The sequence below is a fragment of the Tinamus guttatus genome, unplaced genomic scaffold, assembly GCF_059628265.1.
Source record: "Tinamus guttatus ecotype Peru unplaced genomic scaffold, ASM5962826v1 Tinamus_guttatus_pri_ptg000459l, whole genome shotgun sequence".
Classification (NCBI taxonomy): domain Eukaryota; kingdom Metazoa; phylum Chordata; class Aves; order Tinamiformes; family Tinamidae; genus Tinamus; species Tinamus guttatus.
Window position 1 is genome coordinate 2,680,447 of NW_028288993.1, and position 68,895 is coordinate 2,749,341.

At 54.5% G+C, this 68,895-nt stretch overlaps 2 protein-coding genes across 2 annotated transcripts; both read left to right on the top strand.

Moving 5' to 3' along the window:
- Window positions 1-22,192: 22,192 nt before the first annotated feature.
- Window positions 22,193-51,168, top strand: SRRM4 (serine/arginine repetitive matrix 4). Its single transcript, XM_088532298.1, has 13 exons — window positions 22,193-22,327; window positions 31,456-31,602; window positions 33,081-33,164; window positions 33,411-33,482; window positions 33,931-33,957; window positions 34,476-34,526; window positions 37,360-37,446; window positions 38,441-38,603; window positions 46,102-46,439; window positions 48,065-48,283; window positions 48,404-48,514; window positions 49,471-49,617; window positions 50,328-51,168. The coding sequence occupies exons 1-13, from the start codon at window positions 22,197-22,199 to the stop codon at window positions 50,590-50,592; spliced, it is 1,842 nt and encodes a 613-aa protein (XP_088388424.1). The 5' UTR covers window positions 22,193-22,196; the 3' UTR covers window positions 50,593-51,168.
- Window positions 51,169-59,079: 7,911 nt separating this feature from the next.
- Window positions 59,080-64,086, top strand: HSPB8 (heat shock protein family B (small) member 8). Its single transcript, XM_010224921.2, has 3 exons — window positions 59,080-59,788; window positions 61,792-61,855; window positions 63,832-64,086. Exons 1-3 carry the CDS (start codon window positions 59,410-59,412, stop codon window positions 63,989-63,991), a joined length of 603 nt encoding a protein of 200 aa, XP_010223223.2. The 5' UTR covers window positions 59,080-59,409; the 3' UTR covers window positions 63,992-64,086.
- Window positions 64,087-68,895: the final 4,809 nt, after the last annotated feature.

Genomic DNA, 68,895 nt, shown 5'->3' on the forward strand with positions numbered 1-68,895 from the left:
TCTTGAAGGCAAGTGCACTGGGTCGTGTGACAGCATGGGGACAAGAAACCATGAAGCTGCTTGCCCTAAAGACGGGTTTGCATCGCTCGGTGAGCGGAGCTGATTAGAGCTGAGATGCTGCGTTTTCCCGCGGGTCTCGATCTGCAGCCCCTTCGGGGTCACCCGCGTGTTTCGTCTCTCGCCCCGTGCACTTTGCTCACGGTGCTGCCATCCCCTCTCACTTCCAATTTCACACCGACATGCCCTTGACACATTTATAAACGAGCTCTCTCATGTCAATCCACTACAAAGCAGCCAAATACATTCCAGTGACACTTTTTTCCTCCCATCTCCTGTTGCTGTAGTAATCTTGCTGCTGTGCAAAAAGGGTGGGGGTAGCCAGCTGGTGCAAGGACATCTCGCTTTCCTGCATGGTCTGTGCTCTGAAGAGCCTCTGGTGCCTGCTGGGGACTGTCTTGGCAGTGATTTTACCCACATGGTATTTTTGCTATGCGAGTATGGAAGGTTTATGCAGAGGGAAATAAATGAGAGCTTGACTGCCCAGCTGGGGAAGCTGAGGCAGGGGAGTGAATGATTTGCCCGAGTGAGAGCTGTCAGCGATGCAGCCGGGAGGACGTGTCAGGTTCTCTAGCTCGGCTGATCCCATGGATGTCGGAGCAGATTAACCTTCCTGTAGGTTTTGCTCCAGGCTTTCTGCTATGTCAGAACTTCTGCGCCTTTCAGCATGGCATCTCCTCTGCAGTGTCACCCCGAGCCCTTCTGCGTGCGGCTGGCCTGGGAAGGCTCAGTTACAGGCAGGTGGCCAGGTGACCTCTCTGTAATGAGTTACTACTAATCAGCTGCCTTTTGTTAGCCAACTGCATGAAGCTTGTGGCAATCCTATGTCAAATGTGCTAACATGGAAGAGAGTGCGTTTGCCCCCACAGTGATGGAAATTGGTCCGTTCTGGGGATAATGAATCCTTCACTCATGCAGGATGGTGATGGTGTAAGAACAGTGTTTATAAGAATACTAAAAAGGTGCTTTTTTGTGTGTGATACAATGCAAAAAGGATCTGAGCGTGAGCCAGCTGCGAGGTGACACTGAAAGGAGGGTCTCTCTCTCCAAGATGGATCTCACTGCTTGGAAGGGCAGGGACTTTCCGGCTGCCCCGTGGCTGTCCGGGCTCGCGGAGGAGAAGGCCCGCGAAAGGAGGGAAGGAAGGAAGGAAAGCTGGCTGTCATCTGTCACCTTCGATTTGCTGTGACGCTTCTCAGCGGCCAGCTGAGGAGCAGGGAGGAATAAATTAGAGGGGAAAAAAAAGGTCAGAAGCTCTTAAGTCTAGTGTTTGAGAAGCACCGATGGCAGGAGCAAATCCCTTGGCTGAATTTTTTCCTTAGGAAAGAGCGAGCTGCTGTGGATGAGCAGCAGCAGGATGACACGGATCTGGTCGTCTGTGTCACCGCGCGGCCACGTGTCCTCCTGGGTCTGACCTGCCTGCAGGGCTGTCTCGTACTGAGAGAATGAGAAGGGGAAAGGTGCTGTTTGCACCCAGCAGCTTTCCTCCATCTCGCAGCTCAAGTGATCCCTTTGAAACCACATTAATGCCTCTAGATTTCCCCTTACTTGGAAGGGGAAGCCACCTGCATTGAGGATTTTCCAAGCTTGTTCATGGCCAACAAGTTGGTTTTACTGAGTGGCTTGGCGTGTAGTTCCGTGCAGTGCATAGATGCCTGTGTAATGTTTACTCAGATGACGAGATCATTTACCCTTCTCAGAATTAAATCTTGTCTAATGGTGCATTTGCTTGGGCAAAATGAATGTAAAAAATTTCTCAGACTTGTCTGGAGCTGAGGTCCTGCTGAAAACTCATGGCTTCAGTGAGTTTAGTTCCAGTTAAAGTTGTTAGTGTTCAGCCTTCTGGAGCCCTCTTAATTGAGCTGAAGGGGCGCAAAGCCTGCATGAGTAGCGTTTTGCAGAGGGGTAGGGTCAGAACAACTTAATTCTATGGTAAAACAACAGAAGGATGTGAAGGATTGGTCTGAAATTACTCTTCCACTTCTGTTGTTTTAGGGAAGTCGGTTTTTGTGGACTGAGGTAGAACTAGGTGAGAAAGTCTTCAGTCTGAGTCTTCATTTGAAAGGACTCTGAGGAAAGAAACACGTCTGCCCTCTGCTTACAGGACCTCAGGCAAAAGTAATAAAAGAAAGGTCAGGACACTTCTTGTTTGCAGTGTCCACTTTTGTAGGACTGCAAGTCAGCGAGTTCTCCTTGGCTCCTCTCTCAGCAAAACTCTTGCTGAGAAAATGCATTCTTGCAGGACCAAGTGTGTGGTTGGGCCCCCACTCTGCCCTGTTCCGTTTCCTCGCAGAGTCAGGGTATTTGGAGCTGCATTTTTCTCCCCTGGACTGCTCTTGGATGAGTGGAGTTCCTCTCAGTAACTTCATTTAGATATTAATTCTCCAGATGATGCTCTCTTCTAAAGTCCTTAATACTTTTACAGCAGTGGAGCTAGTATCGCATTTATGCAGAAGCAGGGGACCACGACTGCTGCAGCTCACGTTCAGGTTTGCTCTTTGGCCCAACTTTCAAATAAGCTGATAAAACTACTTCCACTAATCTCCCATCCTTTGCAAAAATCCACTTATTTCATAATGACTAATGTTGTGTTTGCAACCAGTGGTTGCAATGCTGCTTGCGTGGAGGTTTGGCCTTGGTGGCCGCTAGAGACCTGTTGTTTGTGTCATGGGTCAGGATAAGCAGCGTTCCTAGTTCTCAGAAGTAGTTTTCTGTTGTAGGGATTTTTTTTTTTTTTTTTTGGCCTTGAACCCCTTCCCTTATGCATCAGTCTTAGCTAGATCCTTTGTCATTCTCCGAGGAAGCTTTCAGACTCGCTCCTGTGAGTTTGAATTGGCTTTAAATAAAAGGTGTTCTGTTCCTGAAGTGTCCTGCCCAAGGACTCTGGAGTACTTGACACACGATCCAAACAGCCAGGCACAAAGCCATTAAACGTGGAGTACCCGAGCGCGTGGCAGGAGGCTGCGGGAAGCGTTTGCTGTTGCGCCGCAGAGGAGCAGGCTTGTCTGGAAAGCCACCGTCATCACGGGATGATTCTGAGGAAGAAGTCAAGGTAGCTCCTGTTGATTCATCGATGTAGGTGGCTTATTCTTTCACTTCAGTGTAGAGCAAGAGGTAGGAAGAAGAAAAACAGATTAGCAAGGTGGGTGGAAGAAATTTTGAACGTTCTATTCAATAGAAGCTTCTATTTTTGCCCCAAGTTCAGGCACCGTTTCCCTGTACTGCTGAGTTGAAGCCCCTTGAATTTGCAGCTTGCTTGAGTAATGGCCTTGGTGCCTTATAGCCTGCAAGGAGACTCATAGCTTTAACAAGTCTGATTTAATTTCTTCAGTTACTTTCAGAGTGAAACCCCAGTAATGGAGGCTACTTTGTAGGGCAGGTGGAGGGAGGTGTGTCTGTCCCTTAACCATTGCTGAGTTAGATAGAGGAGGCCTAGAAATCTGGGTCTGTGGTGAAAGACGGCAAAAAATGCAAAAGCCCCTTGTTTGGAGTCATGTTTTGCTGCTCTAGATGTGTTCTGTCCCTTTGCAGCTTGAAGGGAGGGTTTGACAAGTATTGGTTGGTGCTTTTCATTTAGGTTTAAACCCTGAACCTTTCATAAGAATTGGCAAAGTGCGTTCATTTCTGTTGTGGATTTGCAAAAGCCAGGGCATACAGTAATGGAATGAAAGATGATTGCTGTGGGAAGAAGCCCTGTGGGATGGAAATGCAGCCGGAGAGCGAGGTCCGCTCCCCAGCCTTGGGTGCAGGACACGATCCGGGGGGCAGCTCTGGAGCCGGGGGGCAGCTCTGGAGCTGGCCCGAGCGCGCTGGTGACCACAGCGCCAGGGCAGTGACCTGTGGAGGTGCAAAGGGAGGTGTGACGGCTCTCTGAGGGCTTGGAACGGGATAGCGTTTCCTGGAGGGGGTGACAGCTGCCAGGGCAGGACGCAGGGGGTGCAGAGCAGACGCAATGCTCCGAAGGAGCTCAGGAAGCCTAGACACCTTCTGCATCCGAACAGGGCAACTTGTATCTGCGGCCTGAGAAAGCCTGACCTGGCTCCTCGCCTCCTGCTGTGGCAGCAGATGACACAGTGGCGTTAAACGCCCGCCCTGCTTTGAGTGAAACCCTTGTACTACCCGTGAGCTCCTCCAGCCTCCATCTCCTGGCAATTCTTAACTGGGGACTTGGGTTCTCCTTAGTGCCACGCGAGCAGAGCAGCGTTCTGGACGGGAGCGTTGTGCACGCTCCGCGAGTGCTCGGAGATATGTGCAGCTCCCTGCTGTGCCTTAGAAAACTCTATCTGTGTTTCTAAGTCTTTTTCTCAGTCTTATTGAGATGGAAAGGGAAGATTATGGCACTTGATTTAATCAGTGTAATCTCCAGATAGAACATGCTGCTGCACTGCCAGGAGTTATTAACTTATGTTGGTTTGCTTTTACTAAGGCAAATTAAATCATTAGTTTTAAGAGTGAATTAGGTACATGCATTCAGTACCTCTTAAAAAGGCAGCTCAGGAGTTCTTAAGAGCTTCTTGACTTGGCTCTTTGTGGGAGCCATCAAATCATTTTGGAAGCGTGTCATGGAGAAGGGAGCAGTGCAGCAGCACTTGGGTGTGCAGCTAACACACAGCTACTAACAGCATAAAATCCTTACTGAGGTGAGGAGGAGGACTATGTCTTGCCAGGGAAGGCAGTCCCAGAGAGTGGGAATATAAATTAGAGGCCTAATGTGGGGTAGCAGCCGCTCTTGGAGTTGCCTGGTGAGAGTAGATGTGACGAGCGCAGCTGCTCCCGGTGCTCCCTCGCAGAGGCCTCCTGTGCAGGGGCCCCTGAGGTGCCCTGTCCCTATGGTGAGCGGTTCCCGTGAGGAAAGAGGGCTTTGCTGCCGGGAGAAGGGAATGGGGAGAAGAGGGAGGAGAGATGAGCAGCCCTGGTTGCCGTTCCAGGGCTATTAACGTGGTAATGAGGCACTGTGTACGTTCATTTTTCAGCACGGATGCCTCCTTTACTTGTTCAGCCCACTCTCCACCCAGGAGCAGAGTGAGCGCTCCGTTAGTGCTGTAATGGCACTGACTGGGTTTTCTACATTTATTATGCAGCTGGACACCTAACGGGATAATTACGTGCACAGATGGAGTGGCAGAGGAGCAAGGTGCCTTCTCGAGACAAGCCGGTACATGGCTGAGCTTGGGAATGCTTGAGTCATTGCTGCCCAAATATTGCTTGTCTGCTCAGTGCTTGGAGGCTCAGGAAAAGTAGGACAAGCAGCTAGCAGAGGATGAAAGTGTCTCCATGTAGAAAAGGTGATGAAAGAGTATTTCTCTCTCAAGAGATGATGACATCTGTTGGGATCAAGTCCCAGGTGTAGAAGCAAAGACAAGGACAGGCTGTTTCATGTAGTGTTGAGTTCGGTGGTGGGACTTGCTGATGCAGGATGGTCTTGGGCCGGGTAAAGACCTTGGGGTTTGTCCTTGTGGATGACCTTATAATGTATAGGGGAGTTTCATACAGCTGGAGAAGGGCCACTTTGTGCTGTTTCGTGTATTTCTGTAGAGAAGTTTCCTTGGTGCAATTCCCAGCCAGAGCCCAGGCTGGATGCCACGTGGTTGCAGTCCTGCATAGCCCATCCCTTAGAATCACAAAATCTTCCACCACTTCGTGTAGTCTCTCTGGAGCTCTCGCCCATCTGCTGCACGGTGGCTTTGGGTGCAGCTCTGGGCTGCCCCGGGCTTCAGCTGACAGTGGAAAAGCTGGTGGCTGCTCCAGGCAAGTGACTTTGGCTCTTGCACAGCACCAGCAGCGGCAGAAGTTGATGCCTGGACCAAGTTTTCCCTAAAGGGCAAAACCATCTTGATCTAGGGGTGGGTAGATTTCAGTTATTCCTGTGATTAGGTTAATATCTCAGTGGAGGTCGGAATGGAGATGAATCTCCAAGGTTTAAACCCCCCTGAAGGGGTAGGGAATCTGTGTGGGGAGCGGGGCAGCTCTTGTATTGCCCTTTCTGTTATGTTGCTGGGTGGCAGTGCCTCTGCAAAAAACAAGTCCTCCTTCCTGATCTTCGTTTTCCTATTTGAATATTTAGATGCCTTTTTTTTTGCTGCTTGAATATTTAAAGGCAAGTGTTTCTTTGTAGAACATTTGCAGGTGATGTACTGCATGGTGCAGCAGCACCAGGATTAAATGTTAATGCGGGTGGGATGATAGAGGATGTTTTGGGACAGGACACCTCCTGGGGGGTTGTATGTGTTGGAGGAATAAAAGCAGCTGTGACACATGGGGAGCGCAGGGTTTGCGGACCCAAAAGCCGTCCCTGCCGAGAGCCATCCTCAGGGCTGAGCTTCTGCCCTTGCCTCTTCAGCTTGCTGTGCTGGAGGGTCCCTCCATCACACGCACGTGGGTGTCGGGGCACCAACCTCCTTTTGGGCCCTTGGGCTCTTAGTTTTGAAGCCTGTGTTTGTCCCAGGCAATGTCCAGGTGGGTCTGACTCGATGAGCTGGGGCAATCCCCACTGTGACACTCTGGGTTGGGGGGACAGCTACCAGTGTTAATGGAAGAGGAGAGAAAGAAATCCCCGACTGATATTTGCTAACTCTGACTGTGGATATCGAGGATCTGCCACTGACAGAGCAAGGAGGAAAATGTTATTTCTGCTTTGATCATGCTGCTTTCATTCTTCCTTGAAAGAGCGAAACCGCAGGCTGCACCGGAGCCGACGAGACCTGCCGTGCTGCCAGGTGCTCCGTGTTACCCTTCCCTCTGCTCAGGTTTTTCGCAAGCGGCACCAATGCTCGTCTCGTAATGGAGGTGTCTGTAGTCTCCCACGTGCTGGCGGAGACACGGGGGCAAAGCTGGCGTGCAGAAATGTGTTTTGATTCAGTTTGATGTCGTCTTTTCAGGCTGAAGATCTGTCTCCTACGTTTTCTTGCTGATCGCCTGAGGCTCGTCCCACAGCCACGGAGAATCAGACAGGTCTGTGCTCAGGGCCTAGGGCTCCCATGAGGTCCCTGAGCCACTGGGCTCAGCTAGGGGAAAGCAAAGGGCTAAAGTGGCCAGTCTGAAAAGCCAGAGCAGGAGAGGGATCCTTCCCTTGCAGGAGGGCAGGCACAGAGCAAGCAGTGCTCAGTGTCGGGTCACGGAGATGCAACTCTTCCCATTTCTCCATCCATGCAGGTCCCCAATAGGGAGGTCAAATCCAGCACGGCAGGATTATTCATTGCGAGGCTTGTTTGAAGTTGAATGGACAGGAATCATGTTTCAAAACCATAAATAAAGGAGCTTTTAAGCTCTTTTCCCTTCTCCAAAATAGCAGCCGCATCACCACGTGCCACGGGGATGTCAGGGCGAATCTGTTTCACTGACAACAAGATTGTTCTGTCTAGACTGGGAAGCGCTGCCTAACAGAGGGAGACTGTGAATAATGTGAAACCACAACACTTTGTAGGCATTAAATTTAAAATAAAAACTCGCTTGACACAGATGACGCTTGGATAGTGCGTGTGGGGATGGGATGGCAGCTAACTGCAATGATGCTCAACGGTGGCCCTTGATGGATGTCACGCAGTCACCCGAGCGCAGCAGCTGGGGCTGGCAGGGTGACCCGTGGCTGCTGAACTGTCACCTTTCCCCAAACGTTTTGCCTTGTCCCCTTCCTTCTCCCCTGCCCTGACAGTGTTTGGTGCTGCCCAGTTTAATTTTGGAGGGGCCAAGGGGCATCGAGGTGTCCGGGGGCCTTTCTCGGTGCCATGCGGGATTTTTCTCCTGCAAGATTTTGATCTGTCCTGGGTTTTACTCCCTGCCGGTGGCTGGTTCAGCCCTTCCCAGCCCCTCACTGCCTTGTCCCCGCTGCACTACCTGCTCCTTGGCACTGCTGAGGGCTGTAGGAGCAGAAGGGCCGTGTGTGGAGGGGACACGAGCCTTGCGTTTGCCATCTGCGTGGCAGGGCTGGCAGCCAGGACTGGCTGAGGCAGGAATGTGTAGGGGTGAGATTGCAGCCCAGCTGGTGAAAGGAATTTGCTTTCTTCTGGCAGAAGAAGAAAGATGAAATATTAAAAGCGTGGCTCAAAGGCTGGGATGATTTTGCCTCTCTGAGGAAGCCTTTGGCTCAGCAGTGCATCGTCGTGGCTCGGAGAACCTGTGCTCACTCGGAGGAGGAGGAGGGATGCAGTCATATGGAGGAGCAGGGAGCAGGCTGAAGTCGGGGAGGACGAAAGGGCATCTCTGACAAGCTCAGGGCCTGGCCAGGATGAACACTGATTTCTCAGCTTCACTGTGACCCTTTGGACTTGTCTCTTAGTCTTGCTGGGTCCCAGTTCAATGGCAAAATGTGAATGAAATAATTTGTATTTTCTCTCTCCCCGTAGCTGAGGGCAATGCTGATCTGTCTGGAGAACAGAGACACCTTCCTCTTGACCGCTGTTCTTGGCCTGGGAAGACGCATGGCAGGAGAAGCAGAGGGCTGAGCCAAGACATCCCCCACCAGAGACGTCTGGCTGGCTCCTAGGAGTCCTGATAACCTCTGAGGTGGAGACTGTATGAAGTTGATGGGGTTTTTTGTTTGCTTTCCAAAGCCAGGCTATTTGCTTTGCTTTTGCTGGTTGATTTTGAAGAAAGCTGCCATAGAAGAGCCTAGCTGCTGGCAGCAAGGCATTCTCTGACCCTTAGGTCTTGAGGCCTAGTCCTAACCTCAGTGGAATTTGGAGCCTTCTGTTTTTCTCCAGGCAGCCACCTGACTTATTTGGGTGCCTTCATGGAGCGCTTCAGGCAATAGATAGTGAGTAGGAATCAGCATCCCAAACGGATCTACTCCTGGGGAGTAGAAAGCGAGGGATCCTTGTGAGGTCTGAACAGGGAAGAACAGCCAGGGCCTGTGTGTTTCCCCCAGGGAGGAGCTGGGAGGACTGGGGTCAGTGCTGTTGAACTGTTTCCTCCTCAGACGCTCTTTCCTGTTTTTCTTGCAAACGCCACCTGTGTGATGCTGTTTATTTGCTGGTAGAGGCTACACGTAATGAAACAGGCCATGGGATTCAGCCTCTTGGCACAGCCAAGAAACGGGTGAGGAGAGGAGCAGGGCTCTGAGTCGGGCGGGTGTCTTCCCTCCTCACCCTTGGCTTGTGCACTGGCTTCAGTGGGGCAGAGGTGGGACAGACAGTGTCCCCAGTGTCCCCACCTGCAGCCTGGCTCCTGTGGGCTGTCTCTGATTCCAGAGGTGCAGATCCCAGCAGGAGATGTGAGTGTCTCCCGCAGCTCCGAGCAGGAACAGCCTCCCCAGCGCCAGCTCTGCAACCTGAGAGCTGATTTTGGTGTGACAGGGGCTGGTGGCACCGCCGAGTTCCTCAAAGCCACCCAGGTGCTGCAGACACAGCTGTGTCCGAGGCTCCCTTCTGGGAAGCAGTTTGCTTTCTACTGCAAGCAGCTAATGAGAAAGAGTCAGATGCCAATGGCTGTGACTGCCATGGTTGGCTTTTGCTGGACGATGGATCAGGCTTTAGGGGATGTAGCCCCTCTTGGCTGCAGTTTCCAGGTGGAAGAGGGTTGTGGAACCCAGCAGGGACCCAGGAGCCCTTGGGGACCCTGAGCTCCCTGTGCGGGGTCCACTGTTCTCTGCATCACCCGGTGGCTGCTCTTATGGGAAGAGTCCTGAGTGATGGAAACAGAAAGCTCTGTAATGGCTCCCTTTTGGAGTCCTCGGGACTTCGGTAGAGAAAAGTGACTTTTATAAAATGAAAGGAGACGTCCTTTTGGGTCAAGTGCTCTGGAAACGAATGATTTGGAGATGAAAACCTTTTTACTCCAGTCATGCAGAATTCACCTTCTAAAGGGAAGTCTGCCTTGTGCTGGGAGTGCTTGTCCCTCTGGGAACATCATGATTGCTTTTGAAGAGGAGCTTCCTACATACAAAGGAGGAGAAGAAAACCTGAAAAAAAAACCCATCCGAGCTTCTAGTAATCTGTTGTAATTTGTTAGCATGTCTCCTTTTGCTTCCTTAAAGGAAATAAAGCTGCTGGGTGCAGAGGTTGGTCTTCTTTCTTTCATGACCTTCTTGTGCTCTCCAGCATCTTGATGAAAATTGAGCCTCACGTTTCTTTTTCTGGGCCAACCTCTTGCACGCACAGCTGCTTGGAGGAGCATCAGCTTGGGACTGAGGATTGGGGCAGGAAGGAGGAGGACAAGATGTTGGTCTCAGGCAATGGCAGCAGTGAGGTATGTGCTGGGTTCCAGTCTCCAGATGCAGAGCACTGCTCTGGCTGGTCACTGAGTGAGAGCTGTGACCAGATGCATTGGGACTGGTGGGAAAAGGTGTGCGGGGCTGTGCTCAGTGGCTCCACACGTACCTCTCCCGCTTAGTGCCAAGTGTTGTAAAATCCCCAGCATTGATTTCCCCGTCAAAGGTGCCTGTTTTTTCCTTGCTCTGTGACTTCAATGCCAGCAAATGCATCTTTGGCTCCCTGATGATTTGCTTTAAGGTTCTGAAATCCTCTGTTGCGCTTCAGATATCTGAGCAGTGAACAGATTCCGTCAAGCCAGGGTTACTCTTGAAGGGTCCTTGGTGGGTTTTGAATCGGGATCTGGTTGTGGGGTTCCAAAATCCCGGAGACATTTGTGGGTGTCCAGCTGTGCTGTGGGGCAATGCTGCTCTACACGGCTTGGGGAAAATGTGGCTTTCCCTGTCCCGGGAGCGAGCCTGCTTTGGTCTGGGCACGTGGCTCCTTGGATCTTAGGCTGAAGTTGCAGGAGGCCTTGTAAAAGAGTGCCAGAAAAAAATGCAGGCTTTTAAAAACCCCCCGTCCCCATCTGCGCTCCCACGATTTCTGTGGTAACTGTCGTGTGCTCGCTGTTTTCCAAACGCTGGGGCCAGCGTTATTCCCTGGGATGGGAGTGGGAGCTCTGCAGCCTTGGGAGGTGCAGATGAGAAGGGTGGAGGGAGGAGAGCAGAGCAGGAGAGGTGCTGAAATGCAGGTGCTAACTGAATGCAGCAAATTTATGTGGAACAAGCCAAAGGAAGCATAGCAAGGATGTCTCAGCTACTCAAGTGAGAAATCAAATTAAACTTTGCATCAAATAGTAGAGCTGTGCTGTGCTAGGAGTTATGGCAAATTCATTAAAGGTTTTTACACACCAGCCCCCCCGAGGAGTTAGTGGAGAGAGAAACAACCCTGGTGCAGGGAGTCGCTTCCCTGCGTACCTGGATGTGTTAATGAGGGGGCAGAGGAAGAAGGGGATCCTCTCTAACCCCCAGCGCGTCTGTGTGGGGAGGAGGACACGGGCTGCTCTGCAGTGCTGTGGAGGGACTGAGGCCAAAAGCCCCAGCTGGGTGGAGGTGCTGGGGTCCCCATTTGGCTGCCTGTTGCTCTCCTAGTGCCAGGCTGGGAGACGGGGTCCCTTGGGATGCTCTTTAGTGGCTCTTTAGTGACTCAGTGTAGACTGAAGGCAATCATCATGTAGACACACAGAGCAGACCCTTGTAGGCCCTGAGCTGTGGGGATGAGCACAGTTGTGGCTCCTGAGCTGGCTGCTGTAGCTGGCAGCTTCTAAACTCGTTCTGCCCTTGTTGCCTCCTCTGCAGTGTGCAGTTCTCCGCAGCTCCCCCTAATCCCCTGCAACGGGCCCGTGAGCGCTGTGATTGCTGGTGTAGCGGGGATGCCGTGGTGTTGGGATCTGCTGGAGTGCCAATAGCAGGGCTCAATGTGGAGGAAAGGAGACCCTGCCCTGGTGGGGACCTGGCTGCAGAATCTCCCCTAATTAACCTCGAGGTGATTGCTTGCAGCAGGGCTGCGTGCCGGCATCGAGCCCAGAAATAGTCTGTGTCCAGAGGCAGTGGGAAGGCACGTGGCTTCCCCCGCTGTAAAGCTGACAAGCCCCGCTGCTGAGGAGGGCGAGGACAGGATGACACTGCCATCGCCTAGCTGGAAGTCTGATTCCATCAGCAAGGACAGCGTAACACGTGCTGGATGGGGTTCATGCAGTGGATGCATGGAGGAATGGGAAGGGGTCCATAGGCTCCGTATTTGGAGAAAACGACAAGCCCCTTCCCTTTACCTGGTTTGATGCTGCCCGTAAGGAACTGGCAGTTCTTCCCAGTTGCAGGCTGGTGGCGGGGGCTTTGTCACAGCCTTTGCTGGCAGCTGAGATGTTTAACGTCCTTCGGCAGGACCGCGGGTGCCGTTACCCAAAGAGGGCAGTACCGTGCTGCTATCCATGCTGCTGTGTGCTCCGCCATCCTTCCCATCCTGCTTCGCTCCCGGAAAGCTCTTGTGGAGCAGGGAAAAGCAGAGGATTTCATGGAGCACTGCAGGAGAAGGTCTGTGAGCAGCAAGCGCCAGTGCTGCCCTGTCTGGAGAAGAGGCTCTTGCCAAGCTGCACAGCGGCCTGAAGAGGCAAATCAGCTTTTCCCTCAGCACTGGCCTTTTCGCATACCCTCTTTTCGTGATTTCCTCTAAATTCTGCTCCCTGTCCTTGCCAGAGACACCCAGCTAATGACCTGAGAGGGGAGAGGGCATCCTCCTCACCTTGGCACATATTCAGTCCAAGGGCATCATGTTCCAGATGCGTGAAAATTACAAGGGAAGCTTCTCCCTTTATCCCTTAAGGTTTCCTCGTGCCTCCCTTGTGTTGGTCAATATGTTGTTTAAGGCACACACCGGCCGTCGCTCGTGCTCGCTCTGGTTCAGGCTGGTGTCACCGCTTCTTCCTCCCTTGTCCCGTCCCCCAGGGAGAGGGGCAGAGGCGTCACAGCAGCATCCTGCCCGGCGCAGCCCCCGGTAAGTGCGTTGTGACAAGCCACGTTTGCCCCAGGTGAGTCAGGCAGTGTGTCCTCAGCAGCAGGTTATGGGCATGGATGTTCTCTGCTTCCTCATGGGTTCCCAGGCCTCGTCCTCGCCCAGCGGGGCCTCCTGGCCTCCATCCCAGCAGCGGTGCCTGCTCTGGTACCAAACGAGCAGGCTTGCAGTCCAGAAGCAGCAGAGCTGTTTGCAGCCCCGGCTCGGCATCCCCTGTACCCCCTTCCCCCTGCCTCAGAGCGAGCCCAGAGCTGCTGCTCCTTTAACCTCTCTGGGTTCACGTTACAGCAGGGGATGAAGTTGCAGACATTTCTGTGCCACGATAGCATCTCAGCCAGCTCTCCCGGAGCGACGTCCCGCCCTGGCAGTGCCCGATTTCCTTATCTCCCATGTGCAGCCGTGCGCTGCCTGGCGCGCTCGCCCCGGGGACGGCAGGGCCCGGACGGGAAGAAGGCCGGGAGCTGCTCCCTGGCTGCAGTGCGAGGCTGCTCCTCTGTGTGCGAACACGCTTCCCCCTTCAGGCAGTGTCCCTGATTGCCAAAGCAGAGTGAAATCCCCTCCAGGATCGAGCGCAGGGGATCCCCAGCCTTGAATCCCTGCTAAACACTCCCTGCCTTTACTAGCCCATAAATAACAGGGAGTGTTTGCTGCTGTCCAGGGCTGCAGTGGGGCCAGGAGCTGCTCTCTGGCCTCGTGTTCCTCCCATGCCAAACCAACAGTCTGCAGCTTTGGGACTGCCCAATCAAGGCTTTGGGGCAGGTATGTGATGATTAACGCCGTAAAACCCCATCTTCTAATCGCCGGGGAGGAGGTGAGCTCGCGGCCGGGTCGGGCTGTGCTGCTGAGGGGGTATCGTCGCTGCTGGACGTTGCGACCCTCTCTGAGCTGTGCGGGTGAACCCCCACCAAACTGCTTTTAAAGCCTCACCATTGCTATGACAACCAGGGCCTCGGTGCCTTGCAGCAGGGAGTCACCCATGGCAATCACACGCCGCCTCTTCCAGGTGCTCCTTTTTTCCTCAGTGGGGAGAATCCCACCTGGATTCTCTTCTCCCAGCCCTGCCCAGGAGAGGCACTGCATGGCTGGTTAGAAGAGCTCCAAAGATGCCAGGAGAGCCTTGATGGAAGCAGCAGTGAGAACTAGAGCTGCTGGATCTCCAGAGCTGTGTGGTGCAATGGCCAAGCTGTGCATGGGCTCATCTGCACTGTGCCCTTGGGCTTGTGCTGAGCAAGGGCAGCACCAGACCGGGCAGATGTGCATGTGCAGCCAGACAGATGTTCCCCGGGAGCTGCAGCCTTTGAGGTTGCCAGAAAATGGCAATAGAGCAGGATGAGAGCCCTGTGCTGCACATGGTGGGGACCCGCTGTCCTGGGCTGGAGCAGGCCAGCAGGCAGCTTGTCACAGCCCTTGCCAAGCAAATCCTGAAGGAGAGTCCCTGGTGCTCTCTGATCATATCAGTTCTCCTTAGCCCCCACTGGGTGTATTTTACATAATTTGTTTCCCAGAGTGAAATGTGTTACAAATGCAGCATTTAATCACCTTGTAAAAAGGGATGAAAAACTAGCTGCCTCCTGGGGTAGCAAAGAGCTGAAAGGGAGTCTAGAAATGAGCGCACACGCTCTGCCCGTGGTGCTAGCTGGGCTGCAGAGCCCAGGGAAGCAGCTGGTATTTGCCTTTGCAGGGAGGATGTGGAAGGGAAGAGCCGGTGCCAAAACGGGCAGGCACCGAGATGTCCAAGCAGGACCGGTGCCCAGGCTCCCACGCTGGGCACCTTCGCCAAGGCAGGGAGGAGGTGGCCTGGGTGCTGTCAGAGCATCCCCGAGCCAGCTCTGTGACTGCTCTTGGAGGACAGCTCTGTGCTCCCCTTGTGCCTGGTCTCATCCCAGACACCATCTCCCCTCCCTGATGACGGTGTGGGTTTCCTGTGGGTCAATGAGATCAGTCCGAGTGAGTGTTGTCGGCGCTGGCCGCTTTGCAGAGAGCATCTCCGAGCGGGACCGGGCTCTTCCTTGGGCTGCTCTTCAGTGGAAGGGTCGCCCATGAGCTGCGCTTGTTCCTGGCCCCTGCGGATCCATCGGGGCCTTGCTGGGCAGTGAAGGACAGAGTAAGCGATGGGCCCCGGGTGCCCTGCTTGGGTTTTGCCTGCGTGTCGTGGACAGCCTGTGCTAGGGCTGCTCCTCTCGCCGTAGTGTTTTAGTGACAGCAAGGGGAGGATGAAAAATCAGAGTAATGCCCAAGGAGACAGTAACCACTTGACTTCCCTTCCCTGTGGTGCGAGCAATGAATCTAGTGCAGGTTTCGCAGTGGAGTAAGAGCCTGCGGCAGCCCAGGGGACGTGGGGGACCCGCCGTGTCCCTCCTCTGCAGCATGTCAAGGCGCCACCACCCTGGGCGGGCACCACGTGCAGCCTGTGATGGGTGCCCCCCTCTCCCCTGTTATTTATTATGCTATAAAACCCAAGGCAGTGACCATCAATAAACGTCGCGGGGATTCCATGCGTGTCAGCTGCGGGTTTGATGCAGCGGGCGCTGTGCTGGGACGTGACCGGCTCTGTGAGTGGGACCCGCTGTGATTGATGCTGCAGCCGTCAGCCGGCGTGGGGCTCCTGCTCCCCGTGTGGTGCCAGTTCCTGGTCCTTTGAGCTCACACGGCCGCTGTCCCCAAGGAAGGTTTGGATGCTGGGGGCTGCTCAGGGGCTGCAATTCCCTGCTGGGTGGTTTTCTCAGGGATTCTTGCACTGGCCGTCGGGCTGTGTGCTTCATGGGGAGAGGTTTAGGCAGGAGGTGGCCTTAAACATCAAACTTGCTTGAAGCAGGAGCCCCAGATCCTGGTCTTTGGGATTAGTTCAAGTTAGTTTTGAAGACAGTCCAATTTCTTTCCCATAGGTACCTGCTTTCCACTGGAGCTGTTCCTTGTCTCCTAGAAGGCTGTTCTAGTTGAGCAGATCCAGCTCTCGAGGGAGCAGTCCCTGTCATCGCTCATCACTGGATTTCCGGACTTCTCTCCCCTCATGCTTGTGGGCGATCACTTCCTCCTCCTCCCCTTTCCCTCTGTCTTTCTGCAACATCACAGATTTGGGAAGGACCATCTGCTGATTTGATTAATGGCCCTTTTCTGAAAAAGCAACAGAGACAAATGTCCTTCTGGACACCGCAAAGAGGAAGGGAGAAACAGGCTGGCTAATTTTGAGCCATTAGTTTGGAACCCAAACTCCTTCCTAGTATCAATTTAGCTATTATTTCAAAAACTAATTAATCTTCACTCAGGCAGCTCCACTGCACGTGTGTTTAGATAATTAACAGCCCGTGGATTATGAAGAGTCTCACTTTTGGATTCTGCTACAGTGCTTGCCTTTAAGAACAATCCTCAGTCCTACTTACCACCGTCTTTCATCAATCCATCTTTTCTGACAATTAAAAGCAAATAATTAGCTATGATGGATTTTGCTTTCTTTCATGCAGTGAAATTACATTTTTTTGGTTCTTAAATATTCCTTGACTGTGCAACTTTTTGGTAGCTTTGCAGCTAATTACAGCCAAGCAGGGAAGTTGCTGCTGTCACCAGGAGCACCTGGAAGAAGGGATTCCAAGAAATAAGGGATGTGCAAGGAGACCTTAATGGGTAAAGAGGGGGATCTTTATTCTTCTAGTCAGACTAGGGTTTCTGAGACAACCCAAAATAACTAGATGTCCTTGTGGCACCCATCTTCCCCACTGCCTCCAGCCTAAATCTTAAGGCCCCCGTAAATGCCACCATGACCATATGTTGCCTTCTCATCAAAGGGTTTGGAGTAAATCCAAGTTTGTGCTGTGGACACAGCCTGCTGCAGGCTCCACTTTGCATCGTGGAGCAACGTCTCAAGCAATGCAATGTGGATTTACCCCATGTGTGGCCAGTGGAAACCTGAGGGAAGCCGAGAGGCAAATCTAGGTCTGTATCCCTTCTTGTTAGACCTGGCTGAACTTGTGGCATATGATTTGCTTGGAATTAGATATGCCGTAGAAATAGCGCTTTATCACCTTGAAGGGAATGAGGAAACCTTTCCTCTGCTTGAGTGGCCAAGAGGGGAAAGGAAGGAGAGGCCGATAATTCCTGGTGGAGTTCAGTAGGAAGCAGGGAGCAGACTCCGAGTACCATGCAGTCTGTACAAGGGAGGAAAAGGGGCTTTGGGGCAGGGAAGAGAGCTGGGATAGAAATGGCTGCAGTCCTTGATGTCTGGGACATGGGTTGAGCTGCACTGCAAATGGTTTGGGGGCACCAGAGATCCCATCTGAACTCAGCTCGCCGTGAAGAAACTCTCAGTTTTCCATTGATCATGTGCTGGGTTTTCAGCTCCTTAAACATTAGTGATTTCTTGAGTGTAGGCTTGGCTTAGCAGCTTAATGTTTGCAGGTGTATAAAGCAGCTGATGTTTTCCTCCCTCCTAACAGGATTTGGGCCTGGGTTTCCTTGGATCCCAAGCTGTTAAAGGGCTGGACTTCATGCTTGGTGCACCCTGCAAAACCTGGTGTTCTCCCTCCCACTGCCCATGCAGCTGGGAGGTTGCCAACCAAATCTGAATGTCATGGTAAGATTCTCCCTTGCATGAGGTAGTTAGTAACTCTGTCCTAAATTTTCATCCTGCCTAGGAAACCTTTCCAGAGAAGGTTTTGCTTGAAAAATTTCTCTTTTCACGGATCAAAGCTTTTCTTTTGCTCCTATTCATCACTTCTCCCATCAGGAGAAGATTTCTCCCTAGGAGTTGATTTGTTGGTGCCCACAGAAGAGCTTTTGCAGTATGAGGAGTTTTTCCCCTTAAGTTTCCAAGAGATGAAACTTGTTTTTGGCCTTTCCCCCCAGCCCTCTGTTGAAGAGAAGTTTGTGGCTGAAAACCTCTCTTCTCCCAGCTCTCCTGAGCGGGGTGGGGGATGCTCAGCAGCACCTTGTGCTCCTGCTTAGCTGGGAGAGAGGCGAGCTTGCTGATGGGGGCATCAGCTCTGCAACTGCTCGTGCCATTGCTGTGACCAAATTCTGGCTTCAGTGGGCAAAATCCACGCTCTTGTGCCTTCCTCATCTCTGATTTTCCCTTCCTTCAATTTTCCCCTTCAGGATCTAGCTGGATGTTGCATCTCCCTTGCCCACTTCCCAGCTTATCTCCTTCCAATTAAGGAAGGGTTAATAGGGCCCTATGTATGAAAGGTTAGTACCGAGATTGTTTCTAGCAGGCCAGGAATTATGAGGCTCCCAAAGCCACAAGGGGACAGCTAATTACTGCCCCCCATGTCCCCTGCTGCCACCGCTGCTGGCTGGGCACCTAATTGCTGCCTGCACCTGATTGCGTTTGGCTGCTGCTGTTGTGGTTAATGTGCAGATCGTGCCTGGGCTGCTGCTCCCCAGCTTCGAGGTTATTAATGAAAACCTTATCTCTCTGTGCAGATAACGCCAGAAATAATTAATGCTCAGCGAGGGCTGCCAGGCAGCTCTGCTGCTTCACCATGTCCCCGCGGTGGCTCTGGGCCGAGCCTGTGTCCTTGTCCCCAAGCCCCTTCTGGCCCCACATAGGTTTGGGCTTCAGAAACCAGGGCAAAGAGGCCAAGCTGAAAAATAAAAGCGAATTATCTTGCTTGGGGCCAGCCCTGGTACATACAAGAAGGATGGGCCAGCACTCAGCGCCACGGGACCCCATGGGCCTGCAGATACCCAGTCCCGCTGGTGCCGGGGATGCAGGAGTGGGGAGGCCTGGCACTGCCTTTGGACCCAGTCCCCTCCTGCTCTCCCTCCTTTCATCTGTTTCCTCATCATTGTGCTTTGAATCACCACCTCTGGGCTTAAGTCTTGCAGCTCGAGAAAGGACAGGGGCTCTTCCAGAGTGCCTATGCTGGCATCAATAATTTCAGCACAAGAGGGAGATTTACAGCAACATCAATGTCAGGAGTGAGCCCGGTTTGTATTAATGGTCTTATTAGTTACGTTGCTGTAAAACAGCAACGCTCAGGTGGTTCAGCTGCCCTGGCTCTGCTCAGCAACGTTAATTTCAATGGGGGGTTTTGGATGTGAATCTCAGTGCATCCCAGGAGAAAATCCATCATGATGCATCAGATGCCTTTAAAATGCCTGAAATTGCCTTTAACTACGGCAGGCATGGGACTGAAAGCTACGGTGGGAGCCCAAGTGCCCCATCCGTCTGCATACGGCCGTGTCCCCTTGCGGGATGGGGCCACCGCGGCAGCGGGACCGGGTGAGCACCGCGCTGCAGCTCTGCAGCCTGTCCCCGCGAGCGGCCGCGCGCCGTCGGGAGCCCGCGGTAATTGAAATAAATGATGCGTTTAGGGGAAGGAGCGTTCCGCCTTGCTGCCAACGTTTATTTGCTTGTTTGTTCCTACTGGTGGCGTCTGGAGGCGAGGAAGGGCCCGGGGAGATGGGCACGAGTGCGGGGGCACCTGCATGCAGCGCTGGCTCTGGGTGCTTGGGCTCCACTTTCCCCCAGATCAGGGCCCTAGCCTAAGAGCAATAGCCGAAGAGCAGAAACCTTCCCAAATTCATGGGGGCTAAACCCCCTTTTCCCTGTGGATTTGGCTCTGCATGACCAGGAGTTCCCCTCTGCTCTACCTGCTTGCTCCTGGGCTGTTCCCTCCTTGCTGTGTCTCAGTTTTCACCAAATAAGAGATTAAGAGCAGAAAACAAAGTCTGATCATTTGGCCTGATCAGGGGCCCTGTCCGCAAGCTGGTGACACCAGAAAAGCTGGCAGGGAAAATGTTGCTGCTGGCTCACCCGGGATGCAGGGCGCCGAGGGGAGCTATCCTGTGGGATGCAGTCGCTTTTGGCTGCTGGGCTTTTCTCTGAGAGAGTCTTGTGTGTTGATTTGTTTAATTATTCACCCTCCTGGCTTTATTGGGGACCCCCAGCAGCGGGGCTGTTCTCCGTGCCCGGGGCGCCCCACGGGCATTGCCCTGCTCGCAAAGCACCCGCTGGCACCGTGCGTGACGGCCCAGGTCACTGCTGAGGAGCGAGACCTGGGTCTGGCTGCTGCAGCTGGGAATAACGGGGAGATAATGGGGATTTCTGCCCATTTGCACCGCAGCCCCAGCTGGCTGGGTTTAATCGCGGCTGTGCCCAAAATAGATGTTGTTCGTGCAGCAGCCGGCGCTGCAAATAGCTCCATCCCTGGGAGGAGGAAGAGGAGGAGGAGGATGGGGAGCACCACCCATACCCATCAGTGACCTGCAGAGCGCTGAGGTTTAACCCCTGCCACATTTCATGCGGTTGTTAGGCCAGTGCCAGCCTGGCGGGGGGACACGTGTCTGTTTTTTATTGATGCAGCCTTAACCGATGCATTAAGAGCCTGCGATGCTCACGATAGCCCAGCTGTAAATCCGCTCTGAAGAATTTATAGGGAGAATATCCCCGCGCCGTATCACCCACACAACTGCGAGGGCCGGGCGGCAGCAGGATGTACTGAGGATGGGAGAAGCGACAAGCGCCCGGCACGGGTTTCCTCGGCCCCCCAAAGGTGCTGCTGCTCCTGCATCGCTCCTCACCTGGAGCTGATCCCGAAAGCCTTGGAGCCCTGGAGCAGCGGGAGCCACCAGCCCTGCGGCTGCTGTGCAGCCCCCCAGGGACCTGCCGTGCCCAGGCACCTAATTGCTAATCAGCAGCTGGCAATCAGCTCGCCCTGCTGAAGGTGACTCCTGCAGCAAGAGGGGTGTAAAAATACAGGCGCTAATCAGCAGGGTTCAGTACGTGAGTGCAGGGCCACAGCGTGCGTGCTGGGATGCCACGGGGAATGGTGTCCCCCCTGCAGCACGCTGGGGAGCAGGAAGCCCAAAAGAGCCACGTCCCGGGACACCGGGGAGAGCTCTGCATCCCAGGAGCTGCCCTCCGCTGGCTCTCGGAGCAGTCTGGATCCTCCGCTCCCGGGCTGTGCCGACCCGGCTCCAGAAATAGAAGCAGGTCAGTCCTGCCGGGGCTGCGGCCGGAGCGGAGCGTTCGCTGTCCATGAGCATTAGGCGACTGCCCGCCCGGAGCGCGGCGAGGACGTGCAGCCCCGGCGCGCGCGTGGCGGCCGTGGGCACCGGCGCTCCGGCTGGGCCCTGGCGCCCGGGATAAGTGCAGATCCCTCCAGCCACGCGCGACGGAGCAGCTCTGTGATCCCAGGCATTTTAGCAATGCTTTTCCAGGCGGTTTATGGTAGCAAAGTTGGGCTGCAGCGCGGATGGAGCCGATGGCTCTCCCGAGCAAGGGGGTTCGCGCTGCAGCGATGGCAGCTGCCGCTCTGCCCACGTGCCAGCCGTGCGCCACGCTCAGGGTCCAGCACTTCTTGCCCCGATATTTGGCAGCTGGATTAGTGACACCTCGAGCCATTTGCGATTCCCGGGCCCACGGTGCCAGGAGAGCTGGAGGCTCCCATGGGCTTTCCTGGCTGGAGCTGATGCAAACGCTGTTCTGAGCGAGCGCTGACTCCTGCTAATTCTGTATTTATGGCAAGGAAGCGATTGAGTTTCTCGGTGCTTTTCTTCTTTCTCAACTCCCGCTGCCCATTGTTCCTGCTCCATTATCCTGGAGCGGCTCCTGTCCGCGGCGCACGGTCTCATTTATCCAAGGTCACCAGCTCTCACTGGGCTCCAGAGCATCTGCAAAAAGGACCGTTTTTCTCCCCATTTCTGCCGTGCACAGGATGGAGGCAGGAGGCTGAGGGGATCACACGGCTGCACCTGAGCCCCCCCAGCCGTCCCTGCGTCCCCTAAAGCCCAGCCTAGGCCATCAGGCCACTTTCATCCCTTCCTAGGTGCCGGCTCACTCAGAGCTGGCCGTGACCCTGCTGTTGGTGGAGGGACCGCGACCACCAAACGGGCAGAGAGGGGCAGAGTGGAAAGGGGGAGATCCCCCCAGCCCCCCTGCTCTCCGATATCGTTCCCCGGGCGGATGAGCCACTTGCTCCGAGCGCTCCCTGCTCTTGGCGACGCTTGGGGCATCACGGGGACACGCGTGACCCCCCTGAGCGGAGGGTCGGGCGGGGGCGGGTCCTGCCCGGGGCTTGTCGCGAGGTGGCAGATGTCACTTGTCGCGACGGGAGGCCTCGCTGCGGGGCCGGGGAGGGGGGACAGGGGCGGCGCAGCGCGGGGGGCGGCGCCGGGACCGGCCCCTGCGCCCGCCTCGCCGCACAAAACGGCGGCGGGGGCGGCGCGGCCGCACACGCACCCCGCGAGCCGGCACCGAGCCCCGCCGGGCCGAACCGAACCGAACCGAACCGAGCCGAGCCGAGCCGAGCCGAGCGGGGCCGGGCCGAGCGGGGCCGGGCCGGGCCGAGCCTCCGCGGGCGGGGCCGGCTGGGATGTAGCGATCAGCACCGCGGAGAGCGGCGGGATCGGTGCCGGCGGCGGCTCCGGCGGCGCCCCGGGGCCATGGCCAGCGTGCAGCAGGGCGAGAAGCAGCTCTTCGAGAAGTTCTGGCGCGGCACCTTCAAGGCCGTGGCCACGCCGCGGCCCGAGAGCATCATCGTGGCCAGCATCACGGCCCGCAAGCCTCTGCCCAGGTAAGCGCTGCGCCCCGGCTCCGGGCTGGGGGTGTCCCCACCCTGGCCATGGGGCTCCCTCCTGCCTGGGAGCCCTGGGGACACTCAGCAGCACCCCTTGGTCCAGCCCCCGCAGAGCCCGAGTGACCATCCCAACCGCGCAGAGCCTGTGTCCTGCTGGGGACGCACCGGAGCGATGCCGGCGGAGGCAGCCCTGGCCATAGTGGCGTGTGGCTACTGGCTGGCTCTTTGCAGCAGTCCCTGCTGCTCCCCCTCACCCTGTGCCCTCTGCTGTCCCCAAGCTCTCCAGGCAGTGCCCACAAAACCCTGATGGGCCTCGGGACCCACTGGGGTTGCAGGGGCTACCTGTCCCTATGAAGGTGCTGCCAGACACTGTCCAGCCACCTCGCAGCAACCCCCCTCTAATTCAGAGCAGTTTTGTTATGGATCCTCTTGACATTGGTTTGAAACATCCACTTTGTGTCGGTTTCCTGAAGCACTGGGGCTCCCCTGGGGTCTGTAGTGGTGCTCCCGCTGCTCTCTTGCTGCGAATGAGCAGAAGTTTGGTGAGCAGGAGGGGCCGGGACAGAGAGCGGCTCGGTGTGTGGGCACCAGGGCAAGCTTGACCCCTTGGTGTTCCTGAAAGCTCCTGTATTGCTGTCTGCAAGTGATCCCACCTGGAGAGTGGAAAAGGCACCGCATGGGCTTCCTGGGGGGAAGGAGTTCGGCTCGTTTCTGCAGCCAGCGTGCGGCTCGACTCTGCTCTGGGTGCACGAGAGGTGCTGCCATCCTCTCCCTCTCCCCTGTGCTGGTGACACTGCTCCCACGTCGGCCCATGAGCTGCTTAAGCAATCGGTACCGACAGGGACTGAGCGGGGCCAGCGCTTGCGCAGGGTGTCCAGAGCCCGTGCACAGGCTACTGCCCAGGCTGAGCGCGGACAGGAGCGTTTCCATCTCTGCTGGAAGCCTGCAGGTGCTCATGGGCTCTTGCTTTGCCCAGCGGCTGGGGGGCTCAGTGGCATTCAGCCCATCCCCGTGGCCTCGCGCCCGATGCGCTCCGCGCTCTGGCTCCCCGCGGGCGCTGTGCGAGCGGAGCTCCCCGCCGGCCCCGCTGCTGCTGCTGCTTTTGTCTCCGTGCACCATATGCCGGGGGCAGCAAGTGGCTGCAGAGAGGCCCTGTGCCCGGGGATGCTCCCCGCGCCGCGGCCACCTGCGCCCTGCGCGCCTCCCTCCCAGCCCCGTGCGCATCCCCGCTCTCCTCTGCTCTGCAGGGGTTTCTGCCACGCTGCTCATCCCGTTGGCTGTTTTTTTCCCCCCGGAGAGTGTTCCTGGTGCTTGGAGGAGCTTATGGCAATAGTGGCCAGCGCACAGCGCCAGGGCACAGAGAGCCCGGGCGGCCGCAGGGACAAGGACGGCGGCCATCTGCTCCCCGCTTCGCTGCCGCCAGCCCCTGTGCTGCCCCGCTCGGCCCCGGCCCCTCCGCTGCGGACGCTTCCCGCGAGGCTCTGGGCGCCGGCGCCTTGGGGAGCAGCAGAGGGGACAGTCCTGGCCGGATCCCCCCTGCTCTGCGCTCAGATCCACATTCTTGCGTCGGGTTGGCCCTGGCCTAGGCCAAAACGGCCGATCGGGAGTGAGCGCTGGTGGCCGCGGGGGCTCTCCGAGCTCGCCGGCTCTCAGGGAGCTGTAGCGGGTTAGGGCTCTGCTGAAGCTGCAGTTCCCCTCAGACAGCAGCGTCCTGCTGTCCCCCGGGGGCTTTTTCAGCCTAAATGGATTATCGACCCGCTGGCAGCAGAAAGAGAAAGCGGAGGCGCCGGGAGAGGGGCTCTTCCAGCTCACCCACCAGCAAGCGGGGCCGAGGGCTGGGCTTGGGGGCCAGAGTGGGGACCTGGGCGGCCCTGACAGCCCTGAGGAGCCCTCCGGCTCCCCCCACACGTTCCCCCTGCCCCGGGGCTCCCCTGGGTCCCCCAGCATCTGCCGGCCGGGGGCAGCGGTGGCCGGTGCGCCAGCCTCCCGCTTGCCATCTGCCGCCTCCCCGCCGGCCGCCCGCTCCCCGCGCGGCATCGCTAATGAGCCCGCGGACGGGGGGGACGGAACTGGGCTCAGCTGAACTCAAAAGCAGCCCCCAGCGCGCCGGCCGTGCCGCTCGCGGCGCTTTTGTGCCCCTGCGCGGCTCCAGCTGGCCGGCGGCGAGCGAGCCGAGCGCCGCCCTGATTAGGCAGCTCCGGAGGCCGCGGGAGGGGAAAAGGGGGAAACGTCTTCTGGCTGGATGGAAGATCAGCAGTGAATGCAGGGGGGGAACAGCCTTGGCGCTTACATGAATATTTGGTTTTTGCTCTTGAGTAAAAATGTTTAGAGATGACCCCAAGTGTGGGGGGGGTGGGTACCCGCCGGGTGCCTGGGCTGCAACCACCAGGCTGGGTCCCCTGCAGCACTGGGGTGCAGAGCGCAGGTCTGGGGGGAAAAAGTGAGAAAAAAACAGTATTGCTGGGGAGCCCCCCCGGCTCCCTCCAGGAAGGGCCGGCTGGCGGGAGGGAAGCAGCAGCTCTGTGTGCAGGTGCCGAGCGGGAGCCCCGGGAGCTCCCGGCCCCTGTGGCTGCGGACAGGGGGTGGTGGCATTGCTGCTGGCCCATTTAACACTTTGTGTTTAATTCATAAATTAATACCTGGGAACGCATAACAGCGTGTGGATCAGGTGATCATTGCAGCACATTCCCTGCGCTCTAACGCAGGTGGGCACAGCCACAGCGGAGCCGGTGCGCGGGGACACTCTGGCCCTTGGTGGACGTTCCCATGGAGGCTGCTGCTGCCCAGCCACCTCCTTCTCTAACTCCCTGTAGGGTGTTTTCCCTCCTCAGATTTTCCCTGCATAATGCAGATGTGTCCAGGTCACCACTGGGGCATCCCCAGGCCCCGGGATGGTTCGGGAAGGTGCTTGGGCTTGCTCTGGCCGGCGCGCTCCCTGTGCCAAGTTGGACTCAGGGAGCAGGGATGTTTGCGGGATTGGAGAGTCTGGCTGGCCCTTGCGAGCCCAGGCCTCCCAAAAGCAGGTTCCCACCCAGGGCCTTGCTGTCCCCACCCTCCATGGCCCGGCCGGGTGGCAGAGCGGGCGCCCAGCCCGGCACCGCCGCCGCCGCGCGGGTTCCTTTGGTGTCACTGCTGGGCTGTGAAACGCACCCGGCGGCACCGCGGTGCCCTGGCCGACGGGAAGGAAGGAGCCCGGGGCCAGCAGCTCCCAACGCGTCCGCGGGAGCCGGGCACCCGCACGGCAGCAGCCCCCTCGCCCCGCGCCGCGTCCCCTGCTGCGGGCGCTGGCTGCTAGTGCCGGCCGGGTCTGCGCTGGCACCGCGTCCCGGGCCTGCAATTTCCATCAGCGGTGCCCGTTTTTTTATAGACCGGGAAAACGGGAGAGCGGTTAATGAGCTGTAATGCTGCAGAGCTGCTGCCGTGATTGCGCCTAATTATTTTCTTTATAAAAATAATTAACAAGCCATACAACCTCCAGCGCGAGAGACGCGCGGCGTTAATTAAACCACGCGGCGTTTCCAGTGCGGGAAGCAAGCGGAAAGTCCACGTGGAGCCGGGCAGGGGGCTCCAGCTGGACAGAGGTGCCCGTTTTGCTGCGGGGCTGGATCCAGCACCATTAATTCAGCTGCGAGGGGTCCCAGGGGTCTTGTTCACCCTTGTTAGCAAAACCAATTCCTCCCTTTTCCTGGAGATATCCTAGAAATTAAGGCAGGACTAGGATTTGTTTCTGTGACCCTCCACTCAGCCTCACCGACCCCAGCAAGCAAATAAAATTAGGATTACGATTGCGATGAAGCCTGCGGGCAGAAGGGCGGAGGCAGGAGCCAGCTCCGGTGCCGGGCACTCGCTCCATGTGCATCTGCTCCAGCCGGGCACGACTCGGCCTTTCGGAGCTGCCTCCTAAGTGCCCAGTTACTAAAGCATTTGAAAGCCAGCTCTGCAGCTCCGGGAGCGCTCGCTGGTCTCTACGGCATTAAAATTTAACAACCCACGTTGTTGGCCTATAAACTGCCTATCTCACTGCTGCCTGCCGTGCCATGTGGAGCTGCCCCGGGTTGGGCAGAAGCAGCTCTGGCAGGCGGGGGTCGAGGCTTCTCCGACCGCTCCCATCGGAATCGGCGCCATGGGGCCGTGTCCGTACCCGGGCTGGAGCTCCCCGCGGTCCTGGACCACGCTGCATCCTCCGGAGCATCCGCTGCCGACTGCCGCCTCTTCCAGCTGGGAAGCGCCTGTGCTGGGATCCAGGCGTGCGGAACCGGGCGCTGCCGGCAAGGGAAGAGCTGAGCTCCCACGGGAGGACACCGAACACTGCGGGAGCCCGAGGGGCCAAGAGCAGTTCGTGGTGGGACACTGAGTCCCCAGGGAGTGGAGGCGAGACCTGGCTGGTGGAAACGGGGTGAAATAACAGATATCATGGAATTGGGCGCCTTGAGAAAGCCACATGCTCAGGCTGCAGCTGGTGCCTCCGCTGCCACACAGCAAAATAGCTGTGAGAAGATTAAAATTGAACTGGCTCACAGTCAGTGCAATCAGAGGAAATATCACGGTGATTTGCTATTATAATTTTCAATAACAAACTGCAGGGTTCCTGCCGCAGCGACGCGAGCGGCTGGAGTGAGGTGGGGACAGGAGCCTGCCTGGGGCACGCAGGTTTGTGAAGAGCACTCGCAATTTTCCCCATCTCCTAATTTTGAAGAGGTATTTTTAGAGCACATCGCAACCAGATTTACGTAAACACATCTGCTGAAGCTGCTGCTTAGAAATGTCTTTGCAACCTTCGTCGTCTTCTTTCTCCTCACCTCCCATTCCTGGGACAAAGGAGCCATTTGACCATTTTCCTTCTTAATCAGCTGAGCAGAAGCAAAAGAGGGACAATAAAAGGGCAATTTTACCAGCAAAAGTGGCAGGTTTTAGAAATGCTCCTGGTGTTTCAGCACGCCGTTTTCCCAGGGCCACCGGGCGGCTCCCAGGGAGCCACGACGCCGTGGTGATGGGCGCCAGGGCCCGTCTCGCCTTGCCGTGTGGCCAGGGCACAGGGAAGGCTGGGCAGGGGTGCGAGCCGGGGCGCCGGCACCCGCTGGCTCCTCTGGCCGAGCCACTCTCCGGTTGGGCGCCGTAATTAAGAGCACTTTGTGGCCGATATTTAATCTTTCTCTCCATTTAAATCGGATTGATTTTTCCCATCGATTTAGCCAACGTGCCTCCATCTGGCCACGTCCACCCAGGAGGAGGACGGCTCCTGGCAGCGGCCCAGCAGAGTTTCTCTTCTTTAGGGTTGCCCACAGTATCCGTGTCCTTCGTCAGATGGATATTGCCAGCTCGATGCCCTGGATGAGGGCATCATCATCATCATCATCATCATTTTAATGCCTAGGGAAACATCCACAGCTAATAGGCTCATGAGAGATGCTTTAATCTTTTTAGTTTTTGTGACACTAATTGGCAGGAGCATCTTCCCCGGGGGCCACCAAACTGCAAGGACTGACAAGGGCAGAGTAGGGATGTTTCCTTCCTTGGGGAGTCATCTCTCCCAAATTCTGTCCTGAGCTCAGAAAAGCCTCTAGCACAAGGATGGCCACGGCTTGGGTTTTCTTGGCAGGTGCTCCGGATGGCTGCCGTGGAGCTCTGGGGCAGGTGACACTGTCCCACACAAGCTCTTGCCATCCAAGCAGCTGCCTCGCTGTTACTCTGCTTGTGTCCCCACGGCAGGTTTCACCCTAACTTCATCAGTGCTTGGGTTCTCCGGCTTCACTCTGGTCTGCCCAGACAAGGAACAGGGTTTCTCACTGCTCTCAGTGCTCCGAGGTTGGGAATGTCTGGTTTCTTTCCCACCAGTGACCTTGTCTGCATCCTTTCTGCTGTGGGGAGAGAGAAACCGTTGCCTTCTGCTGCAGCGACATTCTGGCAGGGAAGGAAAACGTGGGAGAGCCCAAATCTGCCAGCTCAACGTCTAGGGAAAGCGGCCAAGGGCTGGGGCTGGTGCACCCGGAGCACATCGGAGCCCCAGGCAGAACGGGCTGCTTCCCACCCACCTGCTCCCGTCTGGAAAAGCCTGGCAGGGCAAAGCCTCCTTCCTCCCTCCTCTTCCTCCTGCCTGCTTGGGCTGTCAGTCAGGGCTGCGGATATAAATATATATATATATTTTTTTTTTTTCAATCAATGTCCATAGGAGTTAATCCAAGGGGATTACCAGCCAGTTTAGAGCATTAGAGACTCTGAGCATTCATCGGAGGAAAATATTTGGTTGAATCTAAGCCAGCCTTTGATGGGATTGGAGAATAATTATTTCCATCAATAATTACTCCCAAGCCCAGAAGGAACGAGCGGTTCCCAACACGCGCCAGGGCGACCGTCCTTGCCGGCCTTGAGGCCGATGGGTTTTAGCACAAGGGCACTCAGTGCATGGGAGGGCTGGTGGCTCTGCCGGTGCCAGCGCAGGGATGTCACCGCCAGCCCTCCCACCGGGACGGGTGTCACCGGTGCCCTGAAGTGCCACGGGAGAAACCCTCCCGCCTCTGCTGCTGGAGCTGAGCCACGCTGGCCTTTCCACCGGTCATTAATTTGGGGATGTTTTTAATGGATCCTAGCGACTGAGCCTCGGAAGACTGTTCTAAAAGGGGTTCGGGAAAGGCCACAAGCTAATTAGCTGCACAAAGAAAGCAATTAACCATGTAGCTTCCCGGATGGTTAAAAATAACATAGATGTTGAGAAGAGACTGGGAGATTTATTACAAGTGATGTAATCTACCTTAAAGCCAGAGGGACCGCGGGCTCAGCCAGCATCGTCTCCTGTGTATCCTGGGCTTGGGGCGTCTCACTGGCTTCTTCCTCAGTGACCCCTGGCACTTGGGTTTGGCTAACGCACACCTTTAAAGCTCAGATGTGAGCAAATCGGCTCCCATAATGATTAGCTGTTTGAAAAGGCGTTTTTCAGGGGCGAGCAGCCCTGGTCCCCATGCCATGCCCCAGTGAGGGGCTTTGCAGCCCTGGCACAGGGGTTGGCAGAACAAACAGCGCTCCAGAGGAAGCCTTCCTGGAGCAAAAGCCAGGGAATGGCATTCCCTGAGGCCTGTAAGCCTCTGGCCATGGTTAACTGGGGCTAACACGCTGTTGTTGCATTGGCCTGCTCTTTGCAAGAGCGCTTTCCATTGCAACGCCACTTTCACAGCCCCACAGCCTGACTGCGGGCCTCAGAATTACACCATGGTGTGACGAGGGGGAATGGGGACGCTGCTCTTCGTCCCCACGGATGGCCAGCCTGCTGTGGGTACAGCCCTCCAAGCCAGGCCAGGCTCCAACCTGCCAGTGCTTGTTTTCTGTCTTTGAATAATCCCATGGATGACACACAAAAGCAGTGTTCTCGGCACCCCTGTCGGGTACGGTTTATGGCTTTCCATTAATCCTCAAGTTCTTTGAAATAAACAGCTCTGGGGCCTGAAAAAATCTATTTACTTCCCTCCTGAGTGCTTGAGCTCTGGTTTGTTTGGGTTTGCTTTTTTTTTTTTTTTTACATTAGGCCCAGCTCACTTAGTCTTTCCTCATAAGATAGATTCTCCAGTCCTTTAATCAACTTTGTCGCTCTATGCTGCACCCTAGAAGCTCAATGTCCCTCTTGTCCTGGGGAGCCCAGAGCTCCCCCCAATGCTCCAGGTGCCTCCCCAGAGCTGAGCAGAGGGGCAGGATCCCCTCCCTCACCCTGCTGCTAACGCTCCTCCTGATGGAGCCAGGATCCCATCGGCCTTCTTGGCCACAAGGGCACGTTGCTGCCTCATGGTTAACCTGTTGTCAACCAGGACTCCCAAATCGCTCTCCGCGGATCTGCTTTCCAGCAGGTCAACCCCTAATCTGTCCTGGTGTCTGGGGTTATTCCTCCCCAGCTGCAGGACCCTGCACTTGTCCTTGTTGAACCTCATGAGGTTCCTCTCTGCCCAACTCTCCATCCTGTCCAGGTCTCTCTGGATGGCAGCGCAGCCCTCTGGAGTGTTGGCCACTCCTCCCAGTTTGGTGTCATCCACAAACTTGCTAAGGGTGCACTCTGTGCCCTCATCCAGGTCATTGACGAACAAGTTGAACAGCACTGGGCCCAGTACTGACCCCTGCGGGACACCACTGGCCACAGGCCTCCAACTAGACTGGGCCCATTTTTCAGAACCCTCTGGGCTCTGCCAGCCAGCCAGTCCTCAATCCACTTCACTGTCTACTCATCCAGTCCACACTTCTGGAGTTTTCCTATGAGGATGTTATGGGAGATGGTGTCAAAAGCCTTGCTGAAGTGAAGATAGACAGCATCCATGGCTCTCCCTTCATGCAGCCTGCCAGTCCTCCCATTGCAGAAGGCTATCAGGTTTGTCAAACACGACTTTCCCTTGGTGAATCCATGCTGACTACTCCTGATCACCTTCTTTTCCTTGACGTACCTAGAGATGGTCTCTAGGATGGGCTGATCCATCACCTTTCTAGGTGGAGGATGGAAGTGAGGCTGACTGGCCTGTAGTTTCCCGGGTCCTCCCTCTTGCCCTTTTTGAAGACTGGAGTGATGTTGGTTTCTTCCTGTTCTCCGGCATCTCCCCCGCTCTCCATGACCTCTCGAAGATGATGGAGAGTGGCTGAGCAATGACCGCTGCCAGTTCCCTCAGCACTCTTGGGTGCATCCCATCTGGGCCCATAGATTTATTGGGATCGTGAGGCTTCTTGCAACTGCCTGTAGAAGGCCTCATCCACTTCCTCTCCCTGCTCAGGAGGGAGTAAATCCCCACAACCGTGGTGCCCCTGTTGGCCTGCCCTTTAACCCTCACACACAGGCTCTTGTCTCACGCTTTGTCCGCCCCCTACGCTGAGTTCCATACATTCCCGTTGCTCCCTGACGTAAAGAGCAACTCCACCACCTCACCTGCTTGGCCTTTTCCTGGGGCTCTCCATGGAGCTGTGGGCTAGATCTTCAAGGATCTAACTTTCCTTGAAAGGCTCAAACCTATTCACTTCTCTTCTGTGTGGGCTGTAGGTCTTTGGCCATGGAAAGCAATGTAGATCAGGGACCCATAGGGAATCCCCCAAAAAGCATTTAGCAAATGTCCCCAGCTGTAAGAACAGTTTTTCACTGCCGTTTTTCTCTGCTGTTGCCCTAGTGCTGGGACGCTCAGTTGCCTGTCATACTCTGCAGAGGACAGGCGTCCTGAAAAGGCAAGTGGCAATGCATCCAAGGAGGCCTCCGCCACCAATGGTTGTGTGAAAGGGAAGGAGAGACGTGACCATGCTCGCCACCGGTCACGCAGGTAAGAGCGAGGGCCGTGAGTGTGGCCAGCCCAAAGTGGGGGCTCACTGAAGTGGATGTCTGTGCTTATTTACCTGGTCTATGGTTTCCCATCCCCTCTGTGGACCTGTGAGAGTTGACCCTAGGAAGGGGCACAAGAGACCTGAGCTGCCCCATGAAGGTGGCCAGGACTCAAAATGAGGTCCCTCCTTGACTGTAGCCTCATATGTCATTAAGCAGTGCTAGGGCTCCAAGTGAGCAGTGAGCTCATATGGGTCCTTGGATGTCCCTTTGCGAGGAGCTCCGGGTGATGGCAGATGGCCTGCCAGCAGCCCTGCGCCACCAGGGTTAGCCTGGTGCCTTTGGTTGGGAAGTGCTATGAGACATTTCCATCCATGCCTAGATCAGAGACTGGCAGCACTGGCCTTGTTAGGACACAGCTTTGTTATCAATTCATCATAAATCCCTGGCAACTTGAGAGGGGAATAATGGATCAAACTTTCTAAATGAGGCAGCCAGAGACACTGAGCCCTTTCTGTTAAACTGTCTCTGTGATTAAAGCCTATCCATTTGGTTAAAGATGTTAAAAAGAAAGAGAAAGAAGCACATTTCATATCTCCAGATTTCAGGCTAACCAGAACAATAACCTAAAGGGTACTTTTAATTAGACTTTGATGACAATCGGGGAGAAACAATTAAAGTCTGATCAGCTGAGGGAGAAAGTGTCTACATCAAAGACAAAAGAATTTGTCTTGGGAAATGGAGCAGGGCTCTAAGCGAAGCTGCCCGGAGCCCCAGGCAGAGGCTGAAGGTCTTTCCTCTACACACCATGGCTGTGCCCAGTGGCTTTTTTAAGTTAAGGGGTAGTTTTCTCTCTGCTTTTAAGAATATTTGCTTCCCTTAATAAATAGCCGCAAAGCACCTGTTGTCGTATTTTCAGCCGCGTGTTCTAAATTAATGCAACTACGTGATTTGCTTTTCATTGAAACATAATGTGATTTGGCATTGTGTGTTTTCAAAAAAAAATCAATTTGCTGGCTTTATTTTTTTGAAGTTTAACAGCTGTGTAAGCATATCTCAGTAAATTACCATAACACCTCAGTAAATATATATTTTTATAATCAACTGCTGTTTACCATGCATTAAGTCCTGTAAAACAAGCTAGAGCGATGCATCTGGCTGCAGTAATTACTGTATGCAAATTAAAGGCCAATTAATTAAGGGTTATTAATTAAGGCTTATTTAAAGCATGTTTACAAAGAACCATGTAACTTAAATCTCTCAGGGTGCTGTTAACTTAGGCCAATATGTGAGTGGCGGGCAGGGGGTCATCTCCTTGTTTCTCTGTTATGGAGACCCTTGATTTTGAGCATTGCTGAGGACGGGTGATAGGGTGAACACTGCAGGGTCACAGATGGGCCATGAGAGCCCCTTGCCCCTTTAGCGTGTGTCTTTTATTATCATAATAATAATAATTATCTTCCCACCGCTCCCCTCTAGCCGCTCGTGTGAGGTGCAGCGCACCCCACCGCCGGCCCGGGGAAAGAAAAAGAAGAAGAAATCCGGCCGTAAGAAGAGAAGGAGGTAGGTGAAGGGGGCTGGGGCAGCCCCTGTGATGGAGGGAAAATGGGGAGGAAAGGGGAACATGGGGCCCGAATGGAGGAAAGGCCCTGCTGGGGAGGTGCTGGAGGGCCGTGTTGCTGTGAGGCACCGTGTTGTGCTGTGTTCCCTCCGCCGTGGGACGGTGCTGGGGCTGAGCAGGAGCTGCGAGTCATGACGGGCTCTCCTGTCCCCCCGGTCCTACCTCACACCTGTCGCCTCCCCCACCAGGTCTCCATCCTACAGCCCCTCGCCTGTGAAGAAGAAAAAGAAGAAGAGCTCGAAGAAACGAAAAAGAAACAGGTATTTTGGCCTTAAAAACATTTCTTCCTCGTATTTTCCTGTCGGAGTCCTGAGTGCTGCCATCCAAGGCTGGGCCTCGCGGTTGACGAGGCTGCAGTCACGGCTGGTTCTGCAGAGCTGCAGCTGCTCCATGCGCCGGGGTGCTGATGCTGCTGGTGGCATGGGGGAAAAACCTCCAGATCTGCAGCTCCGCCAACCCCAGATGCCAAGAGCCAGTCAATGTGGTTGTCTCCAGCTGTGTGGGGCAGGGCCAGGGCTTGCCCTCTTTCTTTCAATTGTATCTTTAAATTAAAGAGCACACTGATATTTTTAAAATAGCAACTATTTTTTTTCTTTCTCTCCACTGCTCCTCTGAGAGCAACGGGTGCAATCTCCCTGGGAAAGTTCACGTATTAATTCATTGAACCAGGAAAAAAAGCCTTCAATGTACCCCTCTGTTTTTTTGCAGGTTATCCTCAAAGAAGAGAAGACACAGGTAAAACTGGAGCAAGCGTGGGTAGACTCCTAAAATGTTTTAGTTTAATGGTCCTTTGGGGAACTTAGAGGGCTGAGATTCACTGGGTAGAGGTATAAAACATGTTTCTTCTCTGTTTTCCTGTGGGATCCCTTTGACTTTCCCCATCCTATGCATGTGCACATCCCGGCACTACCCATCTTTAAAACCTTGAGGCCAGAGTCATCTCAGTGCCCTTCCTGTTGTGCACTGGAATAACCCTGCACATTCCAGCGTGTACAGCATCCAGAAATATTCATCTTCTCCATAAGGAAGTGTGAGGCCAAGCAGGATTGCTCATCCCATTAGAGATCCTTTATGTCCAAAGCATGAGCCAAATTTGTCAGCAGGTCATCAGACCCTCTGTGCCAAGACAGAATATTCCTCCTTTTCACTTCTATTGCATGCTTTGGAGTGATTTAAGTGTAACATTAACATGTGTTTGTGTGACTTTCTATCAGAACAGAAATCTCCCTATTAATTAGCCCTTTCTTATTTAGTTCTTCAAGCCCCAAAAGTAAGAGAAAGGAAGAAAGAAAACACAAAAAACAGTAAGTAGCAATGCATGGTACTCCATGCCCTCCCTATGCAGGACTACAGGGCTAGGAAACATTTGGTGTGTCAGGCCCTTAGGAGCTAACACTGGCTGCAAAGCGCCAGGCAACTCTGGATTGTTTTGAAGCTAAAACCGGTGCTTCTGGTTTTGCCAGAATGGGAAAAGGCTTGAAGAGGCTGGAGGTATTTCATCTCCCTGTCTTCTGTGTCACCTGTTTTGGCATTTCCTTTGTATCACACATGGGATGTACAGTGTCTTGTTCATCCATCCTTGAGCAGATTCACCTGCCTCTTCTGCTCAGGGCAGCACGAGGGAATGAACTCGGATCTGGTTTTGTGTTTCACCTGGGGCTCTCACGGAGCACAGTGCCCTACAGCCTCCACTGTCCAAAGGACAGACCTCCTGAGAAGCTTCATCTGTCTTATTTGTTGCCCAAAACCCCTCAGAAGTTACAGTAGGATATACAACGCAACCATATATCTGAATGGGGCAGAAGGCAATTGGGGCAGGAAGGTGGGAACAGAAGTGAGCGGTCGGAGCTGATGTAGGATATAAAATTATGGGGTTGAAGCCCTGAAGCACAACCCTTGCCCTGTGGGGTAGATAATCCAAAGGGTGCTCTATGACGTGTGGTGACAGTTTCGTTGGGGCAGGAGGAAGGCCTGTTGTAAGCACTTGAGACCACCCCAGATCACACCTTCCCGAGCTCCAGGGAAGGGTTTTGGAATTGACTTCTCTCACAGTTCTTCGCAGGATTCGCTTCCTTTTCAGCCTTCTCCTGGGTATTTCAACCTATGGTTTCTCCCCTGCTTTCTAAGCAATGCAACAGCCCTGAGGCTGAATCCTGGGCATCAAAATCCTGGCTGGTTCTATTGCTACTTGGAAAACCTGTTGGAGAGAGAAACCCACTTACACAAAGGGACTCTGCTGGCTTGATTGGCAGTTTGAACTTCTATCTCTTAGTCAGAAAGTGAGTAGAGGGATGATAACCCCTAACACTGCTAGTGGCACCCCAGTACTTTTTAAGACTGACGTGCTTGGGAATCCATGCACAGGATGCAGAATTTCCTCTGCCAGGTCATTGGTAAAACTGAGGCTTTCTATGTTATCAGTAAAAGGAGGCATCTCCCAAACACACCATAATGTAGGCAGTAGCCTAAAAGCATATAATTAAAGTAAAGATTGGATGCCTTGCTCAAATGCACTGACCTAGGGGAATGAGAGCTGCTAGAATCGCTCTTTGGGGATAAACTAGACAGGGTGTTTTAGCCCTTATCTCTCATCTCACAGATCAGAACAGAGCCACTCCTGGTTGCTGCAAACATCCTCATTACTGCTGGGTGTGTGTCAGAGAGGTCCCATGAGCCAGCTTAGAGCAGGGTTTGTGTATAATCACTTTGCTTTGGCTTATCTTTGTTCAGCAACTGGTTACCTAAATCACACAGGACCAATTCTTCCTCCTGCACAAGTGCAAAATCTGTAACTGATGCAGAGGGTGAAGAGCAAAGATGAGGGGTTTTGCACAAATCCACTAGGTATTCAGTGCTGCCAATTCCAGCTCTTCAAAAACAAGGAGGGTGGAACGTGAAGGATTTTTTTTGATATAGTAGTAGAGTATAAAAATCATCAGAGGGAAAAAAAACAAACGAAGATCAAGCAATTGCCTTGATGGTTGCCCTTTTCCCTTAAAAGAGATGTTGTTTTCAAGCAATTGGTTTGGTGAATTGCCAAAAGCTGTCTAAATAGGTGTATTAGTGTTGTCAGGGACTTGTATGACGTGCCTATGAAATCAGGCTCTTCTCACCAGCTAACCCTTCATTACATTTGCCTGCTGGCACTGCAGTGCCAGGCGAATACAGTACGAGGTCTGAAAAATCTGCGGTGATAAGCACCAGGCACAGCAAGAGGGAAGGGGCACTGAAGATGCCAGCTTGTCCCCATGCTGTCCTGCTTGCTATGTGCAGGACTTCAACTGTTGGCACTGGCAACGACAGCTCTTCAGTGATAGAGCTGGATAATCCACCAGTAGCAGTCAGGATGGAGCAAAAGGAAGTGCATCAGGGTACTGAAGCGGGGTCTATGGGCACAGGTTGCCTGTAGCTGTCCGGTGGCCTTGGGAGCACTGTGGCTGAGGAAGCTGTTGCATGTGTTCACATTCATGCAGCAACCAGGGAAGGAGCTGCCCGCAGCCCTGGCTGCACCCTCCCGTGCAGAGAGGTTGTTTCCACGTGCTCTGTGCGTGCCTGAGCCTGTCCTTCTGCACGTGCTCTTCAGCAAGGAACCAGAGAAGGGCTGTGCTTGAGCTCGCTGCAGAGAAGGGCACAGCATGAAATACGGGGAGCTGAGGTTTATGGCTGGCCGCCCAGCAGGACAGATCTCCCCCAGCAAGGCTCAATAGTGCAGAGGTCCCAGGCTGTTCCCTGGCCATGCTGGGGTATCCTGCAGGATGGAGGGCAAGCAGGTATGAGGCACAACCTCCTTATGGCCTTGAAAGCAGAGAGGATTGGTGCTCTCTGCTCATCTCCTGCATGCATGCCTGCAGACCTCCCTCCCAGGCAGGCTCTACTGCCGCCCTAATAGCTTGTAATTAAATGACTAGCATTGATCTCAGCAAAGTGGTTATCTAAAGTGGCCTTTTAGGTTTAGGGATGGAGAATGTCTCCTGCCCTCTTGGTGTCCTGTGCAATGTTTCATGCACCAATCTCTTCTGTTTAACATACAGATCTCATTTCTGGTTTGGATGTTGTTGACTCAGGCCTCCAACTATGGAATCTTGCCTCCCTCCACTCTGCCAGCCTAATGGTGGTTTTTCTCTCTACTTCTTAAAGCTCTCGTGGGCGGCCCCGGAAATCTCGTCGGCACCGTCACTCTCACTCGGAGAGCTCCGATTCCCACTCCGCTAACTGCCGGAGCAGGTAACGGCACCGCTTGCTGAACTGGGTGTCCTTCTGCAGACTGCAAAAGCCACTGTGACCCACAGACACTCTGCGAAGCAGCATCTCTTTCTGTTAGGAGCTCTGCCACGTGCTGGAGGGTTGAGCAACTCTTGGCCTTGGCTGTAGAAAAGAGGGGTTTGGCCCAAGGAGCAGTGGCTGCAGCTTCTCAATCCAGTAGTCACAAGTCCTAATCCCCAAGGCTGATGATCAGTCTGTGACAGCTTGTTTCAGCCTGGTTGCTCTTCCCCACCTTATGTGCTCTGTACTGCCAAGCGCCCAGGAGAGTCCTTAAACCTCCCCTTCGCAGTGGAAATATTTCGGTCTGTGGTGTTTGTTAGGCCACATTTTTGGCCTGATTAACATCTCTGCCTGTGGATGACAGCTCCATCCTGGGAGCAGATGATGGTGAAAGACTAACATTGCAAATAGGCAGTCCCATAGTTCATGGACATCATGAGTTCATGTTGGCTCTATAAACTGCCTCCACTCTCCTTCCCCACCTCTCCTCACTATTAGGAATTTGCTCTTGAAAAGCTGAACAGTGAAGGGAGGTTTGGTAAGGGGAATTGGTCTCTGGTGGGGTGTTGCTACAAGAGCACAATGGGTTTTTTGCCTGTTTTTGTATTTTCCTGGAAGAATACTGCCAGAGGCTGTGGGAAACTGGTTTGCCTTGAGTCAAAATCAAGTCATGAACTGGAGCTGAAATTTGAGGTTAATGTCCAAAACCCACCACAAGTTTCCCAAGTGCAAAATACATATATTTTTTAAGTAGAAGAACAGAACATCCCTTTCCTGTCCCTTGGATGGGGACACGTGGAGGGCTCTCCCGCGTGCAGCGACCTGGCACAAAGCTCTGAGGGGTCTCTGCGGTGCCGCTAATGGGCCCCGCTGCCATAGCGAGGAATAACAAGGAATAACGAGGAATAACAAGGAATAACGAGGAATAACGGCTGTCCCTGTCTCTCCCCCGGAGGCATCGAGCCAGGTCTCGGGAGGAAGGGCGGAAAACGCGGCGGAGACGCTCCCGGCGCCGCTCAAAGAGCACTGCACCGCGAAGCTCCTCCGCAGAGCGTCAGGCCAGCCAAAAAGCCAGCCCAGCTCTCCCCCTCCACAGCCTCCTGCCTCCTAAGGAAGCAGTAAGTATTACCCGCTCTGCTTCCTTGCTCAGACTAGCTAAGAAACCTGGGCGAGAAATTGCACATGCAATTTTTATAATTCAATTATAGCAATGCTAGACAAAGTTGGTTCAAAAACGTATTAATTATTAACGATGCTGCTCTTCAATGTATCTAAAGTCATTCCTTCCTTCAGTGCTCTCACACCAAGGGTGGGGCTGGAGAGGGGAAAAATTTGCCAAGACTCTAGTCTATGAATAATGAATTAAGGACATTTACCAAAAAGTGTCCTCTGGCAATGATATTTTACAGGGAAGTGTTTGTTATGCAGCCTTTGATTAGCTGGATGTGAACTTAATTTACTGGTCTTCGTGTCCAACAGTTTAGCCCTTCAGGGGAAGAAAGGGAATCAAACATATATAAAAGAAACATTTACATTTAATGAGTTGTTGATTATTGGCAGGGGATGTTTTCTTACTATTGGAATGCTTCTAAGGTCACTGTTTCGCTGGTCTGACAAGCCCAAGGGCCGAAGTCTGAGCTCATGAGTAGCTCTCGTTGATGCTAATGGGAACTTCATGTGCAGCTAAGGGTAAAATCAGGCTCAGTGCCTTAGGATGTTTTTCCATGTATGTGGAGAGGGATGATAAAATATGTACCTTGAAACTGAGGGAGCAGAAGATGGAGACAATTAGATATAGACTGATAAGAAGTCTTGCTTTGCTTGCCACATTCTCCCCTTGCTCTCCATGGCTGCAAAGCAGAGCTGTGATGCTCTTTGCTCAGTGTTAGCCTCCCAGAGGTGTTCTGGAGAGACAGGTTGCTACAGAAGACTCGAGGTAGCGCAGAATCCGCTGCATGCACGTGTGGGTAATGTTAGGGATGTCTCGGGTAGGGAGCTGTCCAAGCCCCACAGTGGTAGATAACAGGGGTGTGATTTTTCCTCCTCTGTAGATCAGTCACAGTTGGAAATAGCTCAGCCATACTCAGGATTTAGTTACATCAGGTGGGAGACAGTGCCAGCAAGAGGAGATGCCTTCTGCACTCACCTACCATGTTTTGGTCAGTGTGTATGAAGAGTATACACGGACATAGATGAGAACAAGCTGTCTCACAAATAGAGATATACACATTTGCTCTCATTTTGTGCGTCTGCTGAGCATGTAGCGCACATGAAAGTCTTGGCTATACAGCTGGGTTATAAGATACAGTGTGGATGGCAAAGCCTGCACACGGAGCGGTGTGTTTGTGCACGCACCAAGCAAGAACAACGAGCTCTAAAGCTTTTACTGTCATGAGCCCGGGGTGTTGCTGTCTGCCAGCTCGGGAAGGTAGGAATGAGTTAACGGCTCCTCCCAAAAACAACCAGCAAAAGATTGCATTGTTTCACCAAGGATTTTTGGTTTGGTTTTCTTTTGCTTTGGGTTTGCTTTTTTTGATTGTTTTTGTTCTGTTTTGTTTTACACAAGCCATATATTTTACATAAATGTTTGAGTCTAAGCCTGGTTTTTAATTGGTGCTAGGTTTCCTCTCTCTGAAGCCAGGGTCCAAGTCCTGTGAAGTCGACTTCCAGCTGGTCTGTTCCCAGAGCAAGAGTAAACTCCACTTTAAAACCGTAAAATCCTTTAAAATGAGCTAAACTCAAGCATGCTGCACTCCCCTTTGCACTTGCCTCACTCAGAGTAAATGAGCACACGAGCTGCAGGGCAGGGAAAAATCAGAGCATTTATAGCTGCTGGTGCAGGTAATGGCTGCAAAATAAAGACATCAGGACCCTGCTGCAGTCTTTTGATCTAGGGTTAGGAACACAAATATTCCAATGATAAAAACGCATCAGATCACTTACTGTGCAGTCTGTTAGTGTCCTCTCTGTTCCCAAAAAGAGGTGCACTCTCTTGGGGCATCACTCAAGAACACTTTTAGCACTTGCTTAAATTGCAGCCCCTGGTTAAAGGCCATTGCTGACTTTTTTTTTTTTTTTCTCTCGCTGAACAAGATCTTTAAATATCATGTATTCAAAACTGACAGGGGTAAATGGAATGGAAACTTTTAGTCTCTTCTGTTAAAGGGTTCACACCACTGTTTTGAGCTTTCCTGTTTTGTGTGTTAATGGTTGTTATATAAATAAGTAGTTTTATCAGAATCAGCTTTGAAAGCTGCCTGGATTATGCTGAAATGAAAAGACTTTTTTTTGTCAAAAATTCTAGAATTTTGATTCTGAAATGGCATTCTAAATCAATGCTTTTAAATCGATATCTATGTTTCTTATGCCAGTTCTTATTGTTTTACTTTTCTCCTGAAAAGTTGAAGCATTTTGTTGTGAATCTTATAACAGCCGCCCCTCAAAAAAAGTTCTCCTTCATTTCCCTGGTATGACCCTGACTTCCTAACTAGCTCTAGCTTTAACTTAGGAGAAAAAGAATCCCCTGCCCATGCAACTCCCTAACTACTGCTTCCCCCCTTGTCTTTATTTACAAGCTGATACACTCAATCCTCTACACACATGCCAAAACACTCCCATCTCTGCTGCTTTTCCTTTCTGCAGTGGATTTCCTAGCATCTCCACCTCTCTTCCCTTTAATCACCAGCAGCTGCAATAGTCACCTGTTGAGAATAGGATTACAGGTCTGTGCCTCAGCATGCAGGGAAAATGTGGGTAATATGCAGCATCTATTTTTGCACACAAATAACACCCCCTGACCTGCTGCAGACGCTTTACTCCGCACTGATACAGATATATGACGTGCTGCTGTGCTTTTAGTTTAACAGCGCAATATAAATACCTGCAGGGTACTAATCTAATTGCCTTTGTTGCACCTGATGGAGATAACTGCACGCTGCCTGCGCTTTCCTAGCCAGCTCCTTTACTTTCACTGAAACTCGTTTGCAATGTCACAAATTAACATAGCGTTCAGCCAGATTCTCAATGAGGCTCCACGGGAGTAAGGCTGTTGCAAACGGCACTGTTTATCTTTGCATTAAAGCATCTGCAGGAAGATAGATGAGGGGAATATGCTGTGCAGGGGCTGGGGCAGCCGGGCTTCCAAAACCTTGCAGCAGGTCTGGATGTTGGCTGTGTGTTTTCTAGCCTCCCTTTTTGGTTTACTTGGGGAGAGCTGTTCCTTTAGCTCTTCTACAGAATGCTTCTGTCAACAAACATGGCCCTTAAAACTGGGAAGGCTGCACCCCAGCAGGCTGAAGGGGGTTTTGCCAAGCAAAGATTTATTGCTTTGCCTTGTTAGGAATTTACTGCCAGGAATGGATTTTGTGATCCAGGCCACATGGGAGTGTTGCCAGCCCCAGGTAACCCAGTATCTGGCCTTATGGGGGCAGTTGTACCGTTGCTTTCAGGTTCCTGGACTTGGCCTAGCTCTTTTGGTAGAGAGGGCCTCATCCAGAGCTCTCCATGCAGCTGAAATGAATCTTTCCACTCGCTTTTCCTTGAGTAAGGAATCCATAATTGTGCCTAAGGGGGATATAGAGCATTCCTGTAGCACCAGTATTTTTGCACTCACTTTAATAGCAGGTTGTGTTTTCAGCTGGGGGCAAACTGCTAGCAGATTTAACCCATTTTCCCTTGGTAAAGACCTGCCCCTGCCGCTCCAGAGGCTGAATGTCCCTTGGGGAACAGCCCCCGTGGAGCAGCCGCCTTGGGGCCCCCGGCAGCCCCTCTGGCAGGTGCTGCTTCCCCTTCCTTGGCAGCTGGTTGCTGGGTCATCGGCAGAGCGAGGCTTGCTGGGGTCACTCGCACAAGCTTTTTATCCCTTTTCTTATTATAATGCACAGCAAACGAGAGAGAGGGAGGCATTATGCCCCGCTGAAAAAGAAATGAACTCTGCTGTGAAATGCATTGCAAAACAAGAGAAAAAGACACAGGAAAGTAATCCCTCAGCTATAACGCGGTCTGTGCACTGCTGCTCGTTGCTAGATTCCTGTTCCCATATGACTGAGAAAATTTATAGTCATATCTCTCCTCAGGGCTGTTTGAAGCACAGTAAATGCACTTGTTCAGTTTAATTGGGAGACTGGTAGCGATTATATTTTTGTAACCTATTAGACTATGGCGCCTTATGATCTAGGAGCTCGATCAAAATTACATTCTGAGGTATGAGTGAGGGCCTCATTTCTACTCCTTCATCTTGATTAAATAATGATTTGAAACAAAAAAGAAACAAAAAATATATATCTTGGGTACCCTGAGGGCAGCAGTAGGTTCCCTTGCTGAAAGCTGGAGGAAACCAAGTTCACTGAGATTATTTAATTACATATTAGAGGAGGATAAAATCCAAGTGGTCACATAGAGCAAATGAGGTTTAGAAAAGCCCAAATTTTTAAAACACCCCAGGGAAAAAAAAGCCATTAGAACTCAGCTGAACACAGGATGTTTTCAGATGTGGCTCGAGGTTTCCATTTTGTGGGGCTGACGCGCCTTTCCAAAGCAGTAAAATGCAACAAAAGCAAAGTGAAGGTCAGCAGAGAGGGAGTTTGCCTCCAAGCATAGGTCTGAGTAAAGCACCATCAGCTTTCGTGTCCTTCCCAGGCTCGAGTAGTTCCTATCCTGGCTCTTGCTCCAGGACAGCAATTCCCCTGGAGCCTGGTGCCCACGGATGTGCCCTCACATGGGCTGTGCGCCCTGTATCTCACATCCATCCAGCCACTGCCTCTTCCCGGCGTGCTGCTAATGCAGCCGTTGGGCTATAAGGAAGCTTGCTGGTTCTCAGATCATTTCACAGGAGTGAAGCCCTGGGAGCAGCTGACACTTTGAAAGGTAAATTCCAGCAAAGGCAAAGCAAGAGTGTAATATCCCAGGTCCCAGGGGCAGGTTGCAGAGCTGTTTTAGAAATAGCAGGAACTGCTGAATTTTTTTGCCTGTGGAAAAGAAAAGGCCTTTTGTTTTTAGACTGGAGAACAGGGAAGCGGAGCGTTTGCAAGTGCCGTGCTGGTGTCTCCCTCTGAGCAGCCACGTGCCCCTCCAGGGCTCTCCTGCCCGCACAGCCAGGGAGCACCTGCAGGGATATTTTTATGCTCGCAAGTAAAAGACAGTCAGGAGCTGGCGAGGTCTGGGGTGCGCTTCAGATCCCAAGCAAACCATGCACCATCCTCTGAACAATATGGTGCCCTACTAGAAAACACAAACAATCCCGTATCTATTGGGATGTGGTTGGGGAGACATGAGTGGCCTGTGCTGAGGTGCTCACATCTCCCAGGGCTCTGCTTACAGTGCCAGGGTTTCAGTAGGGGTTGGTGGCAACAGGAGGAGAGCTGGTACCTGACTTGTCTTGTGCTCTTAGACATCTCTGTTTCCACTGGAACAAAGTTCTAGAGCTGGGAGGGCTCCCAGGCCTTCCACGTCTAGGGCTCTGAGCACGGCCTAGAGGTCGGGGTAGATGGACAGGGAAGCCACAGAGGGCCCCAGCTCTAGCACGGATTTGCAGGGATGACCTAATTCCTGTCATTTGTGCACTAGTCCTGTTTCTGGGAGTGTCAGGAAGGTACTTGGAGATCCTCCAAGTCGCGGTGTCTACAGGGTGCGAGGGCGTTGTGGATATTCCTCCTTGCGCGTGTCTGTTGCTGAGGGCCCGCTCCCTGTGCCGGCAGCTTCCCGCGCAGCAGCTCCCCTTTGGTTCCAGCCATCGCTGGTGTCAGCGTGTGGATCAGAGCCAGACCTCCCTGACCCAGTTAATGCCTCTTGAACTGGCTCAAGAGCAACCCCCGAGGGCCCCGTGTGAGACATTAGAGGCTGGTGGCGGGATGCGAAGGCACCATCTGGTGAGATGGAGGAGGAACATGTAGACAGGAGCTGGGCTGTCCTTGCACTCCCTGTGGGAATGAGGAAAGGGGCCAGGTCCCTGCAGCAGCCAGTGCCTCAGCATTACGTCCGCGCTGCCCTGGGCTGAGCCCTCCGAAGGAGCCAGCCCTGCCCCACGCAGCTCTGCTTCCCGCAGCTCAGGGTTTGATGAGGCACGTGGGGAGCGCAGCACAGAGGGAGACGAGGCGGCCCAGCGTGCGCGGGGAGGACGTGCGCAGGGGCTTGATGGAAGCAGGCTGGGATAGCTGTGGAGTTCTCTGCAGCGGGGACAGCACACATCTGCGCCCACAGACCTGTCCAGGCAAGGGCCAGGGGGTGAGAAACAAGAGGGTAAACTACTTCGGTAATGCAAATCCACCCCAGTGGTGCTCAGGGCCCCTGAGGGTAGTCCTGCCTGGGGCAGCTGGCCTGGATGTGCTGTCCTGGAGGGATTTGGCCGAACACATCCTGACAGCTGGCAGGAGCGGGGCTGTCCTCCCCATCCCCACCACTTCCTAACTCATCGCAGCAGGAGAATTTTTCCCTCCCTTATTTTTTTGATTTCCCCCCCTTCACTTTACCTTCTGCTGTCACTTCCACGTGGCCCCTGTGACGCCAAAGGGGATGCAGCACACGATGCTGCTTCTCGGCACAGCTGATGAGCCTCGAGGAACTGAACAGCCTAATGTAAAACAGAAGGACGCAGTGAGACGAGCAAACAAATAGCCAAAAAGCAGGCACGACGTGTGCGTACGTAGAGGAGTCAAGCAAACAGTTGGCAGTGTGGATTGAAGAGAGGGTTTATGTTTTTTTTTTCTTGTAATTTGAGACTCTAATGATGGACTTATGTTGCCCGCTCTTCCTTTTTTCTTACACCTTACCTACTAAAGGAGGAGTTCTTGATGGGTAAGTGGATGCTATCCGCAAGACACCAGGGAATTTATTAGAGGTCACTTGAGCGCTTTAGAAATGCCTTCTTCAGGGGGAAAAAAAGCACACAAAGAAATACCTGTAAAATTTTTATTTCCAGAGGGATTTTTCTTTATCCCTTCCCTCTCCTTTTTTCTTTCATCCCCCCCCCCCCTTTTTTTTTTAGCTTCAAAGTGCTAAGCTTGTTTGTTTGCCAGTTTTTTACTTTGCACAGAAGCCCTTGATTTTATTTTACTTTTCTTTATTCATTTTAGTGACATTCATTCAGTTTCCATGTTAAGCAAGCTTTAAAAGAGTCAGACTTATTTGGGATTTTGTTTTGTTCTTTTTTCCTTTCCAAGCAGTATGTACTTTTTTTGTATGTGTATTCCTGTTTCTTTTCCCCCATCCTCCCTCCCTTAGCTTAAATAAGGGCTTTTTCCCTCCATTTTACCTTTTTTAAATTTAGTTACTTATTTTGATTCTTTGGTTCCCCATTGACTTTGTTGAATTCTTTTGTTTTAACACAAATTGCATGCTGATACTCTTTGCATGATCTCTAAATCTTCCCATTATTATAGCAGGGGGAAAAGAAGTTTCTGCTTACTGTGGATTTTTTTCAGGGATATGTGCTTTGTTTTCTTCTTCTCTTTCCTCTTTTGCTTTCTTTCTTTCTTACCTTCTTTCTTTCTTTCTTTCCTTTTGTTTCAGTGCATCATGACGGTAAAATTTCTGGGTTTATTTAAAAAAAAATCAAAGTAAAACCAAAACCAACCCCCCCAAAAATATTCAAACAATGCCAAATGGCTTTTTTGCTTTCAGATCTCTCAGTCAGGGTCTTCTGCTGACCTCTTTACCAAAACAGACAGCCCGCTTGGCAACCTAGCCAGCCAGAATGGAGAGTATCATGAATATGACTCAGGAAACGATACTTCCTCCCCTCCCTCCACTCAAACGAGCTCCTCCAGGTCAAAGGACAGCCAGGAGAAAAGAAGTCTAGTCCATGATGGCTTTGGCCATGCCTTCTCGTCCGGGAAGCCCAAACTGGCCAACAGCGATAACAGCTCTGATTCAGGAAATTCCTTCACCAGTTGCTTTTCCCAGAGCAAGGGAACAGCTTTGGAAAACCTGTCTCCAGATGCCCAGGGACAAGACGGAAGGTCAGTGATTATCCGTAGCTGCTACTGGCAGCCACATACCTGGTACGTTGTTGCTGGAATGGTTCTGTGTTTCCTGCCCGGTTGCCGGTTGCAGTGGTGAGCTGGTAGGAGGGTTTTGTGGTCTGGATGCAGTTAGCCATAAATCAGACCCGTGGTCTTGCCGGTCTGGAGTCCAGGCCCAGCAAGGACCAATGCTTCAGAGTGAGGAGAGAAATGAAAACCCAGCTGTGAGGCTCAGGGAGCGGCATGTGGCTGCTCTCCTGGTGCCAGTGTGGCCAGCAAGGGATCGGAGCCAGGGCCGAGCTGCGTCCTGAGCACAGCCCTCCTGAGCTGGTCATGGCCATGCAAAAGAGCCATTGGCCCTTGTGGGACAAGCTAGGGGTTGGAGGGTTGCCATACAACCTCCTTCCCTCTGTTTACCATGGGGAAGGAAAGGAGGCAGGATTCATTTTCCCTAGAACCATTATGGGCTGTTTTTCCTCCTGTCCACTGAGCCAAATCCAGTCTGTCCCTTCCTGGGTCGTTCAGGACTGGTCTTGGGTGATCAGGTGGCATTTTCTGGGAGGAGGCAGCACAAGGAGAGACAAGTGCTTCATCGGCTTGGGATAACCCAGAGCCTGGAGGCTGGGGAGGCAGAGCTGGAGCCAAACCCCAGTCAGATGACACAGGTCATGGTCAAGGGAGAGGAGCACATGGCAGCCTCTAACACCTCCCCTTCCTGGAGGCCCTGGCCTTTTGCCAGGTACATACTGGGGTTACAGATATCGAAGCAAAGCAGCCGGCACCCAAGGCAATGCCTAAGGCTAGTGGTGTTAGGAGCTCTTTCAACTCAGGCCCTCAGGTCTTCCGACCTGAGTCAGGACATGGTCTGGTGCTGGAAGTGCTGAATCAGAGACAGGGAGAGGCAGAGGAACTGGCATTAGGAAGAACCAGCTCTGGATTTTCAGCTAGCGAGCAGTATTTTATGACTGTGGGTACCTTTCACCTTGTGACTGCAGTGGGACAACTCCACCCTCGCACAGGTAGATCCCGGATAGCGTGTGGGCATTGGTTGTGGAGGGGTGGCTCACCACTGCGTAAGGCCCAGCTCAGACCCAGGCTACGTCCCTTGGAGACGGGGGGATTCGTGCAGCCTCGTGCGCAGGCAGCGGAGCGCTCGCACTCGGCTCCCACCGTGCTGCTTCACAGCCAGGCCGGGTCGCACGCCTTTGCCCTGCCACACTCTGCCTTTTCCTTGCTCCAGGATTTCTCCCCACCTTGCTCCATGCCCAAGGGCTTGTACAGCTCGCTGGCCTGGCCCACACTCTGCCAACCAGACACATCTGCTGTGTCGGTCATGGAGCAGAAGATCTGCCATCCTGCAGGACCTCAGCAGAAGGCACCAACAGCACCTTAAATCTCTCCCACAGCCTTTTCCTGGCACCAGCCTGGAGGGCGGCTCTTGTACCGCGACCTGTACAGTGGGTCTCCTGCAACAGGAACTTAGGAAGCTGGGAGGTTTTCTATCTCCAGGTGGGGAATGGGAGGACAGGAGTACTGTTAGCTGAAGTGTGGTGCTCCCCACGGCCCGGGACTGGTCCCAGCTCAACCACAGCCTCAGTGGCTGTCCAAACGTATGTTTGCAGAGGGTGCCTGTCTCTGTATCTTGGCTGCTCGGAGAAGAAGCGAACCTTCCTCCCGTCCCCAGCGCACAGCTCCGCGGCGCGGCCGAGCTCCCGCAGCGAGTCCTACGCCAGCACGGGCTGCTCCTCCCCCGGCTCCAGCCGCTCCAGCTGCTCCCGCTCCTTGCACCGCAAGGCCTCCCCCAGGGACTCCCGGAGCAGGTCCTGCTCTTCAGGGAGGAGGTAAGGCCAATTCAACCATCTGTTCCTGTGACACTTCCCTGTGAGCCTGGGTTCAGAGCAACCAGTTGCAGCCTCACCTGCAGGATCTTTAACTCTTTTCTGCTTCTTGCCTCTCCCCAGGTCTTATTCACGGTCCCCCAGCTATTCGTCCAAATCCTGCAAAAAAAGTCCCGGGAGCAGGAGCTCGAGGCCTCGTCGGAGCCCCAGTTACTCCCGCTACAGCCCTGGCAGGTACAGCTGTCTCGTTACACCGTGCCTGGTGCCTCGTGCTTTCCAGTTGCCTCCGTTGCTTGGTTGGACTCTTGTGTACTTTCCGGTTCCTTCTGGCAGGCTCAAACTGCTCTCTCACCTTTCCTGTGGGCAATTTTTTCTGCTGTTCCCCACAAGCCGGCTCACGCTCCACGCACTGCCTGCCTGCTGATGGCAGCAGCAGTAATTCCCTCGCTCCTGTGGGGCATGTTGTGAAAGCTTCATGCTCTTAAAACATTGCTCCCTGTGCATCTCCAGGGCCTCGTTCCTGCAGGCTGTGACAGTCTCTGCACCTGGAGCAGGAGGGTGTATCCCCTGTGTGCCAGGATAGGGCCCTGGAGCTGAAGGGTGTCGCTTTGCGGATGCCACTGAGCAGGGAAAGGGGCGTACAAAATTCCAACCTCAACCATTCCGTGATTCCGTGAAATGAGCTACACTCCACGAAGGGCCTGTGCAGACACGTGCAGGAACTCAGCACAAAACCATAGCAACGCCGACACTCGTTACGGAGCGCTCTGCCGAGGCAGCCCACCCCTGCCCGGGCCCAGCGCGCGGCTGCGTCTCACCCCCTTTCGCAGCGCAGCCAGCAAGAGCAGTTCTCGTGGAGCTGGGGAAATGCAGAGCGCGTGCACAGAGCTGGGCACACGGCAGCCACGTTAGCCCGGTAGTGCAGGGCCACGAGGACACACTGCTGTAAACTTCCAGGCAGCCCACGGTTAGCGGGTGCCCATCTGCCAGGCGAGAGGAGTGTCTCTCTGCCCAGCTTGGGTGGGTGCAGAGCTGATGCCACCAGAATATTTTGCTTGGAGTAGATCTCTTGGAGCTGAATGTCCTCCGCTCACCTGTTCCTGCATGGGTGATTGCTCCTGTGTTCAAAACCCACACATGCGATTGCACAAAACACAGCAGTGACAGTTTCCAAACTGGCTCTTCCTTAGAGATCGCGAGAGAGAGCACAAGTACAGCTCCAGTGAGAAGGATTCGCACAGGGAGCGTGGCCGGAGGCGGCAACAGAGATCCTATTCACCCCTGAGGAAACGCAGGAGAGATTCTCCCAGCCACCTCGAAGCTCGGCGCATCACAAGGTAAGGGGACACACTCCTGTCCCTTGAAGACAAGCTGAGATATAGCTGCCTTGGGGGAAAATGGGATCTCCTTTGGCCCTAGCCCTCAGCAGGGAAGGCTGCTCCCCCAGCTCCAGGAGGAGACCCATTTTCCTGGGCCGGATCAGCGTGCATTTCTGCCCCTCTGAGAGCCCAGCATTTTGATGCCAGGACTCTTGGAGATGAAGGGAGAAGGAGGCAGAGATTCCCATTTACAGCAGGTAAAGAAGTAGGGCTGATAAAGTAAGAGCTGGGGCTGACCCATCAGACAGTGGGTGGATCCCACCCCAGACTTTCCAGGGAGGATATTCATTGCAATAGATCTCCCACAAAGGAGAAGATCTCCCACAAAGGACACCCTGTCATTCCAAATATGGAGTGACAGAAAGCTTTGAACTTTATTCTTCCCTGTCCCTGTGATTTCTCTAGCCCTTGAGCTGAGGCTGTTCCAAGCAGAGACTATGAGAGAGCCTGGCCTCATATATGGTGCTTGGGGCACTTCCCAGGGCATGTCCCAGGGCTTTGGAGGTGGTTGGTTTGGATTCCAAGGCATGTCAGCCATCCTGCTCCCTTCCCTTTCTGGGAGGTGTTGTGCCAAACAACTGCACAAAAGCAGAAATGCTTTCTGGAGAATTTGGCAGTGAGTCTGTCTTTGTATTACAGGTAACCCAGGTCTCTTTTTGTCCCCACAGTGCCCGCAAACGCCCCATCCCCTACTACCGACCCAGTCCATCCTCCTCCAGCAGCGCCAGCAGCTATTCCTCTTGGTATAGCAGCACTAGCCGCTCCCCCAGCCGGAGCCGGAGCTACTCCAGCTACCGGACAAGCCGGAGCCGAAGCTGGAGCAGCAGCAGTGACAATGGCAGGAGCCGCAGCCGGAGTTCAGGCCCCAGAAGCAGCCGCAGCAGGAGCAGGAGCTATGACTCAGGAGGCAGCACCAAGAGCCTCCGTCGGTAGGGAGTGCCGGCGACGGCGTGCACGCCGATGATGTCTCCGAATTCCTGGCATTCTCCGCTTCCTTCCCACCTACTTGGCCATTGATAATGATCATCCCTGATACTGATGTGGTGGCAGGGCCGGATCCCCCTTCTGCAATTCCAAGTAAGAGCCCTCGTGCACGTGGCACGGAGCATTCTCAGAAGCAGGCAGGACCTTGCGTGGCCCCGCAGAGTGTGGGGGGACGTCCGCGCTCCCCAGGCCAGCACCAGAAGGAGGGTCAAGGCTTTACAGAGGGTCTCCAGGGACAGACCTGCTCCATGCACCGCATCGTTGTTCCTTCCATCCGCTCTCCAATCACTAGCAGTTGGTCCAAAAGTAAAAAACTAGCCACTTGCTTTTGTCCCACCAAGCCAAGAGCCATCAAAATAATTTCTATTGGAGGGAGAGACATGGTTAGGGAAGAATTGGGTGGAAGGCTTCGGTGATGAGCGTGGTTGATCTGCCAAGGCAAATGCTAAGGCAAATTTGGGCCTCTCCTCCAGAGTTTCTGCCCACTCTGCAGCAGGCCTCTGCTATGAGGGATTATTTATGTGTTGCCAGTCAGCCAGTCCCTGCTATAAATAGAAGGCTAGAAATCCCTCCTGACGTAATTCCTGGGGAAAAGAAAGCTAGCCCCCCTTCCTCCTGCCTGTTCTTCCCAGGCCTGGATTAGTCTGCCAGAGGGTCGTGTTTTGTCCCCGTCAGGGCTGTGGCTCTCTCAGGAGCAGCCTGTGGAGACCTGGTGCACACGCAGGGCCAGGGGTGCAGAGCCGGCACCACGCGGCGCTCCGAGGTGCGGGGGCAAGCGCAGGATGCAGAGCTGCGGGACCCAGGATGGGTTTGCACTCTTGGAGGGCCCCCTTGCAATCTGGAGGTCGTTTGTGGGTTTTTTTTTTTTCTTATAAGAGAATCCTTGCCAGGGACTTTGCCTGGCTGGTGGGGCTATAGGGAGACAGGCCCCTGGGGTAATTCCAGCACCATAGCCTGGCTGAGGGGTGTCGCAGCCGCACGGCCACCCCAGGCACAGTGCCAGCTCTCCCCGTCCTGCCCCGCGGGCAGAGCCGGCGCTTCTGGTCTTCACAAGGGGCATCCCCAGGGCCGAGGTCACCCTGTCCCAGGGCAGGTCCATCCTCTGTGGCCTTTACGCCGCCGCAGCAGGAGCGGGGCCGGAGCCTCTCCGCCAAGCCGGGGCGCACGGGTTTAAGAGCCCGTGCCAGGGAGTCTCGGCTTTCCGTTCTTGCAACAGGCAGCAATTTTCAGCAGCACTTTTGGGGGGGATTTCAGGAAGTCGTTTCTCCCTGAGCCTGTGAGGCTCCCCTGGAAGGCAGAACCAGCGGGCGCAGCCGCCCTGGCGCTCCCTCCTCCTTCCCGGTGTTTTCCGTGCCATGGCGCCAGGGGCTGCGGAGCGGCCCTGGTTCCCGCCTGCCCCCCGATGTTCCTTCCCTGCTGCAGGCAGCACCTGTGCCCCTGTCCCGTCCTCGCTGGCAGGATGGCACCCGGGGCGGCCTCTGCTCCGTTTTTCGGAGGAGCCCGCGGGCTCTGCGGTGGCTCTGCTACCCTGGGCCCCGCGTTTTTGTCCCAGTGCCAGAGCTGCCAGCCCAGCTGCCTGGGCAATGACTGTGTTTTGCAGGGTAACAAAGGCTTCTCCCCACACAGGCTGAGCTGGTGCTGAGAAGTTTCTTTCTCTTACAACACCTGGGTGCTTAGAGAAGCTAATTTGGGATTAAGCCTTCCCTCCCTCCCTTTTTTTTTTTTTCCACCCCCTCCCCTTCCATCCAGCATGCTTATTAACGAGCTGGAGTTAATGAGTCAAGGAGGTGTGCCTTGTAAGTGTCACAAAAGAGGGCTCAGTGGAGGCAGCATCTGCTAGAGGAGAAGGAGGCGGGTAAAGAGAGACCCAAACTCAGCAGCCCAAGTTCCTTGTAGCCAGGACTACCTGCAGCCCCTGGCACAGGCGAACAGGCCCAGCCGCACGTGGAGGAGGCCGGGCGCAGGGTGCATCTCCCTTACCCGATTATCAAGCGTACAAGGACGTGTTGTCTGTTGTGTAACCCATGCTGTGGTGCTCGCTGCGTCCCCGGGTGGTGCAAGAGGCAGGTTTGTGCTGGGGGTTCCTCGCTGCATGGAGCCTCCCCCTGCCGATCCCTTTGGCTCTGCCTTCAGCTCCAAGAGCCGCCCGCTCTCCCTCAGACACCCCTTCCTGCCTTGCTCTGTGCAGGTGTTTGGAGGCTGGGGACGGGGATGTGTTGCTGTTGGGTGGGTGCGTGCACCCATGTCACTGTTCAGGGCGGCTCTTGATGCTGATAGATTTAGGAGTGCAAGTCCCAAGAGGCCACCTTGCCCGGGTGGGAGAGGCCGTTCTTGGCAGGGCTGAGGGAGCTGGTTAAAGCTGTGTTTGAGGACACAGAAATGGGCACGTGCTGTGAAGCACTCGTCCAGGCAGCAGTGGGGTGCCCCACTGCCAGTGGTCTTCTGCAGCAAGCTCCCTTCTCTCTAAAGGGCTGAAAACCTTGTGTTTCTTCTCCAAAGAGGGTCTCCTAGCTCAGTTTCCAAATGCCCCATCCTCCTGCTCCCTGGGAAGACCTGATCACACTGACTGGAGACCAAACCCCAGATCTAGCACTTCTAGAGGAAGAGCCTCATACCCGTTAGTATCCCCTGACACGCAGTGAAGCAGAGAGCCAGGTGGAGAAGAGAAAAGGGAAGCTTTGTGCACCCCGTGTAAATACGAAGACACTACAGGGAGCCGAGTCCCCTGATGGTGGGGACAGGTGAACAAAGCACCGCGTCGTGGGAAGCAGCGTGCATCAACCATGGGAAAAGAGCCGCCCGCACGCGCTGCGCTGCGCTCTGCACCAGCCTGCTGCTCTGCGCTCCGAGGACTGCCCCCATCTACGGTCCATGGCAGCTAAACTCTCCTGGGGTTTCCCGGTCAGACTCGCATTGGAGTAAACCTCGTAAATTATTTATTTATTATCATTATTTTATTTTTAATTTTATGTCAGAATGGATGCAAGTGGTCGCCGTTAGCAGTATTTATTTATTCTATTTTGGGGGGAACAATAAGTTATTTTGGGATCTGTTTGTTTGTTTGAATGTATCCGTGTCACTGTTCATGCCTGAAGGTCTGCAGCGCTGGCCCGTGAGCCCTGTGCCCCTGGGGCAGGTGGCTGGAGCCAGCGCAGCTCCTGGCGCAGCTTGTGGCCGGGCGCTGCAGGCACTGGGACCGCTCAGTTGTGCTCCCTGGAGCAAGATGGAAGTGCATCATGGTCTAAGGCAGGCAAAGGAGAGGGGGTTGTGGTCTCTGGTGTGTTTTCCTGTTAAAAATCTTGGGTTTCTTGTTAAATTTAAACTGGGAGCCAAGAGCAGAGGCTCTTGGATCTTGCGGAAGAAACGACACGGGCCCTGCGGCTCCCGTGCCCTTGTCACCGAGCGGACGAGCGGAGGGGATTTGCAGCGCCGCGAAGGGAAGTCTCGCCCGGCGCGCGCGTGCCCGCACGGCGCGGCTGCCAGTTGGCTGGCACCGCTGTTTCCCTTGGCTCTCACTGCCAGGGCACCACCCGAAACCCAGCTCTCCGAAGGGCGCTGCTGGTTTCCCTGGGAGGATGCCGTCGCCAGGACTTCCCAGTGTTTGTTGTGGAGGGACGACCCATCCCTGAAAACGACAGACGTGAGAACGAGAGAGAACAATCTGTACCCCAACCTCCGGTGACAGGGCCTAACCAAGTACGTGCACATATATATGTGTCTATATATGTATAGGTGCATGTTTATATGTGCATACCCATGTATATTTTTTTCCTCCATGATGGCGTGTATTTCTTTATTTTTTTTAATTATTTATAATTTTCAGTACAATCCGAAGCATCGTCCTCCCTCTTGGATGACAATTGGATTTCCTGCCCCTTTGCGAGAAGCCCATGAGCTTTTCCATCTCTGTGCCTTTTGCCAGTGCTTTTTTTTTGTTTTGTTTTTGTTTCTTCTTTTTTTAATGTTGTTTTGCTCAGTTTTTACTTTTAAGAAATTTTTGCTCTACATTTGGCATCCCAGATCGCTGTCCTGCAGCAGAAACACGACGTGGTCATTTCAGTGTGTGCACATCACTGCTCACTTGAGGCTGGCCAGTTGCTCCTGAGCTCAAGGGATGCCCAGGAACATCTGCAACCTCATGGAGAGTATAGCAGCTTCAGGAAAACATCTCGGATGTCTTCGGGAAGCACTGTCCTGGAGGGTGTTTCCTTCTCCATTCGTAAGGGCACTTCCCTGCCCACAGTTTTGTTTCCAGCCCCCCAAATGCCGATTGCCTTTCCATGGCAGAGCATGGGACCATGCACTGGGTTTTGCTATCCTGGTGCCAGGCACTGCAGAGACGATCGTTCAGCTTCAAATATCTCCCAGGAACCTGGGATTCCTGGGGCTGCTCTCACCTCTCGCTGGATCCTACCTTGTCCCAACACCTGTGTGAGGCCAGTTACCCCGCTCCAGCAAACCCAGCACGGTCTCTGCAGCGTTGCTGAAAAGCCAGGATGAGGGGTATTCCCAAGCACTGCCGTGTACTTCTTTTCTTCAAGGATTACAGCACTTGGTCGTTCTTTGCTTTATGATGATTGCAACTCTTTTCCAATGTTTTTTGTTGTTTTGAGGGACTTAAGTTGTACCAAACTGTTGTCTGCAATAGCCAATCACTGTTATTTTGCTATGCATTGTACATATACTGAAAAGGCTGAGAGGACTTGGCCTATTATTTAATATTTATTTCTTCTATTTATTGAGCTTTACTTGGAGCTGTTTGGGTCTTGCCACTGGGTCCGTGACAACAGGAGCCCTTCATACTGAAATGTTGCCATATACATTGGAGAGAGGTTGTCAGAGAGGCAAGTTGCTGAGGAGGCATCTGGCAAGGACATGAGGCTTATATGGAGCTAAACCATGAAAATGAACAGAGTGAGGGAAAATCCTCCATCCTTTTGCACCAGTTTCTGTTAACAAATCACAGTTCTTTGGAGGGCCTCTAAGTATTTTGAAGTGACAGGTTTTTATTTTGAGCTGCATTGCTGCTGGAGAGCGTGGGCTTGCTCTTTGTCCTCTGTGCTGTACAGTGCAGCTTGGATCACCAAAGATACCCCGAGATCTGTGATTTCTCCCCACTGATCCCTTCACAGCTCTTGGTGGTTATTGTGGGGAAAGGTGAGGGTTATTGCCCCTTCATCAATGCGAGGAAGAGCTCAGGGTAGGCCAAGTGGCACCACATGCTTCTACTGGGTGCTCAAGTAAGGCCCTGGGATCCACCCCATCGTGTCCTGGAACCGTGTTCCTTGTGTTTTGCCCTGCTTTGCTTCATTCCCAGAGCTTGGTGTTTTAAGCAGGGGCTTTCGCCAAAAGGGAGCTTGGGCAAGGTGACCATGGCAGGAACAGAAGGAAGCCTCTTGGACCTTCTCTGAAGCGTTACAGTGAATGGGAGCTTCCCTCGGGCCTCCTCACCCTGGTTTGAAACAAAGCGTGGGACACACCAGAAACTTGAGTGGTTTCACTGTAACTTCATGAAAATACAGCAGTCTCCATGGCAGCTGGAATGGGCCGCACTTGGCCCTTCCAGGCCTGGTGCCCAAGATTCAGCTCCCATCAGGAGCTTGGGAAGCAGCTGAGCTGGAGGAAGTGGGAAGTGTGTTAGCTCCTCCTGGGACACTGCCAGGAGCAGTGGAGCACCCAGCCTCCAGGCAATCAGGCTATTCATTTTAGCAAGAGATGGGTTTAGGTGACAAGCTGAAGACTTTGTCCATTAGTACCCAGTGGGTTTTATTACTTCCTTACTAGAAATAAATGATTCCTATGACTTTTGCTGCGACCTACGCATGACCAGGAGGCTCCTGGAAGCACTGCTGCTTCCACTCTTGTGAGAAAAGCTCTGTATTTTGTTTTAAGACATCCTGCTTGGCTTCTTAGGAGACAGCAGGTGGTTTTGTCTAGAAGCCCTTGGTTACTGGTGCAAGGATGTCACCTCCAGGGCACTGAATCTCATGTAGGAAAGCTGAGTCACTGATTTTTGGGCTGTTCCTCAGAAAACAACATCCTGAACCTCCTCAGCCCGCGATCCTTAGGGCCCCAGTGGCACTTCTCCAGGTGTGAAAGCCAGAAAGTGGGAAGGTTGGAAATTAAGCCAAGATGGGAAAAAAGCTGCTAGGGAAATGGTGTCTCTGTTCTTCTTGCCTGTTGGTCAATTCCTTACCAAATTATACCCGTGCATCTGTTCATTTGACTTCATTGTAAAAGTCCCTTTGATCGCCTTTGAAACGCATACTGTATTCCTTAGTCTTCCTGAGGTGTTTCAGTTGTTAGCCTGTTTAGCTAAAGGGTCCGAATAAAGGTTCAGACAGTATGTGTAGTTCTTGCTGCAGCCTGCTCTGTCCTGTACATTTTGGCTATGCTTGAGCGTGGTGGGATATTTTTGGGTGGTTTCAGCTGCTCCAGTAGCGAAAGGCCTCAGCTCTCAGTGGCTGAGGACGGAGTCCTCCCGGCGCTGGCAGGAGTGGACGCTGCCACGTGGGCATTTCTGGCAGCCCTCTCTTCCCCATGGCCTGGGTGCTGGCAGCAGGCAGGGCCGAGCGGACGCTCCGGTGAGCGACGGGGTGGTGGGAATGCCCCCCGCCGGGGATGTGATTAGGCCCAAAGGCCTGCGGCAGCCGCTGGTGACTAATGACCCACGCTTGCCTTCCTCCCCACTGCAGCGCCGGTCCTTCCCTCGCCGCCCTCGCAAGACATGAGCGTGGGGAAGCAGAACAGCCGGGCCCTGGCAGGGGGAACTGCGCGCGATTGCTCTGGGCGAATCGCACCTCTGTGGCCACACGGCGCCCCAAGTGGGCCCGCGATCGCCAGAGCTGACGTGGCAACTCTGGGAGGCTATCGGGAGGCGAGGCGTGACAACAGGATCTAAATCGGGATGGCTTGGAGGGGAAGTGTGACTAATGGGGATAAACAGGGAGACCGGGAGGATTCCTGGCTGGGGAGGGAGCACGGCCTGGAGCTAAGAAGGGAAACACTGAGCTGGAGGAGCTGGGAGGCATCTGCCAGTGCGGCGCCAATGACCCACGCACCTGCCTTGCCCCTTCCATCGGGACACCTGGGAGCTTGGACAGCCTCCATCCAGGACCCCCGTCTCTGCTGCGGGGTCCCCTGTATGCTGGCAGGGAGACGGGGAGCCGCACAGCGGCCGAGCCCCGCTCCTTCCCCGGTAATGCCGCATTGGGTGGCGTGAGTCATGCCGGCCTGGGCAGCGCGAGGCCAGCCCAGCACTGCGGCCATTCCAATGTAATTAGAGCCATCGAGGCCATCGGGGAAGCTCCAGGCAGTGTGGAGGAGCGGGGGCGCAGGACATCCCTCACCAGCAGGAAGGCGGCATGGCAGGCAGTGCCTGCTGGCCTACTCTGCCTGAGGCCCCGGCTGCCTGTCCTGTAATTAGTGCTGCTGCCGCGCCCGGCTTGCGCGTGGTGGGGGAGGAAGGCTGAGGAGGAGGAGGTGGAGGTGCCATTGTGGGGGGATGACCATGGCATTAGAGGATGGTGGCGGGATGGGATGGTGCCACCATCTTGAAGGGGCAGCAGCAGCGTGCGGGGATGGCACCATCCTCATGCAGAGAATGGCGATATCATCATGTGGGAGAGGCAGTGCCATGAGGGAGCGGTGCTGTTGCCATGAGGAAGCGGTGTCACCATGAGGGGATGGAGGCAGCACGAGGACGTGGCAGGGCCGTGTAGGACTGGCACTGCCACAGCGGGTGGACGGTGCCGCCACGGCGAGGGGATGGCAGTGCTGAGGGGACACGGCTCCACACCAGCCCCAGCCTGGAAGCAGCAGCATCACCAGGGCCGTGTGGCCTGCCGCAGCACACAGCAGTCCCCTCCAGGATTTAGGGTACGTCCCAATCACACCTGGCCGCGCACCCCACACCGGTACCGTGTGGCAGTGACCCACTTCCCAGCGCGCAGCGGCTGCCAAGCCCCCCGTGCCTCGCGGTGCGGGGCCGCGGGTGGTATTTTTGCAGGGTGACTGTAGGGTGAAAGCAGCTGTCCTGGAGCCGGGGGGATATTTTTAGCGGGCTGGGGGGCAGGTGCCACCGTGCCGGGGGCCAGCGGGAGCCGTCAGCTGCTGCCGCCCAGATTCTCCCTGTCTGTTTCATCCGCTCCAAAATACTCATCTGACGGGGCAGGATTGCAAAACACCCCCTCCCGCCCCCCGCCACCAAAATACATATAAATAGCGCCGGCCCCACGCCCAGGAGCTCGGAGAAGTTTCTCGGCTCCGCGCGGGAGCTTTTATCACAGCTCCCGCCAGGGTGGCTGGGGAGAGTCACACGGGGCAGCAAGAGAGCCAGGACAAAATCGGCTTTTTGGGAGTTACCTTTTGTGTTTTTACTTCTTCTCCTCGGCCCACTGAGAAGTTTTACCTCCCTCTCTCCGGACCCTGGGCCGGCAGCCAGACAGGAAGCGTTTTCCTCGCTGCCATCCGCCAGGAGAAACCCCTCCCGCCTCCCTGTGCTCTTCCACCTCGGCTGCTACAGCCCCGCATCGATCTTGCTATTTTCTTCCTTTTTTTTTTTTTTTTTAACTATTCATCTCGTCCTTCTGGAAAGAGGGAGGATCCCGCCACCACCGCCTCGGAGCCGGAGCCCTCCCGGCGCGCAGCGGATGCCTCTGCGGCTCCCCGGCCAAGTGCGCGCGTGGGAGCAGCAGGGAGGCGAGTGCTGAGGGCGCAGCGGCCGGCCACGCTCACGGCCCTTTGCTTCGTGCCGACGTCGCCGCCATGGCCGACAGCCAGATGCCCTTCTCGTGCCACTACCCCAGCCGCCGCAGCGTCCGCGACCCCTTCCGGGAGCCTGGCTTGACCTCGCGCCTCCTGGACGATGACTTCGGCATGTCGCCCTTCCCCGGGGACCTCACGGCGGACTGGCCCGACTGGGCTCGCCCGAGGCTCACCACGACCTGGCCGGGCCCGCTGCGCTCCGGCATGGCCCGCGCCTCGGCCATGGCGCCCGGCTACAGCGCCCGCTTCGGCGGCTACCCCGAGAGCCGCAGCCCAGCGCCCTTCTCCCGCGAGCCCTGGAAGGTCTGCGTCAACGTGCACAGCTTCAAGCCCGAGGAGCTCACGGTCAAGACCAAGGACGGCTATGTGGAGGTGTCAGGTGAGCAGTGGCCGGGGAGACAGGGAGGAGGAGGGATGAGATTTGTCTAACTCCTGCCCCAACCCTGCTTGAGAATCCAGCGCAAAATGCAAAGAACAGCTTTAGGTTTTGCCCGAGGTCCCGGCAGCGGCGGAGGCGCCGCGTTGATCCGCGCGCGCTGCCAGGAGGGGCCCCGCTCGCTGCAGTTAATTATAGCGCGTGCCCCAGCCCGGCTCTCGGAGGGAGATTCCCTTTAAAGGGGTCGAGCTGCTGCGCGAGGCGCCGGTGCGTCTGCCGCTGCTGGCACGCGCGGTGACCACAGGGAGGCCCGGGTGGGCAGGGAGGGGTTAAATGAGGGATTTATTGATTGATTTTAAAGCCTGGCAGAAATGAGGCACCAGCAGGAGAGCAAGGACAGGGCCTTGCGGGAGAGCCCCGGTGTGAAGGGCACCACGAGCGGGTGGTCAAGCCTAGGGCCAAGAGCTGCAGGAGAAGCCAGGGCCAGGCCGGGAGCTGCATCCTCTCGGCTCCACGCAGGCTTCGGCCCCGTGGCAGTGCCGGTGGAACCTGCAGCCCCGCAACTCCCGTGAAATTTGATTGTGATTCCCCAGCAGTGAGAGCAGCCATAAAATTACTGGATTCCTGGGAAAAGGTGCAGCAGCAACAGCTCGAGGCAGCTGAGCAGCACGGAGATATTATCGCAGCTGGGATATTTTCTTAAGGTGCAGCTTTTGGCAGCAGGTGAATAAGGCAAACCCCAGGCTTTTCCTGGAGATAAAGGTGATTGTCAGAAAAGCAGCCCCCCCACCTGCTTACAGGAGCTTGGGAAAACAAGGAAGGACCAGGTGTTTTATAGCACTGCTGTGGTTTCTGCAGCTGATCTCGTGGTTTCTGGGGTCTGAGCCACCATCTGAGTCATGGGTTTAAATCAGGCCGGGGGGTCAGGTGTGTGCATGGTGCTGATTAAACCCGGCCAGAAAGCGAGCGCGCCAGCTCTGGGCATGCGGCACGGCCCCGGCTTCCAGCACAGCCCCCTGGCCCAAAGAAAGGTCCCTGGAGAAGGGACGCTGCTTTCCCGGGCCTCGCTGCCTTCCCAGGCCTTGCTGCCTTCCCGAGCCGCTCTGCCTTGGCGTCCCCCACTGCTGCGTCACCGCCGGCCTCGCGGCTGCCACCCCAGGGCAGCGATTCGGGTGTGGGTGACTCTCGCTCCCAAACATCGCGATCGCCTGCCAGGGGACGCGACGCTGCTTCTAATCCGGCCCGCGGCAGCTCAGCCACTGGCATCGCACAGGGCCATGGCCGGGCTTGTTGGCTGTAACGGCGGCCAAAGTGGCTTTGCAGGAGCCACGTCCCCCCGAGTGGTGTCTTGACCCTCCGCCTGAGGCTGGAGGACTCGCTCCAAGTGGTGCCAACCTCTCCACGCAGCCTGGCTCCTCGTCTCCCTGGGCCCCCGCACCTCGGAGAGACACTGGTGCATAGTGCTGCCTGAAACTGCCTTAATTTCCCTTCCTCATTTCTTTTTTTTTTTTAATTCCTCGCAAGATAGGGATTTTATGATCATTTATGATAAAGCCAAAGCCTTTTCCCCCCAGCAAGGCAGGAAGGATCCCGCCACTCCCGGCCCAGCTTGCAGTGTCTGGGGAGCTGGGATATGTCAGCTGAGAAGCAGCACAGGCAGGATCCGTGGGACTGAGCCCGGTCGCAGGGTGGCATCCAGGTGGCAGCCCCAAACACTGGGAATGTCTAAGACAGGGGGAGGCTCCTCCACCCAAAGTTGGGGAGCTGCTTCTTCATGGTGCCTCTAGGCTGCTGAACTTGAGCCTTAACAATCTGGGGGACCTTAAGCTTGATTTTCCTGACAGTTTTCGTTTTCCAGAAGGTCTCCTGCTGGCGATTCCTGGGAGAAATTCCCTAAATCAGTGAGCAAGGGAAGGTTTTCCACTGGGAAAAAGAAAACAATTTCAACTTATTGGGAAAAAATAGCCCCGTGAGATGCTAACATTAACTATTCCCATCCCCTCCAGGTAAACATGAGGAGCAGCAGATGGAAGGAGGAATCGTCTCCAAGAACTTCACAAAGAAAATCCAGTACGTATCCCAGACAGCGCACGGCCGCGGCCTGCAGCAGCAGGAAACAGCTTCAGTGCCGACCCGTAGTTAAGAGACCTGGGGAGTCTCCCCCATCCCGGGAATGGGGAATGCTCTCTAGCCAGCTATTAAATCCTGCCACTCCTCGCAGCCTTGCAAGTGAAATTTAGGTTATGTTTGGGAGTCCGGGGACCTGGAATCCATTCCCCTCTCCACTGCTGAATTGACAGGCTGCCTAACTTCTCTGCTCCCCTGTCTGCAAACCAAGCAGTGTGCCTCCCTGGCCTCGTAAACACTTGAAAACCACAGGGAAAGCTGCCTGTAAAAGCAGTAAAGAGCAGGCGCCGAGTCCTGCGAGTCACAGGGCGTCTCCTCCCCTCCCGGCCACAGTCTGAGGGCTCCTTCTTAACCTTGTTTGTGGGCATCTGCACTCAGTTTTGTGTGTCAGCAAGGGATGACCTGCAGGTTGCAGCTTGTGTGGCAAACATCCCTCATAGTACGAGGCAAGTCAGAGCGGAGCAAGGCCCAGCGAGACCCATAATTTGGGGCAAATATGTTCCTAGCTCAGCCTGTGCAGAGTGGTTTCCTGGTGAAGGCCAAGCAGGAGATCTTTTCCTGCGTGTTTATTTGGCCTCCTTTGTGACTCAGGCTGCATTTTGGAGTCTGCCAGGATGAGAGGAAGCAGAACAGGCATGTAAGGTGCTGTTCTCAAAATGCCAGCACATCCTGCAGGCTTTAACAGGATGCAACGGGCTGAAATCATCTTCACACCCAAAATACACACATATATATTTATATAACCCTATATCTATTTATCTATATGTTTATATATAAATATATATAAGAATGGAAGCCAATTAGATTGCTATCGCTTTGGCTCACCGAAATGGCTCATTTTGTGATGGCAGAGAGGAAATGAGAGTCCCGTGGCAGGGAAGCGCCGCAGCTGGCAGGGCGAGCCCGGAGCCGCGCGGTGACGCCTGCGCGTGGCGAAGGGCTCGGGGTGAATCCCCGCACCGTGAGGGCCCAAAGGAGCAGCAAACATGGATGGCTCGGGTTGCCGGTGCTTTAGCATTTGCTTTCCCGTTTGCTTTCCACCCAGCCCCTCTGCATCCCCGCCTTCTCCCCAACTCAATCCCTGTGGAAAGCCACGCTTGCCCAGGCCTGGGAGTGCAGCCCCGCGGGCACAGCGCTCCCTCCCTCGCCTCGCAGCCAGCAGCTCCTTAGGAGGCAGCCGCCGAGGCTCCTTTTACGGGCAAGGCTTTTGCCGTGACGCAGCCTCTAACGTACAGATGATTTACTCATGCGCTGCAGAAGCTCAAGCAGCACAAGCTGTGAGTGACATCCAGTCAAACATATCTGCCAAGGAGATTAAACAAAGAGCCCAGCAGCAGCAAGACAGGCCAAGCGACTGCTTTAAATATCCCCAGAGCACTCCCGGTAGCGCCAATAAGCGCGCTGGGTCGGGGCGAGTGCACGCAGCGAGCGGGTGAGCAGGCGGGCGCTGCTGGAGCGCTGCTAATTCGGCATCAACCATTTTCTGCAGCTCAGACATGTCCTGCTCCTGAGGCTTCTCAGAGATGTTTGCAGGCGTGGCTAGGGCTCCCTTCCCGAGGGCCAGGGTGCTGGTGCTGATGGAAACGGAGGCAGGGATAGAGAGGGAAAACCCTTCGCCCGATGCCCAGAGCAGATGGTGATTGAACTGCTGCTTCTGAGCGAAAGCCTGGCCAGACCCTGATGTCCGAGGGCAAGCGTGACCGTCCCTGCACGTCCACTCTCTGCCAGTGCCTGGCGGGCTGGGGTGACCTTCCCCTGCTCCTCAGCTGCGTTTGGCAGCTCTACAGCCCTTTCTAGGGCAGCATTTCCAGCAGGGATGTGTGGTGGCTCCACAGCCATGGGGATGCGCGGGGCAGGGCTCTGTGTGCGGCACCGGGAAGCTGCTCTAACCCAGCTCATGTCTCTATCCCCCTCTCCAGGCTCCCCTATGAGGTGGATCCCATCACGGTGTTTGCCTCCTTATCTCCAGAGGGGCTTCTGATAATCGAGGCACCCCAGATCCCCCCCTACCAGCAGTACGGAGACGGCAGCTGCGGCAGCGAGATCCCCATCGACAGCCAGGAAGCGACCTGCGCTTGAGGCACCCATTCCCGCTCTCCTTCCCTCCGTACCCCTGGGTTTCTCCTCTCCCCTCTCCCTCCCTGCACAGATTTCTCTCTGGTTCCAGCTGTGGTTGCATTAGCAGGACAAAAGCGTCTTCTGAGCACAGGATGGCCCCCCCGGCAGCCTCCCTGCCCGGTGACGAGCGAGCAGGCGGAGGGACGCGGGGCACAGCCAGGTCCAGGCACCCCCACGGCAGCCCTGGGGCATCGCTGCCTCCACCAGGGCCATGGCTGATTCTTCTGACATGACCCCGCACCTGGGGTGAGGAATTTGCTTTCTCGAGACGCAGGCAATGGCTGAAAAGAGATGGCAACCCAGGTTCTACTGCTGGCTTCTGCCCTGCAGGGCCGTGCTCGAACCAGGGCATGTGGCTCCTGTGCTCTGACTTCTCCCTCCAACACATCTGCTTGCCAACAACCACCCGACAAGGCCACGGTTTCACCGAGGTTTTATAGAGGCCTTATGTGCTCCAGTAGAGTGTATCTGTATATCAGACTGAACAAAATAGATGTCTTCATTATTATCCTTGTTTTGCTATCGGGTAGTAAGATGGGATATTTATAACAATAGCAAAGAAAAGGTACCCATTTCCTCTCTTAAATTTAAGTGAGATCCTGTGTCTTTTTCTTCTCCTTTCATTTTTCTTTTTGAACTACATCTCTGAACAGCCTCTTGCCAGCATGAAGACGAGTGTCTGATGCAGAGATCGCCGAGCTCAGCGAACCCCCAGGCCTCCTTAGGAATGTCACTGTCTGTGTGGTCTGAATGTGTTTATTTTTTTCCAAAGGGAGCTTGTGCTTTTCTGTGACAGACTTGAGGAATAAACATGAGTTGACGTTCTTAGCCTCCGTGTCTGTCGTTCCTGAGCCTGAGGGGTCGGGGCGATGGGCAGACAGGCTCCCCGGTAGGGAGGAGAGGCCTCTTGCACGGTGGGGAGAAGAGGACCCCAAAGGGGCTGGAAACGCCCTCTGTCTTCCCTCCCTCCATCCCGGCCTTGTTGTAAGTCCCCAGGCGCTGGCTGGCCCCACTCCACATCCCAGAAATGCACAAGGCTACAAGGGCTGGGGAGGCCTCGGGGCTCCTGGGTTCTTCCTCCCTGCACAGGGCTTGCAGAGGTGTTTTCTGCTTTGAGATGCTAAATCAACCCCTGAACTGGGACCAGCTGGGGTTTCTGCATGCTGGCACTGTGGCCATTCGCTGTCCAGACCACGCTCCTGCAGCACAGGGGTGCGGGGCTGCTTGCGGGGCTGCAGCACGGAGCAGGGCACTACGCTGTGACCGCGGAGCAGGGCTCTATACCATGACCATGGAGCAGGGCGCTATGCCATGACCGCGGAGCAGGGTGCTACACCACGACCGCGGAGCAGGGCGCTACACCACGACCGCGGAGCAGGGCGCTACGCTGTGACTGTGGAGCGGGTAGCTAGGCCGTGACTGTAGAGCAGGGAGCTACACCACGACCACGGAGCAGGGCACTAGGCCGCGGAGCGGCTCGGGAAGCCTCCATCACGAAGCGCGTCACGGAGCCCTGGGGAAGGCAGCTTCTCATTAAGCAGGAGGCGGCCTTGAAGGCGACGCTTGGTGTGTCCCAGGAGGCTGGCAGGAGCCTGTTGGTCCTGTTGGGAGGGACCTGCCAGGTGTCCCTGCTTCCACCAGCCAGCCAGGCATTGTCAAGTTGTTGGATGGCTTCTGTCCCAGCCCTTTCGCAGAGACAACCTGCGTGTCCTGGGTTTGCCTTGTCCTACGTCACCCAGACCGCGAGCTCCTATCCCCAGCAGCTGCTTCCTCCTCCTCCTCCTCCCACCAGGCTGCCTGGCGCCTCAGCGTTGGAGGCCTGGAGGAGGAGGAGGAGGAGGAAGGCTCAGTGCCTGGGGTGCACGGCTGTTGTTTTCCATCCGTGAGGTTCAGCCCTGGTGATGATGCCGTCACTGAGGCAGCTGCATTGCCCTTCCTCAGGCTCTTCCCTCTGGAGACAGCTCTCCCTGCCCGGTGCCTAGAGACGCGGCTGGGATCGGGCGTCCCTGGCTGTTCTCTGCGTCATGGGGAGGAACCTGGGAGCAAGAAAGACCAGGCTTTGCCCTAACCTTGCCCTGGCTTCAGGGCTGCTGATGTCTGCCACGGTGCCCGATGGCTTGGGGTACTCCCTGCACAGCCTGCCTGGGGTCCAGCACAATGCTGCAAATGTCACACCTGCCCACGAGCAAGAAGCACCTCCTAGTGACAGGAACTTCACAGCTCCTTCAGGCCACAGTGGTGGCTTCCCCTCCCCTGCCACTAACCTGCCCCTTTTCCCTGTGGAAATCGGGAATTGGCTGCAGCTGCAGCCCCGCTGCCAACCCAGGGGTACTTGGGGAGGCTGCTGGGCTGAGGCAGAGGCTGGTTGGTGCCTGTGCTGAAGGCAGAGGGAGCTGCGGGCTCAAGGACACTGGCAGGCACCCCGGTAAGGGTCTGGCTGTTCGGCGGGCGCTGACAGGGAGCACATGGCTGTACCCCAGGGGACCCTGCTCCTCCTCCCAGTCACACAGGCAGGGAAGGTTCTTTCTCTCCTCATCCTGTTCTGTGCTGTCTTTGCCTCTGCTCCCCAGTGAAATCCTTTGGAAGCTCCTGGACCATGTGCTGTGAAATGTGGTGACTCCTTGGCAGCTGAGGCTAGTGACGAGCACCACTGCCCTCCACCACCACTTTGGCCTTGGGACCTGTCGGTGAGCGGCTCCTCAAGGCAGTGGGCCTTGTTGTGCAGAATAATATAGACTCCTGAAATGCCTATTAGGGAGTATCTGTGTTTTTATAAGTAATACTCAATTACCAAAGTGGGAGAGAGGCTTTAAAAGGAAAAAAAAAATGTCCCTAGCATTTGGCAAACTTGGCCAGGCTTTGGCCAGGCTGGGGCTGCTGGTGAGCAGAGTTCAGGCACTGGTGGTTGTGCCCAGCCCTGGCGCAGGGGCTGTTTCGAGCTGTACCACGATGCTCTAACGGCCCCTCTGCCAATTGCCTTACATTTTATGGGCTTTGAGCAATTACACAACATTTTATGGTGTCATAGCACATTACATTTTATAGCTTAATATCCGCTTTAACATGGAGATACCCATGCACACGATCTCAACAAGCAAGGGGTTTCACAGGCCTGGGGAGGACTTGGCTTTCTGTGGGGTCCCAAACAGAGTCCTGGGGCTGGGAGTTATGGCATCATGTTTGGGACACTTCTCCTCTCATCCTCTCTGGAATGGGCTGGAAGGGACTCGAAGGGAGCCACCACACTACCAGAGCTGGTGTTCCCCCATCATGACCATGGTGCTGAGCAGTGCCAGCAGAAGCAGTCACCTCCATCCAGGAGTCATGTCCACTACTGAGCACCGCAGCATCTTGTGCCACGGGGATGTTCCCCGCAGATAAGGTGCCGTGGCTGTGGAGGAAGTTGGTTTCTCTCCTTTTTGTGTTTAAACCTGCTGCCTAGATTGGTGTAGGCTTTTTTTTTTTGGTTTGGTTTGGGGTTTTTTTTTGTCAGTCATTAAAGCAAGCTGCAAACCCCTTGGATAATCACGGGCTGCCTTTCCCTTAGGGTGAAATGCTGCAGTGTAACCTCCTGCCTCCTGAACAGTTGCTCTGTGCTGAGCCCCTCCTAGAGGAAAGTCAAATTTAGTCTTAATTTTCTTCCTTTATACTGCAACAAAAAGCCTCCTATCTGAGAAGGCCTTGGAAATCTCTCTTCATTAAGAGACCTCCTTGAAACACATTATAACCACTGAGGAGGGTGGTTATGCAGCACACAAAGCCTGCAGAAGAGCTCATTAAAACAATAAATTAAGACTAATTGGAATAAATCAAGCTAAATCATCTCCAGCATGAAGGTAAAATGAGGTACAAGTGAGTGGATTTAATAAGGCCAATGCTAATCCCAGGTTCTTCTCTAAAGGGTGGGGAACCCACTGCAGTACCTGCACCTGCATTTGGTACCAGGGCACAAAGCTCGGGCCATGGTAGAGGGGGGTAAATTTTAAGTTCCTCAAGGTGAGCAGGCTGCGCTGTCCCCGAAGGCTGAAGGTGCAGGCTGGAGGCAGAAGGTGGTGGCACTTGGCTCCGCTCACGTGGTTCGTTCTCTCTCGTGTCCGCTGTGCAAAGCTGCTCTCGGGTTATGCTTGTGTCTGTTATCCCTTTCTTACATGCAGCTGCAGTGAAATGGCTCCTGCACATAGCAAGGGAGATCCCTGTGACCACATTGGCTCCGAGTTGTTTCTCCTCGCTCTTCTGGGTAGTGTTTGCTACCCCTCCATGCTGGCCCCAGCCATCAGCACAGACCTGGGCTGCACGGAGCAGAAGACCTTGGAGCGAGGGCAGGAGTGTGGGCCTGCTCTGCGGCCACGATGAGGCTCACGGCTGGTCCTTTGCCCCCTGGGGAAACCTTGGCTTCCACTGGCACATGTGAAACGTCCGGGCTGCGGGTAGGGAAGTGCTCTGAGCTGCCAAGGCAACGGGCTTCGTGCTGGAACAAGCGAGCTGCTTCTGTGCAGGTCACTCTCAGCTTTCTGCCCATGGAAAGCACCTGAGAGGGATTTGGCTGTTGGAAACCTGCAGCGGAAAGGGAAACAGGGGGTTTTCTTGGAAAACCAATGCAAAACTGGGACAGAAATGGGGAGCCCATGGAAGCTCTGGGCTGGAGGTGGGAGGGATGCTCCTACCAGTGCTGGAGAAATGCATCAGTGTCATTACGTTTAAATGATGAGCTCCAGGCACTGATAATGATACTTCATGGATCTAATTTTTTTGATGATTATGCTTTTGTGTACAGCACTGTACATCATTAATAACCTTCTTCAAACATCCTTGCTTTCACTGTTACTAATCTTGTTCAAGTCCTCCTTATGCCTCAGTCCAATTAA

Coding starts and splice junctions, on each gene's coding strand:
- HSPB8 (XM_010224921.2), top strand. CDS start 59,410: ATGGCCGACAGCCAGATGCCCTTCTCGTGCCACTACCCCAGCCGCCGC. Junction 59,789..61,791: donor CGGCTATGTGGAGGTGTCAG/GTGAGCAGTGGC, acceptor CATCCCCTCCAG/GTAAACATGAGGAGCAGCAG. Junction 61,856..63,831: donor AACTTCACAAAGAAAATCCA/GTACGTATCCCA, acceptor CCCCCTCTCCAG/GCTCCCCTATGAGGTGGATC.
- SRRM4 (XM_088532298.1), top strand. CDS start 22,197: ATGGCCAGCGTGCAGCAGGGCGAGAAGCAGCTCTTCGAGAAGTTCTGG. Junction 46,440..48,064: donor GCCCAGGGACAAGACGGAAG/GTCAGTGATTAT, acceptor GTATGTTTGCAG/AGGGTGCCTGTCTCTGTATC. Junction 49,618..50,327: donor GAAGCTCGGCGCATCACAAG/GTAAGGGGACAC, acceptor TTGTCCCCACAG/TGCCCGCAAACGCCCCATCC.